The sequence below is a fragment of the Orycteropus afer genome, unplaced genomic scaffold (assembly GCF_000298275.1).
Source record: "Orycteropus afer afer isolate SDZICR_OR568_19922 unplaced genomic scaffold, OryAfe1.0 scaffold00045, whole genome shotgun sequence".
NCBI lineage: Eukaryota > Metazoa > Chordata > Mammalia > Tubulidentata > Orycteropodidae > Orycteropus > Orycteropus afer.
In genome coordinates this window covers 2101256-2171843 of record NW_006921632.1, presented here as the reverse complement: position 1 = coordinate 2171843, position 70588 = coordinate 2101256, and the positions used below count along the sequence as shown (strand labels likewise).

At 46.1% G+C, this 70588-nt stretch overlaps 3 protein-coding genes across 3 annotated transcripts in view; 2 read left to right on the top strand and 1 right to left on the bottom strand.

The window, feature by feature from the left end:
- The window catches only part of SPATS2 (spermatogenesis associated serine rich 2), a 66990-nt gene extending 48427 nt beyond the window's left edge, over positions 1 to 18563 (top strand). Inside the window, exons 9-13 of the mRNA XM_042780553.1 lie at positions 6714 to 6772; positions 10951 to 11060; positions 15358 to 15460; positions 16967 to 17181; positions 18252 to 18563. Coding sequence (XP_042636487.1) covers positions 6714 to 6772; positions 10951 to 11060; positions 15358 to 15460; positions 16967 to 17181; positions 18252 to 18563 — 799 coding nt within the window. The remainder of the gene's footprint in view (positions 1 to 6713; positions 6773 to 10950; positions 11061 to 15357; positions 15461 to 16966; positions 17182 to 18251) is intronic.
- Positions 18564 to 30298: 11735 nt separating this feature from the next.
- On the top strand, positions 30299 to 48548 carry KCNH3 (potassium voltage-gated channel subfamily H member 3). The gene is made up of 15 exons (XM_007937842.2): positions 30299 to 30374; positions 31713 to 31946; positions 32629 to 32763; positions 33838 to 33971; positions 34396 to 34639; positions 35027 to 35184; positions 35271 to 35478; positions 39921 to 40202; positions 40511 to 40710; positions 41177 to 41426; positions 45452 to 45669; positions 46299 to 46633; positions 47002 to 47108; positions 47793 to 47869; positions 47976 to 48548. Exons 1-15 carry the CDS (start codon positions 30299 to 30301, stop codon positions 48546 to 48548), a joined length of 3231 nt encoding a protein of 1076 aa, XP_007936033.1.
- A 717-nt stretch (positions 48549 to 49265) lies between these two features.
- Positions 49266 to 60697, bottom strand: MCRS1 (microspherule protein 1). The gene is made up of 14 exons (XM_007937839.2): positions 60688 to 60697; positions 60035 to 60173; positions 59548 to 59686; positions 58808 to 58966; positions 58560 to 58669; positions 57507 to 57615; positions 57089 to 57227; positions 50872 to 50947; positions 50441 to 50469; positions 50213 to 50305; positions 49956 to 50038; positions 49729 to 49816; positions 49477 to 49604; positions 49266 to 49352 (listed from the first exon to the last, which is right to left on the bottom strand). The coding sequence occupies exons 1-14, from the start codon at positions 60695 to 60697 to the stop codon at positions 49266 to 49268; spliced, it is 1389 nt and encodes a 462-aa protein (XP_007936030.1).
- Between the last annotated feature and the right edge of the window lie 9891 nt (positions 60698 to 70588).

Genomic DNA, 70588 nt, shown 5'->3' with positions numbered 1-70588 from the left:
GTTGGTGCATCTGGAAAAGAATAAAGATCTAAGTGTAGGTCAGCACAGCTTTTACTTGATAAGCCTCTGGTCTCCATGATGGTTCAGCTTACTTATTAGCCACAGGAACTGACTCCATTCAGAACCAGACTGAACCAGGAAACACAGTTCCGTGAAAGAGATTTGTGAGTTCCTACTGACTTGGAAACCAGCCAGTCGGAGCCTCCTTCAGTAAATGACAAATGAAATGGTTTCCTGCCTTGGAACTGTGTATTTAGGATTGATTAGCAGGCGTAGCAAGCAGGTCAGTTTAACTTAGGAAGGAGATTATTTGCCGTTTCCTGCTGGTGTAAAGCCCTTCTCTTTGGCTGATTGGGTTTTTAAACTACGTTATTTAATGCCCTTTGTAGTTGCTATTTCAAGACATAATTGGCAGGTGTGCTAACTCCATTTGGCACCAAACCAGAGTTAATGCCCTTAGGAAGCCATTTTTGTGTTGGTTATAGTGTAAAAAAAAAGCAAAAGGTTCCAACAAATTTGCAACAGTACAGTTACATTACCCCTGACAGTGCACTAGGGAAATTATACAGATAACTGCTTTCACTTTGATGCCAAATGAAAGGTGGTACATACCTGTGGACAGTGAAATCAGAGCCTTGCCATGTATAAAATTTAAAATCTGTTCTCATTGTGATTCAGTAATAATCATCTCCTGACCCACGTTTACTTTTTTAATCACTAATAAAATTTGTCTGAGTTACATTGTTGGAGTTGTTGGATGACTTAAGGTTTAAGGCCATTAAGGAGCATGCTATAGAGTGGAACAAGAAGCTGGAGTATATGAACTACTTTGGAAGGTTGTTATATCATGTGCTGGTGAGAAACGTCAACAGGATACACACTTAGCTTTCCTTTTAAATAAATAGAAATAAAAGTCATATAATTCTGCCACCTTAACATAATTTTTATTTTCTGTGTTTACTTGTATCTCTTATCTATATGCATATGTGTTCTTAATAGTTGTAATCATAGTGAGAGTGTAATTTTTTAATATGTTCTTTTCACTTAAAATTATCTTTAATTTATCTCTGTGTAACTGCGTGTACTATGTTAGTATATGTACAGTTTTATTTAAGAATTTCTAGACAATGAACTTGGAATGGATAATGATTTATCAGAGTTAATATGAAAGCATTTTCTAGATACATAGTTTGCTCAAACAGAAATAAGTACAGAAATTAGAATAATAATTACTGCCATTTATTGAGCTTTTATTTGAATATCAGAAGCTTTTATGTACAGTATCTCTAATCTGCATAACAGTATCACTCATGTTATGATCATTTTATAGATGAGAAAAAATGGACACAGAAAGAAAAAAAGCCCAAAGTCCATGCTGGTGTTAAGTGACAGTTTTCCATTATATCACACTCCCATTCTCTCTTACCAGATATCTCTTTCTGTCTTTGTTCTTTAATCCTTACCTTCCTAGTCTACATATTTCCCTTGTTTCTGGAGCTTTAGACATTGAATCATTCCAGAGAGAGAGTTGAAAAAAGAAAATCATGGTTGCAAGTGAGAATATAGTCAACTACTATATATGTGGACTTACTGAACCAACTATTGCTTATCAGTGAGAAACTTGAACAACATTCTCCTTTGTAATCTAGATGGCTAATGGTTCTTTATTCTTAAACATTATGCAGTATGATCATGAGTCATATGGTCTCTAGGATTAGTTTAGAATGGAGGTGCTTTCGACCATTGGAAAGGAACAGGAAACAAAGTTACTGCATTGAGGGCTTGCCCTATAAAAAACATGGTTTATATTCACATTCTGACTTCTTAAAAGCCACTTCAAACTTGAAACATGAAATCACATGCTACATCTTTGCAAAGGACTATTTATTACAAAGAGGGGCACCCATCAACATTTTTATAGCATCCAAATTTGATTAAACAAGGTAGTTCTTTCAATTCATTTGTGCCCCAGGTGTTCAACCCAGTATGATGTTCTGGCTACCTGATGGGTGGGTTTTTTGTTATTTTAATTGTGCATTGGATGCAAATTTGCAGAGCAAAATGCACATTTGATTTCATGCCCCAGTTACCATCCCTGATCATAACAAACTCTCCTCCCCTCCCTGTGCCCCTCTTAACTGTGCACTCCTGTCTGTCCACCTTTCCCTCTATGAATGCTGATGCTGCCCCTCTGGTGCCCCATGGCCAATTATAAGGGGTGCATCACCCTAGGGTAGGTGCTCTGCATGTAGGTCTTTCTACTGTTAGATTGAAAGCCAATCCTTGGGAGTGAGTCCAGTTCTAAGCCCAAAGGGTAACCCAGGGCCATAGTCTTGGGGGTTCTACCAAACTCTTTCTGACTAGTAATACTGTTCGTTTTTGTGTTTTTGAATTTTGTTCCACATTTTTCCTCCCACTCTATCCAGCATCTCCAGCTTTGATCCCTTCCTGAGTGGTTGGCATTGGTAGCCAGGCACCATCTAGTTCTTCTGGTCTCAGGGTCCATCACACCCTTGGACTAATGGTTTCCAGATGACTTTGATTTTCTTCACTCTTCTTTGCTTCAGATGAGAGGAGACAAATAGTTGCACCCTAGAGGGCCACTCAAAAGCTTTTAAAACTAGAGGAATTGTTTTTTGTTTTGTTTTGTTTTGGAGCCCAGATGAGTATATCATAATCCAACAAGGCCAGTGCTAAGAGTATAGACTTTAACCACTCAGAGGGGGATCTATGTAGGAGATCCTGGATAGAGAGGGAGAACAACGTAGAACAAAACTCAAAATCATTTGGGGGATGAGGAGAAAAAGGGGAGGGACCAGGTTTGCTGGTCTGATAGAGCCTGGTGGAACCCCTGAGACTATGACCCCTAGCTGCCCTTCAGATCTGGAATTGAACCCACACCTGTGGCTTCAAGCTAAGACAGGCATATGAGTTGAACATTTAGCTGAGGTAGATACACTCCTTGGAGAGATCAATCATGGGAGAAAGAAGGGCTGTGTATGCACAGGGAGACAGCTCAGGGAGCAGAAGTGCATAGAGGGATGGACACAGGGAAGAGGTAACTGTCAGGAGGAAGTGGGAGGGAAGCTGTTTCATTGTGGTAAATTGTAGTCAATGTCATGAGACAAAATGTATGTGAACTGCTGTATGGAAAGTGAATTTGCTCTGTAAATTTTCACCCAAATCACAATAAAAAAAAATTTTTTTAATTAAAAAAAAATGTAGACTTTAAGTTCATTAATTCTCTGCTAATAAAAACTTTTGGCAATTCTTTTTCTTGCTTATTTTTTATGGAAAGAGCAAAGTGTCTTCAAAGAAAAAATGTGTTTGCCTGGGCTTTGCTTGGATCTCTGCCTTGATTGGCTAGTGAAATTATAATAAATAGGTTTTAAGTTTCCAGCAAATCAAGTGTAAATGTTTTCTAAGAACATTATTGAGTAGTTTAGAGAATCATCCTTTGACATAATTTTCTGTGAATTGCCAGAGTTATGTTTTCATTATGACATTGTTTTATAATGCAAGAACAATGAACAAATGATAATTAACAATATTTTGGTGGCAACAAATTTCTGAAGGCAAGAGCTCGAATGAATAATCTGTATGTTAGATAAATTAATTAAAGGACTTGCTTCAAATGATGGAGAACATACTATATGATAAAGATGTGGGTGGTAATGCTACAGGAAAAGCTATTCTGAGCAACTGAATTACAGAAAAGCTTTAGAATAAGTTGAGCAAATGTTAAAATGGTAGAAAGTCCTGGGAAAAAAGGGAAAGAAATCCAGACAGGTACTAGTCTTTTTTTTTTTTTTTTTCCCCGTAATTATGACCAGGCATCTAAAACTGTCTTTTATGATCGAAGAAAGTGTATAGAAATTCTAACGCTGTGTAGGTACAGGGTTAATAAGAACTAGCTTTTTTCCAAACAGGCTCCAATAATACTTAGCCTTAGCTGAATTTCATTAGGTAGAGCAGTTTTAGAATCCAGCGTACCAGATTGCCATTCAGGAAAGCCTGTATCGAACACTTGCAAGCTTGGTACCCGCAGGTATTGGAGTGAGCAGGGTAACAGGAAGTCAGTCTGAATGAGCCTTTCATCACTCTCTGAGAGGATTCATTGCTTGCAGTCATGACATCTAAAAACTATTGCCTCAGACCCCAGGTACTTTTGAATCTCTTGGCAACAGATCCACAGTGGGACCACTGTTCAGCTTAGTAACAGATGAAAAGCTTTAGTTTACATTGCTGTTTGTTAGAAAGTTGTATTAGAGTAAATTATTTTTTTATCTGTAAAAAATGCTTCTGCTGGTTATCATTATTCCTGGCTTCCTTTCTGCTTTTGAAGTCTTCCTGCCTTCTCTCTTTATTTGGTGATGTACATATTTCCCCAACTTTTTTTTATGAGAACTCTCAAGAATACAGAAAAGATAAAAAGATAATTATGGATGTACTTTGTGTGTTTTTTGCATGTTCTTTGTGTATGTTTTGGGGAAACCATTTAGAAGTTTTAGACATCATGACATGTCACTCCTAAGTGCTTTAACATAAATGACCTAAAAACAAGAACATTCTTTTATACAATCATAATACCATTATAAGATGTACTTTTAATAAGAAATTAATGATTACATCTAACATTTACTCATTTTGTATTTTAAAGCCTTATGGAAAATTACAAATATTCATCAGGCTTTTTCTCTGAGAAAATATTTCATTAGCCTCAATTAACCAATAAATTCTTCTGTTTAATGATGAACTGACATCATAGACCTTTCTCAATAGATGCCAAACAACAAACAGAAAGAAATAGAAGTGCTTACTGCCTTTTTATGTTCTTTTTTGGCACAAAAATATAAAACATTTTTTTTAGTGGTTTTCCATGCACTGCCATATGAATTTTTTGTCATCACCAAATGAATCAATCAAGAAACAAAGTTACGTAAATGCATGCCAGTCATTATCAAAGGCAGGAAAAAAGGGTCATCACAACATACTAACTAGCTCATACTGCCAAAAAAAGTCTGATTATGATGATGTGGAACTGTTTTTTTCCTTACTCAAAAGTGTCATGTGACATTCTGCTCTTCATAATAAAGATTGTAGGCTGCAAAAAGCTTGCTTGTTTGCTGAAGTCTTTTAATAAATATTTTACAAGCTTTGTCAGAGACAAAGAATTTGTCATCTTGTGGATACAATGTCTGCATCTTAAGATAACTCACAGCGGGAGAAAGGTAGTGTCAAACCATAGGCCTGGAAGCTTTATCTCAGTTGTGTTTTTGTTTTGCCTTTTAGGTATTCCAGAAGGCTGCTAGAGTTCTTAGAGCAATTATTGCTGAGGTTTGGGAAATGCTTTCTTCAGAAAGTATTGCTATCCCAAAATAATTGTATCCTCCCCTCAGTCTAGTGTTTTTGGATTAATATACCAACCAAATTTGTTTATTTACAAGTCTGTTTATTAATATGCATAATGATATCAAACCTATTTTCTCTGGCCCTTCCCTATAAAGGATTTTGTTCCTTGAGGAAATGACCCTGCTTTATACTTTGGTTTATATCTTACACTATATTCTCCATATTAACTACTTTGTACTAACATAGCTATATATTACATTTATGTGTATGTATATGAATGATCATATTTACAACCAGAAATAAGAGTGGAACTTTTATTAACCCTGTGGTTATATTCCTATTCAAACAGAAAAATCAGAATGGACTCCAAACTTGAGGGAAGTTGAAGCATTTCACGGGTGTACAAAAAAAAAAAAAAAAAACCCTCACTGCCGTAGAGTCGGATCTGACTCATATCGACCCCTCCCTGGGTTTCCGAGGCGGTATCACTGTGGAAGTAAATTGCCCAGCCTTCCTTCATGTGTGTAGTTACTAAAATTTTAGATTTTAAGATTTTTAATTTTGTTTGTCATCACCAAGCTGAACTGTTATGATAGGAAAATTATTTACTTCCAGAGATTGAATACTCGGGTAACCTATCTCCCTATACGTTGAAGGCAGTGAACTCTTATAAGGGCGTGGAAAAGTTTATATTTGTAAGGGAGAAAATTCTAATTGCTCATTAATGTTCCTTTTCTGGTTTTTTTTTTTTTTTTTAAGCCTACTAGAAACATTTGGTTCTATCCTTTTCATATTACTATTATGTTTATCAGAAACCACCACTATGTGTGTATGTCTTCTGACTACTATGAATTCTTATGACTAAAATGCCAGTGGACTTGGTACAACTGTGGGGTAAAATGTTTAAGATAAACAAATTCTAATCACAGATAAATTTACCATGCCCTAACAGAGGTATTGCCTGGTGAAAATGCATTCTAGAACTAAAGCTGTCAAAATCTCCAGACCAAGATATTAAATAAATACATATGAGGGGCATACTAATTTCCACAAGGGCTTTTTGCTTTAGCACAACTAAGAAATGTGTTTGTAGCTTGCTACTGCCATCTACTGGTTCTCAATAGCTACTGGTCTACTGTAATATGTAGACACAAAAGGGAATTTAGTCTATTTATTATTGGAAATTCTTGAAATATTCTTTGTTGAGAGTGGGACAACACAATTTTCTTCCATCTTTTCAGTGTTTACTTTGTAATGTGCTTTTAGTGGACAAACTTACAAGTCTTTCTCCATTATTAACAGTGCATTTCTGCGTTTGAATTTCTGATTAATCCTTTTAATTCTTTGCCATCTTTTCCTAGCTTAATGGACCGGGAGGTGGCATTGCTTGCTGAAATGGACAAAGTTAAAGCTGAAGCAAGTAAGACTGATCTCTAAATAAAATGTCTGAAAACTATTACCAGATAGATAGTAGTTTATCATCTACCACCCCCCGTAACAGAAACTCAGTATAAATGCTACAGTAAGAGTTTATATATTATTTAAACTAACTTGAGAAATTTTACTACACTGGTAGTATAATCCTATTAGGCAGAATAACTTTACAAGAACCTGTTTTTAAAAATATTTCCAAATTTCAGTATTTTGAATGTGGAGTTCGATATGCAAGAGACTAATACCATGGTTATCTAATACCACATACTCCAGAAATCACAACATCAACCTTCGAAAAAAGTATACGGTAGCCATCTGGGTTTTATTTTGTTTTTCTCGCCAGTTATTAAACGGTTCCACGTTATGTTGTTGTTGGGTGCCGTCCACTCAGTTTTTGACTCATAGCAGCCCCATGTGACAGAGCAGAAGTGCCCTGTAGGGTTTTCTGGGCCATAATCTTTATGGAAGCAGATTACTAGGTCTTTCTCCCACAGAGCCACTGGGTGGATTTGAACTGCAGCCTTTCTGTTAATAGCTAGGTGCTTAACCATTGCACCACCAGGTTGAGTACATATAGTCTTATCATTACCTATCTCAGAACTTTCTTTATCTTCTCAGTTGGTGGAACAGACTTCAGTTACTGTCCATTATTGATGGATGAGGAAAAAGTTAGTGAATTGAGCGTTTGGGAAACCATGACTAAAGCTCCTTGAAAGGTTATTAAAATACATTCTATAGGAATAGAGTCCAACTTTGGCAATTTTTAGGGTTTTGTATGGAAGAACCAGATTATCTATATGATTTTTTTATAATTTCTACTAAGTATTTGGGTAAAGATACCTAGCTACATGGAAAGAAGGGAATGTAAGCTGCAACTTGAACAGTGGCATTGACTGGGAGCTTTTTAATAGCGGATTTTACCTTTATGCATTGAATGCCTGGTTTATAATTAAGAAGGATATTTCCTTTAACTTACCCTCAAACTGGTAAGAATAGAAATGTTGGGCCAGGTTGAGATGATGATTCACAATTAAATCATTTGAGTTTATGGTCATGGGCCAGAGAAGGCAGCTTTGAAACCCTGACTGAGTTCAGTTGTGATCCATTTTAACTTGAGATGTTGAATATCAGCAGAGTTGCTATCCACTGTTCTCCAGAGGTGAGATTTAATTTATACTGAGTATTATGAAGGTTCTAAATTTGACACCATCTCAGTCCATTGCTGTACCTGTGTTCTCTCTTTTTGAAGATGAAGTTTCAGATAAAATAAAACTAGTAAGAAGACATAGTCCTTAACTTTTCAGAAGAAGGTACTTTTTAAAATATACCTTTTAAAGGACATTTCAAACTTTTAAAATAGGGAAACAATTAAAATGAACTCCATCACCCAGCTTCAACCAGTTACCAACTCATGGACATTTTTATTTGATCAAATTTAGGATTTTCATGACTTTTGCATTTGTATCTCCTTTCTCCCCTGCTGAAAATTCTGATTCTCAGTGACACTAAAAAAGAATGCTGCTTTTTCTTTTTCACACACTATAAGCTTATTAAATAATTCATATGTTCATAATACTTTACAGCCCAGCATTTTTTCACTTTCAAATATATATGATCCTTCACATCAACTCTGTGAGGTAGATAGAGTTTCCTTTTTTTTCCATTTCATAAATGAAGAAACAGATTCTTTGGGAAAAAAAGTGACTTGTCCAGTGTCATAGAATTAGGTTACGTAATTAGATCCTCTGAGTTATTTGATATGTGTAGAAATTGTTGCTTTTTTTTTTTTTTTTTTTCCATTTTAAGGTCTGACATTTTCTTAGAACCATAGAATGCTAGAGCTGAGAGAAACTGCAGTTTATACAAATGGAAAATAGGTTTTATCTTGGGACTACACCATTAGATCATTTGTAGCTGTTTGGGCCTTGGAGTTGAGAAACCTTTGTAGGCATATTCCTAAGTTATCAGGAAAGAGGACGCTGTTTGATTAACCACGCTTGATACGGGTATGAGCAACCCATGGATGGCAAATATGTGGATAAAGAATCAAGACATTATATACATTCCGAATAAATAAAATTGCTAAAGACCGTCAGTTCTCTCTAATTCCTGATATAACTCTGAAACTTCTATTTTTTCTAATAAATTTGGCTAATTTCTTAGGTTATAGGACTCTGTATATTATTTAGGGATTGAGCTTGTCTACATGTGGCAGAGTGGCATAGATAAATTTGAGTTTATTTTCTCTCATAAAATGTAAAGTCCAGGGATAAGCATTGCAGGGCTGGTAGGACATTTCCAAGATAAATTAAAAACCAAGGCTTTTCTGTTCTTCTACCGTGCTATCCTTAGAATATGCTCATGGTCAAATAATAACTCCTAAGTTTCTACATCAAGAGGGACAAAATATTACATACTGGCTGAATAAGATCCCTTTAAAGAGCTTTCCTGTTAACATTGCCCTATGAGTTCTGCTTATATCTCAATGGCCAAACTGTATCACATGACCATCTAATTTATAGCAAAGCCAGGAAGTATATAGACTTTTACCTAATCATATTGGTACCCAACAGCATTGGATTTCTGATAACTAAGACAGAAGAGGAGAGTAGATAGATATTCATTTGACCATTAGTCTTTGCTACAATCCACCCCTTCACTACCCAACATCTCTATTTCTCCCCAAAAGAGAACAGACTCACTTCTAAGTGTCAGTACTTTCATTGTCCTTCTAGTTAGTTCGTTCAGCTGAAAGTCCAGGACTTCTGGGTGATGTTCAGATCTTCCATCAGGTTTGGATGTAGCATGTCATGGTCTGAAATGCAGTAAACTAAAAGTTACACTCCCTCTTTTCCAATACTAGAGAGAGAAAGACAAAGATAAGTATAGCAAAAATTCCCTCTTGGGAAAGTATGAAACACAGCAGCAGTCACTGGGCTACAGCAGTGATCAAATCTTACAGGACAGAAAAAGCAGCCCTTACCCTCGTAGTAAGAAAAGTTCTTTGAATGACTTCTCTAGCATTTCATGGTCCTACCTCTTGGATGGATTTCCTCTGTCTCTTTACTTTTGTGGCCCTGGCTCTCTTTTCTGGGAGATTCTTATTGTCTGTTATCCTCCATGCCCATATCTGAGTTGTTCTTCAGAGAGCATGCCAAAGAAGGTGCTGCTTAAAATGTTATAAAGCCAGAAAAAAAACCTTGTTGCTGTCGAGTTGATTCCAACTCATAGTGACCCTATAGGTCAGAGTAGAACTTTCCTATAGGGTTTCTAAGGCTGTAACCTTTATGAAAGCAGACTGCCACATCTTTCTCCCACTGAGCAGCTAGTGAGTTCAAACTTTGGACCTTTTGGTTAGCACCTAAGCACTTAACTGAGGTTCTTTTAAACAGTTATAACAACCTAAATATCCGTCATTAAGGAACTTGGTAAATAACCGGGAAGATGGGGCAGTGTACTTCTGTAGTGATGCTGCCTCGGAAACCCAAGGAGGGGTCGCTATGAGTCGGGTCCAACTTGAGGGCACATGACAACAACAACAATTCACACAGTAGAATACTAGGTAGCTGTTAAACAGAATGAGAGAAAGCCAAATGTCTTATTATGGAAAGAACTTAAAAGACACCTTAAGTGAAAAAAGCTAAGGTAAAGGAAGGGAACATGTACAGGATCTATTCCCTTTTGTGAGGAGGGAAAAAAAGGAGATACATATGTTATAAATGCACTGGAAATACTTGGAAGTATACATAAGAAACTGTCAACAGTGGTATCCTTTGAGGAGAGGTCTACAAAATCAAAAGTAGGAGGGATGCTTACTTTTCATTTGATACCCATTCATTCTTGGTGAATTTTTACTATATGCTCATATTTCTTGTTTCAATTTATATCCTTCTTGCTACTTTTTTTTCAATTTGGAAGAGGAGAAAGAGAAATGCCAAGTTACTTATATGTCTTTATGATTCATAAGAAATGTTTATCATTTAAACTGCATTCAGACAACCTCCAGAAGGTGGAAGCTAGACCTTTGGTATTTCTGTTTTCTAGACGAGTAGGCATGTAATAAGCCTTTGGCTGTCCAGATACTTACTGCAAGGCCTGTGCTACCAGTTCCTCTTTATCCTGTTTAGCAGCAATGTGAGATTCATACTCCCTTTTCCTCTATAGTGGAAATTTTGCTCAGCCGACAAAAGAAAGCTGAACTTCTAAGGAAGATGACTGATGTGGCTGTTCGAATGTCAGAAGAGCAATTGGTTGAGCTCAGAGCTGATATAAAGGTAAAACTTCCTTCTTATGCCTTTCCTCTTACCTTGGGAAACTAAAGTAGCAAATCTCCATAATTCATGGCCATATCTAATATATTTAACTCATGATATTTCTTTCTCAAACATGGCCCTCTTCTAGATTCTCATTCTCTGCAAATGGGACTGCCATGTATCCAGTTGTCCAAGCTGGAAACCTTAGGATATTCCTCCTTTTCCTATCTTAATATATACTCTCTATATATAATATATATGGTTCGTATATACGCTGTCCCTTTGACCTCGTAATAAATCTCAGATCTGACTTTTTCCTTCATCTTCACCACCATTGTGTTCAAGCCACGATGATCTCTTGCTTGGACTTTTTAATAGCCTTTTTAACTAATTCCACCTGTCTACTATAACACTGCCCCACCCTCCATACTCTTTATTTTGGTGCCTCACACTACAGTGACCTGCCTGAAACTTCCCATTGCTTTTAGGATAAGAATCATACTGCTTAACATGGTCCATATGGCTCTGCATGATCTGGCCCTGAAGGATCACCATTTTTATTTCCCACCATACCCTCCTGTTCTCTGTACTCCCACTATACTAGCTCTTCCTTTCCATAATCATACCCTATTTTCTCCTGCTAGAGGGCCACTATCTGTGCTTTTCCCAACTGTCTAAAACCCTCTTTTCCCTGACCCCCAGCACACACAATCATTCTTGACATATTATCTGCCTCTGTTCTGTGCTTTGATAGTTTAGTTATAATTTTATGTGTATTTGATTATTTGTATCATCTTTCTTTCCCACTAATTTGTCAACTTCAAAATGTCAGGAGCCACTATACTTGGCACAGTGCTTTAGCACATAGTAGGTGTTCAGTAGACAGTGGTTGATTGGTTGATTCTTATTTTATAGAAAAAAGTTAGCAATTTGAGATGTTGATCATATTGAGTCTATTTATAAATTACTTAGGTTCAATACACATAACCTTTTTTTTTTTTTTTTTTTAACTTTTTGTGAATTGGGTGAAAGCAAATCAGTTTTCCATTCAATAATTCATACACATTTTCTTTCATATCATTGATTGTAATCCCTTCAATGTAACAGCACTCTTCCCACATCCTCCTGATGTTTCTTATCCTTCCTCCTTCTCTTCCTGACCCTTCCTTCCTTCCGAACTAACATGCATACCTTCTAAATTCTTACATTAAAAAAAAAAGTGTTTCTGAGGAGTCTCTGGGTGACACAAATGGTTAAGCACTTAGCTACTAAAAGATTGACAGTTCGAATCTACACAGCAACACCTCAGGAGAAAGGCCTGGTGATCTGTTTCTGAAAGATTACAGCCATTAAAAAGAGAAAGAGTCTCTGAAACTAAAGAAGGAAACACAAGAGAGGCTGGGGTACTCGGGTAGTTGTGGACACTGATGTTCTAAATAATTGTTTTTAGACTGTGAGCTATATGAACAAGGGAAGTTGACTTTCTCTGCTTCTGAGCCCACCTGCTCTTTGTGAACACATGATTTATTGCCATATTTGAGAGAACGCTTGCTGCTAAGGCTCGGTAACAGTCTTTGTGAAATAAAAACATAGATGGGCAATCATCTAGGACCTATCATTCTTACCTAGTCTTTTACACAAACTTATATTGTAGGAGTAAGTTCAAGAGCTCTGGTGGTACAGTGGTCAGAGCATTTGGCTGCTAACCAAAACATCAGTGGTTCAGACCCACCAGCCACTCTGTAGGAGAACGATGAGGCAGTCTGCTTCCATAAAGATGTATAGCCTAGGAAGCCCAAGGAGGGGTTGTTATGAGTTGGGTCCAGCTAGACAGCACATAACAACAACAACATGCAGCAGGGAGTGTACCCAAGACCATGTATAGGGTTGGCAGACAATGGTTCTACAAGTGTATTTGTATGTTCTTTAAGAATTCCCAAGTGTATAGTAGAGCTGACAAGGGACAAGGTTGTAGTCACTTCTTGGTCACAGCCAGCTACCCAGAGGGAGCGAGTAGTTGAACCTGTGGGCTTGGAACCGTGGTTGCAGGGGACATCAAGCTCAATTGGCATAACATACTACACAAAACGTTGTTCCGCCTCCTACTTTGGTGAATAGTGACTGGGATCTTAGAAGCTTGCAAGCAGCCATCTAGATGCAATGATGGGTCTCTCCTCATTCAGAGGCAAGAAGAATGAAGAAAACCAAAGATTCATGGAAAGAATTAGTGCTAGCGACTGGTACACCATCCAATCCACAGCCTATACGACTATGAAACCACAACTAGATGGTGCCCGGCTACCACTGTCAACCACTCGGGGGGATCTATGTAGGAGATCCTAGACAGAGAGGGAGAACAATGTGGGACAAAACTCAAAATCATTTGGGGAAAAAAAAAGTGGGTGGGGGTGGGACCAGGTTTGCTGGTCTGATAGAGCTTGGTGGAACCACTGAGACTATGGCCCCTAGCTGCCCTTCAGGTCTGGAATTGAATCCACACCTGAGGCTTCCAGCCAAACAAAAGACAGGCATAGGAGTTGAACATTTACCTGAGGTAGATACACTCCTTGGAGAGAACAATCATGGGAGAAAGAAGGGCTGTTTATGCACAGGGAGACAAGTCAGGGGGCAGGGGTGCATGGAGTAATGGACACGGGAGAGGTAACTATCAGGAGGAAGTGGGAGGGGAGCTGTTTTATTGGGGTAAATTGTAGTCAATGTCATGAGACAACGTGTGTGTGAACTGCTGTATGGAAAGTGAATTTGCTCTGTAAACTTTAACCCACATCACAATTAAAAAAAAGAAAAAGATTTACAGCCTTGGAAACTATGGAGCAGTGCTACTCTGCCCTGTATGTAGGGTCTCTATGAGTTGGAATCAACTCAATAGCAGTGGGATTTTTTTAATATAATATTACTATTAATGTTCCTTCCCCATAGACTTTATTGGAGTCAAATAGCTAAGCAATGCACATTTTAAATTACCATTTTCTGATTAACTAGAACTATATTAATAAATTGTATAGAAAGTCTTCCGCACATTAATACCAGTCAGTTTCATTCAGCTGTCTGAGAAAAGCCGGAAAACCCTTTGGAATAAGATGAGAATTCTGTCTCATAGACTTCATCTGTTCCCCTTCCCACGTGGCTGAAAAGCTGCTAGAAATATTTCTGCAGGCTTACTAAGGATCTGTTTCACTCGCTTTCAGTGTACTGAAGTGGGTGCTGTGCAATTTAAATGTCTTATTTCCAGATCATTTTATTTCCGTCATTCTTGTTATGTCTTTGGCTCAACAAACCCTAGAATCTGTTTCAGAATTAATCTCACATTGATATTACATGTCTCAAGGCTTTGTTACAAGAGGTTCATGTGGCTTCCTAAGCCACAATATGTTCTGAAGCTTTAGACTTGAAAGCCCAAAGGTAATTTTTATCTTTCTTTTCTCTTTCACTGTTTCTAGATGCCTCCTGGGGTTCAGATGCATTTGATTTTACTTGAAAATCTCAAGTGAGATTAGACCACCCCCAGTTAAGAAGACTTAATTGGGAAGTTCAATTGTTCCAAGTTATATCTAGCCCTTTGACTTTTGTTTGTCATCTCTTCTTCATTTGAAAAAAATTATTCCATTAGACATTGTTTATTGAAATAGACCCTCCAACAGCACTTTTTATTCCTATCATGTTTCTAGCCCCACAATTTCTAGCGTATAGTTTTGACCCAAGGGATTGGTTACTCCTCAGCTCAGTCTACCAAAAGCATTAAATTACTTGCAGCATAAACTCTTATTTACAAAGTTGACTTTTTGCATGAATGATTTTCCATCTCAAGAAATTGTTCCTGTTTCAAGGACTAACAAAACCTGGTTTATAAAGAGTTGAAGTAGTTGGTTTCTTAAGGAAGTTCCTATTAAGGAACATTCAACATCTATCTCAACAGGATCATTGTTGTAACTGACTGCTCACCTACTTGTAAGCATTTTTGCTGCCTCTGCTTCTCTATAAAATGGGACAATGTAGAAGTAGCCAACAGTGGAAACGTGGCCTTCCACTATAAATTCTTCCTCCTTTCTCTACTGTTTCTCTCACTTGCACCTAATGGGCTTTGATTATCATGTAGCACTTGATAAACCTTCCCAAATTAGACCTGTCTTTGGGATCTTACAGAAATGGGGGAATTTGGTCAATTACCCAACATTGGTAATGTGATGGCTATTTAGTGAAAAGAAGATGATTTTGTTTCATCTATATATATAGCAAGTTGTAGATTCCATGTATAATGTTTGTCTAACTTGGAGGCTTTTCTTTGCCTTTTCTCTAGCATTTCGTTAGTGAACGTAAATACGATGAGGATCTGGGACGAGTAGCTCGGTTCACCTGTGATGTAGAAACCCTAAAGAAGAGCATTGATTCATTTGGACAAGGTGAGATGGTGAGAAATGGACTCTAGAGATGGTGATGAGAAGACCATCCTCTGCTAATTAGAGAGTGAGGTGCTGCTTGGCTTCTACACAATTCTTCCTCAGTGCCTTTTCTGTTTTTGTTTGTTTGATCTTACGGATACTTAATGAAATCAATGGATGTTGATGTTTGGGGCTCTGATGATGAGTGTTTTCTACCTCTCTAAATATAAAATACTATTTTTTCATTAATTTCTGCTGCATTGAGAGCTATGTGATACGTAGTGTTAAGAGCATGGGGCTCTGGGAGTCAGACCAAGCTTAAACCCTTGTTTCTGCCTGACTTCCTGTAACCTCATTTTACTCCAGAACAGAGATGACAGTACTTGCCTTGCCTGGCATATCACCGGTAAACCAGTTGCTGAGTTGGTTCCAACTCGTGGTGACCCCCTGTGTCAAAGTGGAGTTATGCTCCACAGACTTGATCTCAGAGGCTGATTTTTCAGAAACAGATCGCTGTGCCTTTCTTCCAAGTCATCTCTGAGAGGATTCAAACTTCCAACCTTTTGGTTAGCAGCCAACCATAGTAACTATTGGCACTACCCAAGGACTGCTGCCTGACATGTAATGGGTGCTCAAATAGTAGCTTTGAAAGTGGAAAAGGGTTGTGTCTTAGGTAAGAGCTTGTAGATACATCAGTCAAACCCTGAGCTTATTCTTTCTATCTCAGTATAAAAGTGAAGTATCAGGTCTAAGGTAGTGATTGTGAATGTCATTAGCCCAGACTTAAAGCCAAGAAAAAAATTTAGGGGTAGTTTTAGACAATTCTGAATTCTGAAAAAATTGAATTGAAAATATTAATCTTTCTCAGTTAGATTGGTATTTTTAATTGGTTACTTTTGCAGAAAGTTAGAAATTTGAGAATGTGCATGTTTGTTGAAAAGATTAGTTCTGTTCATATTTAGCTACTCTTGATTATTTATACCTTATGTCATTCAAATGTGTTAAAACATTTAGGGAAGATTTTATTTATTTAACTTTTTATTTCTTTACAAAGTCTGTCCTTTACAATATGCCTTCATGAGAAACTGAACATATGGCCCATACTATTGTTCTCAAGCTTAGTCAGTTTAGAGATATAGCCAGAAGTTTGGGTAGTAGGAAATGCCAAGAAGTCATTAGTCAGTGGGAGGATGGGTAACTTTGATCTTAAAACTGTTCTTCTATCTCTAGAATTCATTTAACAAGCAGTGGGGATTTGGAGGGAGGTGGTGAAGAGGGTAGAAGTGCATTTTCTTTCTTGTTATCCCTTTTATAGTTTTATAGCCTTCTTTTTTTTTTTTTCCTCTGATGGTTTGAAAAAAAAATGTATTATTCCTGAGTAGATACTTTGAAATGTAGACTTCATGACTGACTACTCTAGCAGATAGTTCTTTATCTTAAATTGTAAAATGGAGAAAGGGGAGACCTCACCTTACCTGTCATGCTCTTCCATCCTGTGACCACACATTCCTCTTACTTCTGTTTCAGTGTCACATCCAAAGAACAGTTACTCAACCAGGTCCCGATGTAGCTCCGTTACATCTGTGTCTTTGAATAGCCCGAGCGATGCCTCTGCTGCTTCCTCTTCCACCTGTGCCTCGGTTCCCAGCCTTACAAGTGCTAATAAGAAAAACTCTGCTCCAGGAGACACTCCTGTAGCCATAACCAACTCCAGTAGCCGGCCCTACCAGCCTCATCGGGAGGTAAACTAGCGTCCACACTGGCAAGTTAGGAATAAAAGCCACCAGATTGTCAGAGTTTGAATGCTGATAGCTTAGCCTATTACCTTCCTGTCTTTATTCTCATCCCACACCTAGTTTGAATCCCTCCAGCCCCAGCTAATTCCTGAGAAAGCATTTGATATGTATGTTCCAAATCACCAGCCAGTTTAGAATTCCTGTTGCTAAGAGCTGCTGACTTTCTTATGTTGGCAGTGATTCTAGTTGTTGTAGGCAATATTATCTGGTAATTAGTCACATTGGGAGTCATGCACCCATCTCAGGGTAGAGAAGCACCACAGTGGCAGGCTCGCCAGAGTGTATCCGAAAGCAGCCACTCCCTAGAAGCGAAGTGTGGAATATATCAGGAAGAGAAAGAGAAAATGAACCTGGTAGGGGTAGGGACAGACACTAGAAAGTTAGAGAGTTATCTATAGTTTCTTGGTTTGAAGGCAAAAACAGTGTATCAATACAAGGCAATACTGCCAATAATTCTTTCCACCTGGTATAGCATTGGAATTGGAGGACAGAAACAAAATCCCGTGGCACAAGCTTTCTGGGTTATAATGTGAAAGATGTACTAAATGTCAAAGCCACATGATTTGATCTAAGACTCATCATGTGTAGCACAGTAAACCATAGTAATATTTATTTTATTATTCCAGATGTGCATTATCTTTACTAATGGCTTATGATCTGCCAAGTTTAGACATGTGATAAGATACTTAGCTAATTGAGGGCTTTTAACATCCATAGAATATATGGGTTTTGTTATTGTTGTTGTTCTTTCTTTGCTTTCTTCTTGGACCCAGGTAAAGGAAAATGAACTCCTCTTCCATGGAGTTTCACCTAGAGGTGAAAGCAGGGAAAAACTAGTGAAAGATTTATTAATTCTGCTGCTGCTTAGGTTGGCTGACAGCGTTCTATGAGTCTGAGTGAGTCCCAAGCATGGGGTACCACAGTTAGGCTTTCAGAATACTCCTGTAATTTGAACTGGTACAAACTGGATACCGTAATGCCAGAGCGCTTTGAACATTGTATTCTCTTATCCTTAGGTATTGACTGGGAACAGACGAGGAGGACAAGGCTACAGGCCACAAGGCCAAAAGTCCAACGATCCCACGAACCAAGGGCGACATGACGGTGTGGGTCGTTACAGAAATAGTTCATGGTATTCATCTGGTTCCAGGTATCAGAATGCTCCACCCCAGGCACCAGGAAACACAAGTGAATGGAGTCAGGCTCACTCTCCAGGGACCAATGGAATTGGAGCCAGCATGGAGCCCAGCCTGCCCAGGCCTGCCTTCAAAAAGGGGCTCCCCCAGCGCAAACCCAGGACCTCTCAGGCTGAAGCTGTGAACTCTTGAGGAAAATCCCAGGTGGCTTCTCTCCTTGATCCCACAATTCAACTTGGTAACTGGACTTTAGGAAACTTATAGTTAGATTTAATAACAAAAAGAAGTTTACGTATATCACTTTTTGTGCCATTCTAAATATATTTTGGTCTCTTTTATTTCCTCTTTATCCTTTTTGGAAGGGAAGCTGTTTTTCCCTTAACCTTTCTTAGTGATATCAGTTGATTCTGATTGGCCATTTCCACTAGAAATCAGAGGCAACTGCTGCCAGGTTTCTCAAGGGTAAGCAATACTCCTGATAGTACGTCAGGCCTTTCAGTTGCCTAAAAAGACCTTACTCAGCAACCCCCCTGTTCAGGCTGTCTTGGGAGAAGGTGGGCCAGAGCTACCCCTGTTGCCTTTCCAATCTCGGCAGAAGCCAGGAATGCCTGCCAGGTTCCCTCCAAACAACAATTTGGCCAGAACAGGCAATGAGGGAATTGTGCTCTGGATTAGGTAGAAAGGAAAAATTTCATTAGTTAAAAGAAGAAAACACTAGGAAACATTTGAGAATCTGCCTCTGCTCCCAGAACATGCCTGAGATTTGACACTGACATTGGGCTTCAGTCGCCTACTTGGTACCATAGCTTAACCTGCAGTCTCTTCAAAATGTTCAGAGCCTTGTTTTCTGTTACCTGTGGGAAGGTAGCATTTAATTAAAGGAAAAAAAAAAAAGGTGTTTCTATTTCAATGTTTGGGGATTTTTTTCTTCTCCCTTTTTCCTGAATCCTGTTCTGATCCTGAACTAAATTTATAGCCGTATAATTAGTGTTAATCTAAGGTGTTACCCATCAAAAAATTGCTGCAGTCTCTATAGCTGAATAAATAAAAGCAACAGCATTTTTGTTCCCACATTTGCTTCACAGCACCAAGTGACTTCATTTCATTATCCGTTTTCCTTGGGACCTCATGGGATAAAAGTCACTCAGACAGCTTATTCTGGGTTTAAATGATGGTGTCTGATTATCAAGTCATTTGTTCGCTGCTTAGCCTCAAAACCAAATTAAAATGTGAAAGCCAAGATGAGCAAATGCAGCTGTTCCTTGTGGGAGAGGATTCATAGGATAAGGAATGGTGACTTTCCAGAGGACTATTTACCAGTAGAGAAAAACCACAGCTGCAACAACTCTCCCAAGCAACCAAAGGTTACACTGACACCCCTCGCCCCCACGGCCTGTCCCTTGACAGAAGTGGTGAATGTAACGGCATAATTGAGCTCCTGTGTGTAGCTGGTGGCATTGATGCCAGACCCCTCCACGTCACTCAGACTTGCCCCCAGCGTCTATGATTTAATAACAGCAGGGCTTTTTTTTTCTCCACATGTTTTCTCCCAAGTCTGAAGCCCAGACTGTAAGTGGCAGCCGTGTAGAACTTAGCTGCCTCAGGGCTTCCCCTGGCTCTTGAGCTGAAGCTGAGCTGCTGGGGTTCAGGTTGGTTGAACAGAGAAAGAGAGGGAGAGAGCATGTGTGTGTGTGGCGTCTGCATGTCTTTTGTTAAAGAAAACAGTAGTCAAGGAGAACTGAGGAAGCCATTTTTCCAAGGTGCTGATCCAACCTTGGAATTTTGGGAATTTGTCCAATAAGACTATCAGTCTTCTGGGTGTCAGGAAAAAGTTCTGCTTTTCTGATTAATTGCTAACCAATACTTTACAGGAAATCCAGAGACACATGCAACCATGAAGGATTATGAGGTCTCTCTCTGTTTCCGGGCAAGACTGTATTTAACCCACTCAGACAGATGGGAAGCTACATGTTTGTGAAAATCACCTCAGAATTAAAGTTGAAATCTTCTTATAGAAAAATATTTGAAGTTTTTTTCTATGGCCATTAAATTTTTGAAAATCCTGAAGTCTTTACATTTTGTTTTTAATTACAAAAATTGTATTTTAAAGATTAGAATAAAATTTTACAGAAATGTAAAAGAAAAAAGGAAGTTTTCCACCATCCCATTCCACTCCTTAGGGGTAATCAGTGTTAGTTTGTCATATGCTCTTCTAGACCATCCATATATCCAAGGAGATACATATATTGAAACCAAACCTACTACCATTGAGTAATTCCAACACATAGTGACCCCTATAGGTTTCCAAGGCTGTAAATCTTGATGGGAGTAGATTGCCTCATCTTCCTTATATGGAACAGCTGGTGAGTTTGAACTGCAGTTTGGTTAGCAGCCAAATGGCTTAGCCACTGTGCTACCAGAGTGCCTAAGGATCATATTGTTGTTGTTGTTGTTATGTGCCGTTGAGTCAAACCCGACTCATAGCGACCCCTCCTTGGGTTTCCGAGGCAGTATCACTACAGAAGTAGGATTGCCCAACCTTCCTTCTGAGGAGTGGCTGGTGGGTTTCATACTATTCATATCATATCCATACATGTACACTGTATAAATTGCAATTTATTTTTTTTAATAATATGTCCAAATGTTTACTCTTTTAGGATTTTATGTTGTAGATATTCTTCTAAATTTGCCCATTTGACCTCTTTTCAATGTGGAGAAGTTGAAGTTTGAATTTTGCAGCCCATGCCTTGCCCCCATAATAGTTCTGGGCTTCCCAAGAGAAAGGAGGTCCCATACCCTTGACAGCTCCTACTGAGTACTCAAAAGTGGCCCTACCTAACCATATTTTTCCTTCCTTTTTCCATTTCCCTCACAGACAATTGTCTTGCCCTTCTGTAACTTACAGATAGGAATGGAACTTCAGGTTGTTGAGCTGAGTCAATTATGTGCCACTTGAGAGGTAAAATTTAAATTAACATGGCTTCATTATAAGCATCAAATATTTCCTTAGCCCCTAATTTATAGTGATTTTTAAAATACACTTTTTAAAGTAGTAACTAGTTTTCTTTTAAAAAAAAAGTACATGATACAAAGTAAAAATCTCTCCCCTCTCCACTGATAAACTTCTTGTATATCTTTCCAAAACTTTTTTAAACCCAAGTTAAGCAAATATTTTTTTTCTTTTATGTAAATGGGAATCATGCTATGCATGCTGTAATACAACTTACTTTTTAAATTTGTCTTCTCTTTTTATAATTAGTTTTTTGTTTTAAGAAAAAATAGTATATATAAATGATTTTCCAAAAATCCAAGTTGTTCAAAAGGATATGCAATGAAAAGTAAGCTTCCACCCTACCCTGGGTCCTTTGGCCCCTCCCCAGAGGCACCCACTGTTAAGTGTCTTGTGTATCCTTCCAAAGATTTTCTGGCTAGTACAGCATAAGAATATATACCACTTAGACCTCTGTCCATGTCAATATATATATTATTCCTCATTCTTTTTATGGCTGGGTAGTATTCCATTGAATAGATTTTTTTTCTTCATTAGTTTAACTAGGCTGTAATAATAGTTTTCAGTTTTGCTATAAAAGTAGTAATGTAGTGAACATCCCGTAATACATATATCACTTCATATTATTGGCATTATATCTTTAGGATAGGTTCCTAGGAGTGGAATTGCTGGGTCATGTAGGTAACGATAAACTTCTGTTACAGTTATACCAATTTACATCTCACCAACAGCATTTGAGAATGTTTTGTACAGTTACTGAGCTATAAGTGAAGGAAAGAGAGAATAGTCCCTAACTTTAGGGGGTGATAAACTAGTTGGGGCAACTGAGACACATAAAATAATACAAGGTCATAATGTTGCGTGGAGGAAGCACTGCTATTAAGGGCGTGGGTCCTGTGCTTAAGCTGGAACTATTATCGATGGGTGATCACGGGTTCAGTGGTTCATGGATCCAGTAACCTTATACAAAGGAGCCCTGGTAGTACATTAGCTTAAGCACTCAGCTACTAACTGAATGGTCAGTGGTTCAAATCCACTAGCTGCTCCATGGGAGAAAGACCTGGCAGTCTGCTTCCGTAAAGATTATAGCCTTGGATATATCTATTAAGTCAGAATCAACTCAATAGCAGTGGATTTAACCCTACCCAGTAAAGCCTGTGAGAGCTAGAACTGTATGGGAATGCCTTGCTTTTGCATGTCTTACCACTTTTCTGTCACTTTCTATTAGTGGAAAATATTTGTGTTTTCATTCTTTGACGGGTTTCCACTTAACACGGGTTCCAGCTTTTGCAGGTTTTGTTGTATTTCAGAATCCAAAACTAGAGTACAATCTGGTTGAGTATGAATGGGGAAATAGAGACAGGAGTATGAAAGGGGAGTGAAGTATGTATGGGGAAAATGACATAAAACAGTGTGGGAGTGACCCAGAAAGTCTAGGGTGCATGATTGTCAGTTTGTGAGCTGGAGAGGCTGAATAGGTTGACTTGTTGCCCTGGAAATTCTGCCATTTGACCTGACAAAATGAGACTCTGCCTTGCCTGATTCATAGGGTTCATCCCACCCTCTTGTTTCACCTGGTGAGGATTGGTATTCATATGACAGGTCATCTCATGAAAAGGAAGAAACGGGTGTCTAAAATGGCACATGTTTGGAGGTCATCAACTGATACAAGGAAATATTTTATCACTTTTTTTTTTTTATTGTGATTTGGGTGAAGATTTACAGAGCAAATTCACTTTCCATACAGCAGTTCCCATATATTTTGTCTCATGTCATTGACCACAGTTTACCACAATGCAACAGCTCCCCTCCCACTTCCTCCCCATAGTTACCACTTCCCAGTATCCATCCCTCCATACTCTCCTGCCCCCTGAGCTGTCTCCCTGTGCATAAGCAGTCCTTCCTTCTCCCATGATTGTTCTCTCCAGGGTGTTTATCACTGTTTTTAACCAGTGAATTTGGAGTATCAGTTCATAATATTGGTAGCTAGAACAATATACAATAAAATCAGTCAACCTGACTCCTGGTTGTTTCAGCCACTTGGGCACATGGGCACATCCTTGAGGCACCTACTATATGGTAGACACTATGCTAACTTCTGAGGCAAAGAAGTGGAGACTGTTCAGCTCTTTCCTCAACCACTTTGCAGGAAGTAGAACTCTCCTTATACTATTGGAAGCCCTGCCTGGTGGCCAAGCACTGTTGTAGGATGCCAAAGACCTTGGATTTTTGAGACAGATATCCTTGGATTTGAATTCTGGCTTTACAACTTGGTGGCTGTTTGACTGGCCTTGGGCAAGTAGCTTAACATCTTTGAACCTCTTACTGAACTGTAAAATGGAGACAGTTGTAACTTCTTTGTGGAGGGGCAAGAAGAAGTATATAACCAGATCCCTCAGGACATCTGGTGTCCTATATATGTAAGCCAACTGTGACAAGTTGAACACTCTCTCACCATAACTCCTTTGGTTTTCTGTCTCACCTTCCCTCTTACAAAGTATATGAAGAAAAGACTTCCCTATCTCCAGCTATACAGACCTTATTAACCAAAAAAAAGTAAAAATTCAGTCATCCTGATCCTTGTGTAGCTCTTCTGAGTGCATATCCCTCCAGCCTGGCGAGCTCTGTGCCCTCCTTGTGTGTCTGCTAGACAACACCCCCTCCCTAGTTCCCGAGCTGTCTGGTTGGAGCAGGTTTGCTGCGGACGCAGCTGACCTCAGTAAACATGGTCACTACAGCAGCAGCAGGCAGGAGTGAAGCCGGGGTGGGGCCTGGGTTTCCCAGGGGAGGCCAAGGAACGTTATTTCCGTACAGGTGATGAGGGAGTTGATCTGCTTTGATACTCTTTACCAAGAAGGAGGAACTGCTATCTGAAGAGGAATTTTCTGGGTGAAGAAACTCACCCACCACCACCACCACCAGCACAACTGTTCTCCCGCCCGCCCCTTCACTGCCGTCAAAACAGCAGGAACAAATGCCACCCACTCGGTTTCTTCAGGGAAAAGTCAGGTCTCCTTTTTATGTCTCTCTTCAACTTAACCCAGTTAGGTTTCAAACAAGCCCATTTTCTGGTGTTGCTAGAACACAGAGATTGAAAGAATGAGATTTCTTAGGAGGTTAGGCACTTGTCCTGCTCCAGGCAGGAGTGTCAATCAGATTGTCCTGGCAGGCTGCATGTGCTAGAGTCAACTGCAGAATCTCCCCATGGGTGAAGGCCAGGTCCACTGCAGGTCACTGACCACCCCTCTAAATGACCATGCCATTCTCTTTTAACAGGCTGTTTACCAAAGCACAGGACAAAGCACCCAGAAGCATGGCACAGTAGCAAATTGCTATCAACCCAGTCAAAGCTTGGTTCAGACCTAGCTTTAAGTATTGGTTCTTCCTTTTACCAGCCATCAATGTTTAACTTCTTTGAGTCTCAGTTTGCTCACTTGTTGTGGTAGTTAAGTTTGTGTGTCAACTTGGCTGGGCCTGGTTGAGTGGCTGGGCAGCTGGATGTAGTATTCCCTATGATGAGACTGGTAATCAACTCCATGGTGGAATCTACTGTGTGCAGCTGAGTAGCTGCCTTAGGGATGTGGTCTGCTTCCTGTGTATAAGGAGAAGCCTTGGGGAACAGTCTCTAGCTTATGGCACACTTGAACCCTGCACGTAGCTGTGTCGTTGAGCAGCCTGCCATGCTCTGTTGACCTTGGGATTTTAAACGGACTTGAATTAATGGCCTGCTATGTGGTTTGGTAACATCAGAACTGTGCCTTTTTACTTGTCACTTGGGGCTTCTCAGCCTCAGTAGCCAGCAGCTGTCTGAGTGAAGAAACCGCTAGCTCCAGTGGGCCAGGAGCAGGAGGCAGAGCTGAAGGCTTTCACCCAGGCCCTAGAGCCTGGCACTTTGAACTCGGACTTAAAGCCTCCAAACTGTAAGAAAATAAATTCCTGTTTGTTCAGGCATCCCATTTGTGGTATATTCTGGTCAGAGCAGCACTAGGTAACCAGAACACCTATATTTACCTGTCTTTATATGTACCTCTTAGGACTCCCTTGCTTCAAAGTTTATTGTAGACTACTCACACTCTAGCTAGGATCCTCCATTAAAAGAAAGGGAACAGCCAGGTACTGGAGATCTTGAAGTATTCCAAAATGTTTGTTTTGGTGGGAATGGGGAACCTTCCGCAAGGCTTCATCCTGACCTCGTTTCCAGTGGTTTCACCACCCAGGGCCAAACTAAACGCTCGGGGGACTGTTAGTAATGATTGCCGCCACTTACCAAGCTCCTATTGATTGGATCCTCATCTCATTTAATTCTCTTGACAATCCTTTGAGAAAGTTCATTTTACAAATGGAACTGATGCTCTGAGAGATTAATTAACTCCCACCCAAGGTCACTCAGCGGCAGAGCTAGAATTTGAACCTGGTCCTGTCTGTCCTGGCAGGACAAATATAAAACCTTGGAAGCAGAACCTGACCACTGGTTTAGAGCCATAATCTGAACAGGCAGAGCAGACCTGAGGACCTGTAGGAAGGAGGGTGGAGAGAGTGGGAAGGAGAGGGGAGAGGCCCCTGGGCTCTGTTCCTCGACAGCCACCTGTTCTCACCCTGCACACAGCGTCTGACTCCGCCTGCACTGTGCTTGGGGAAGGCAGGGGCTTTTTCCATCTTTTGTGCCTTGAGGGTTTTTTCCCCTGCTTTGCTCTTCTCTCCTCTCCCTCCTTGTTCCTTTTTGTAGATAATACTCCCACAGGCCTCCCACAGAAGCTCCAAAATGCAGCCTCCTGAGTTTCTTCTTGTTGACAAAGGCTTTGAGCTGTCTCTGAACAGTGTTCCCCCTCATCCTTCCTCTCCCCGCTGACTCCCAATGGTGGGGTGGACCAAATGAGTCAGGAATTGGGGGAAGGGGTGCGATAAAAGTTACAGTGAGGAACCCAGTGATCCTACCCTGTCAGTGCCCTGTTCAATTTTTAATTCCTTCTCCCCAGTCCCTATCCTATTGTCTCCTAAACGTTGCCCTGGCCCCTTGTGTATTTATGTGTTGGTGGTGGTGTGGGGGGGCAGGGAGCAGGTAGAAGGGGAAGGCAGAACCAAAAAACAAAACAAAACATACTGCCGTTGAGTTGGATCTAACTCATAGCAACCCCTCCTTGAGTTTCCAAAGTGGTATCACTACGGAAGTAGATTGCCCAATCTTCCTTCCAAGGAGTGGCTGGTGGGTTTGAACTGCCAGCCTTGTGGTTAGCAGTCACATGCCTTAGGCACTATGCCACCAGAGCCCATCTGATGGAAATTAATAACTAAGAACAGGAAATGAATAACTAAGAGTTGAGGGAACTGTGCAAACAAAAGCCCAGACTGGCAAGAAGACCTAACAGACTAGGTAAAGATGAACAAGGAGGACAGTAGACAGACTCTATCGCTGATCACACTTGTCTACATGGAAAGGACTCCTTCAGTCAAGCCAGCCTAAAGGAAAGGGTCAGGGACTACCCTTACTCCAGACACCCAGTCACACAGATTCTTTGAAGAGCAACAGAGAGTGGAACTTAAAGGACAGACTACAGTTACATGTGGGATGAGAAGAGTGATCATAATATTCAGTAAATGTTAATGTGTTGTCTTCTCCATGAAGTGGGGAACAGGGCACCAGAACAGTGTGACACAAGCATTGTGCCTGGAGCTGCTGGAGAAGGCAGTGCCTCTTGGGTGAGGTACTTAACCTCTCCGCCTCAGTTTTCTTATCTGTAAATTGGCAATCTTAACAGTAACTACCTGCTAGAGTTATTACAAGGCTCACTGAGATAATCCAAATAAAGCACTTAGCACAGTGCCTGGCACAAAGTTAATGCTCAATAAATGTAAACTGTTGTAATTATTTGGGCACCCCACACACATGCCATCTTACCTCCTTGCTTACCCTGACCAAGGTTTCTTATTTGGCCTAATACCCCAAACTAGCCCAGACAGGTAAGCTGGAAGCCTTTTCAATATGGACACTTGGGGCTTACGGGGGTGAGCCTAGGACCTGTTAGTACTCACACAACTAGCCTAGGGCTCCTGGGCCCTCATAATAGGAGACAGCTACGCTGGAGCAGGGCAAACTCTGGACCTGGGGTTGGGAGAATGTCAAGAGTTGGATTCCTGGCTCTGCCATTTACCAATATTGTCACCTTAAGCAAGTCACCTTCCCACCTCCACCCCACTTTCCTCATTTATGAAATAGCATTAAGCCTATGCTGGCAATTTCACAGAGCTCTGTAAGAGTTCAAACTAGGTAATAGTAAACATTTACATGGTACAAGTGTCAGGCACAATTCTAGGGCTTTTACTCTTGTCTACATGTTTAATCCTCGTAACACCCCAATGAGATAATGATAAGGTCCCAGTGTGGTGCAAATGGTATGCTCTCCACTCCTAACCTAAAGGTTGGTGATTCTAAGCCATCTAGTGTTAACCCTGAAGAGAGGCCTGGTGATCTGTTTTCTGTAAAGATTACAGCCTAGAAAAACCCGATGCAGTTCAGTTCTACTGTGTAACAACACATGCAGTCGCCATGAGTAGGGATGGACTCTGTGGCAATGAGTTTTGGTAGGTTTTTATTTTTTTTTAAAGATCATTATTACTACCATTCCCATTTCACAGACAAGAAAACGGTACAGAAAGGTTTAATAGCTTGCCTTTAAAAAAAAAAAAAAAAGACACTAAGTGGCAGAACTGTATTCAACCTGTTGTTATGTGCCATCGAGTTGGACCCGACTCATAGCGACCCCACCTTGGGTTTCCCAGGCAGTATCACTACGGAGGGAGCTCTGGTAGTATAGTGGCTAAGACACTTACCTGCTAACCAGACAGCTGGTGGTTCAAACCCACCAGCCACTCCTCGGAAGGAAGATTGGGCAATCCTACTTCCGTAGTGATACTGCCTCGGAAACCCAAGGAGGGGGTCGCTATGAGTCGGGGCCGACTTGACGGCACATAACAACAACAACAACAACATCACTACGGAAGTAGATTGCCCCTTCTTCCTTCCGAGGAGTGGCTGGTAGGTTTTAACTGCCAGCCTTCTGGTTAGCGGTCAAGTGCCTTAGGCATTACGCTACCAGAGCTCCTATATTCAACATAGGAAGCCTATTTCCCAAGTGGTGGGTGCTTTTAACCTAACAAGCTTATACTGTCTCTCAAACTGAGCTGCACCCTTTCCTTAGTAGAAAGGTAGTATGTAGACTGGAGGGGAATAGATGAGCGGCTGGAGGAGAAGGGGCATGACTTGCAGACTCCTTTGAGTCACTCCCGTCCTAGGAGATGGATTCCAGGATACAGAGGATTGAGGAAGGAAAGCGTTTCCTCCTTTTCTCCCCCAAACACCAGCTAATTTAAATACAGGTGTCTGGGTCTTCAGCCAGCTTCGCTGAGGGAGAGATGGGTGGAGCTGGAGACACTGCTTCCCCCACCCCCCCATGCGGCCGATTGTGGGTGTGTCTCTTTGAGGTGGGGGTGCTGATCTTCCCGCTTCATCCGCTCGGGAACAAATTGCTGTTTTGGCCCAGGCGGCTTCGCGGCGCGAGGGCGGCAGCCGTGCTCTCTGGCAAATCGTGGGAGGGAGGAGGAGCGGCGCTGGCAGTGCGGGGCTTGAGGGACGGACCCAGCGCGCCCGAGACGATCCAGAGATAGCAGACCCGGGCCAGCTCCGCTCCGCCCGCGGGCCCCTCCTCCCCAGCTCCTGCCCAGCGGGGCGTGGGGGGCGGCAGGAGGATTGCTGCTGCAGCCACCCCTCAGAAGCTCCCCTTCCAGCGCTGAGTCCAGTTCTCTAGGATTGGATTGGGGCGGTCTTCCTGACTCTTGGCTTGCAAGGATGGACACACACAACCCGACCCACCCTCCAATTCCTGGACTGCTCTTGCCTGCAGTGGCATTTCCCAACTAGCAGCTCGATCCATTTTCCAGAGGGTCAAGTTGAGACTGAGAAAGGCTTGAATACCCAGACGCTGTGTTCAGACGCTTCCCCTCCCCGACACACACACGCACCTCCTTTTAGACTCCCCTGTGTGTGCAGCTGGAGCCCCTCTAGGCGCACCTGGAGCAATCCCCAGCCTCAGCCAATTACAGGGCCTCCTTCACCTCCGCCAAACTGCCCAATCTTCCTTCCTATTGCATTTTTCCTTGGGGAAAGCATCGTCTACACCATACACCTCCCCTCCCTTACCCTCCTCCGTTCTCTCTGGGGGAGGCGAGGCTGCTAGGAGACTCTCTGAGAACCCCCAGGCTGCAGAGAAAGCCGCCTCGCCACAGCGCCTGAGTCAGCCAGAACGGGACAGGGCGCTCTCGCTCGCTGTGCTCCGAGGGGCGGGCAGGGCGGCTGGGTGCGCTTGGGGCTCGCGTGCCGAGGGGAGGGGAGGCAGTCGCCTCCCTGCCCCCACCGAGGTCCCAAGGGGAGGGGGATCCCTCCGCGGGAGGTCTATCCCTTTAAGGAGGCGGCCCTGACTGGGTGTGCCCGGTCTCCATGGTTACCCCGGTGCAGGCGGCGGGCGCGGGAGGTAGGGAAGGAGGCTGCCGCTTCTCCCCGACAGACGGAGGGAGCTGCGGGGACCCGGCGCCGCGCGGAGCCCGAGCAGGAGCTGACCCGCAGCCTGAACGGAAGCCGCACGGCGGCGAGCGGGAGGTTCCGCGAGCGCAGCGAGCGCCGCTCCCGGATCTTGTGGGTGGGGAGGGCGGGAGGGGCCGCGCCATGCTCCGGACCCCGACGGCGCGGACGCCCCCTTGCGCGCGGGCGGCCGGCGGGGCCTGCGAGGCCAGGTTGGGCATTGCTCCTCGACGGCTGCACTGAGGGGCGCGGGGCCCGGCGGGGGGGGGCCGAGCTGGGCGCCCTCCCCCGGCGCTGAGCCCCCGCGCCCCGGAGGGATGGGGCGGGGGGCCGCGGCCGCCTAAGATGCCGGCCATGAGGGGGCTCCTGGCACCACAGAACACCTTTCTGGATACCATCGCCACGCGCTTCGACGGCACGCGTGAGTCCGACCCTCTCCCCGCTAGCTCCCGGACGAGCCGTCCTGCACCGGGTTCTGCACCAAGAACATCTCGTCATGACGCCCGCCCTGTTCTCACCCCTTATTGCCCCACTTGAAGCTGGGACCACCTCCTCCCAGGCCCGATTTTCTTGAAGGGTTCAGGGTCAACACTACTCCAGGCGGGCAATGGAGGAGTGCCGGGACTTGGGTCACTGGATGCGCTGTTTGCTGGGACGCGGACCTGGCCCTAATCTCATCCATCGCATCCCTGCGTCTGGCGTTGTCCCAACGACCACCCCTAGGTTGGCTGGAGGAGGGGAGCGATGCTCAGGGACAGCAGAGAGGGATCGGGAAATAAATTTAGAAAAGAGGTTTGCAAACGGAGATCGTGTAGGCGGAACTCAGAGAAGAGAGCACTGTTTGTCCAAGCCCAACTCATTCCCTAAACCTACCACCCGTGGGGAGCCCGTCTAGCCCCTAGGAGAGGTCTGGGCACTGGGGACTCCCACCAGGATTGGGTGGGGGTAGATGTTCGCAAATGCATCCTGAACTTCTGGGTCCTGGGATACTGAGCACAGAGAAAGTCGTGAAAGCCCCCTCCCTTTTCATCCTCCCTCACACTCACCCCCAGTGGGGCTTCCCAGCTCTGTGCTTGTTGTCCTCCACGGTCTCAATTCCTGATTGGGGTGGGGGAAGCTAATCACTGAGTCTCCCCATACACACACACAGGCTCCTCCATCTGCTTTGCCTTATCCTTGGCTCCTGCAGCCCGCTGATTCAGCGTCCTCCACTCCCCAATACATCCCTGGCTCCAAGCACCCAGTGTTCAGCCACCACTCTTACACCCCCATTCTTGATGGCACTCACTAATTCCTGTGCCAGGTCGGGTCACTAGGCTCAAACAGAAAAGGCAGGGTGAATGGTGGCCTGGGCTGTTTCCCAGGACAGGTGGGTCCCAGTGGGAGGAGCAATACCACCAACCTGGGTACCTGGCAGGTGGGTGAGTCTTCCAGAGATAAAGATAGGCCTGAGGCTGGGCTAAAGTTGGTAGTTTAGTCCTCCTTTAGACATCTCCACCCCACCTCTTACCCCGAGCTGCTCAGGACACACTGGAGGACACATCACCCACCCAGGGCTGCCTTCACCAACCTCAGTATTCATACATGCTGACTGGCCAATGCACTCATGCTTGCACTGCTAGAACCAGCCCTTGCAGGGCACCTGCAGAATTCCTGGGCTTTGTAACACCTACTCATGGATCACAAGCATTTGGGAAAGGAGGGGTAGGGCCTCCCTCCCCTTCACCCCAAGCCTCCTCTGAGAAGTGCTCTCTTGCAGACAGTAACTTCGTGCTGGGCAATGCCCAGGTGGCAGGGGTCTTCCCCGTGGTCTACTGCTCGGATGGCTTCTGTGACCTCACCGGTTTCTCCCGGGCTGAGGTCATGCAGCGGGGCTGTGCCTGCTCCTTCCTCTATGGGCCAGACACCAGTGAGCTCGTCCGCCAGCAGATCCGCAAGGCCCTGGACGAGCATAAGGAGTTCAAGGCTGAGCTGATCCTATATCGGAAGAGCGGTAAGGGCCACTTGGCCACCCTGCCTCACTTGTGCAGCCTCCCAGTGTGGCACCCACCCCATCCACACCTACTTTCATTCCCACCTTCTCTGCCTCCCCAGCTCTTCTCATCTTCCCATATATCTTTCCACCTATCTGCCCTTTTTCCCTTACCTACCTCTTTATCCCTAGACCCTCTTCTCTCCCACCCTCACCACAGCCTCAGCCTCCACAAAATTCCAAGGTTGGGTTTCCCACCTCAGCAGAAGAGCACCCCTGGCCACCATCCCAGCTGGACATATCTATGAACACACATACTAGTAGTAATTTCTGCTTCCCTAGCCTTCGTCCGGAGCTCTGGTAGCATAGTGCCTAAGGCACTTCACTGCTAACCAGAAGGCTGGCGGTTCAAACCCACCAGCCACTCCTCGGAAGGAAGGTTGGGCAATCCTACTTCCGTAGTGATACTGCCTCGGAAACCCAAGGAGGGGTCGCTATGAGTCGGGGCCGACTCGACGCACTTAACAACAACAACAACAAGCCTTCGTCCACCTTGTTCCCATGTGGAATTGGCCTGCTGCTCTTTTCCCCAGAAAGTCCTAGTGTTCCACTTGGGGGTTGGCCAGTGATGCCAATGGAGCCAGGGTGGTGGGCAGGGCTGAGCAGGGAACGGGAGGTGGGCTGAGCCTGTCTTTGTGTCCAGGGCTCCCATTCTGGTGTCTCCTGGATGTGATACCCATAAAGAATGAGAAAGGAGAAGTGGCCCTCTTCTTGGTCTCTCACAAGGACATCAGTGACACCAAGAACCGAGGGGGCCCTGATAGCTGGAAGGAGACAGGTGGGTGCTTGTGGGGCCATAAATGTAGCTGCTGTGTTTAGGGTGTTGGGTAACCAACTCAGGTCTGTGAAGGGCCTCGGCACCCAGCCTTGACTCAGTGTCTCCTGCCTTCCCCTCTTGTACTCACTGACCCCCACTCTGGCCAGCTGAGAGGCTTCCTTTGCTGCTCTCATCTTTATGTGGCCAGTGTGGAAACATTTTTCCCAGATAGACTGGCTGGGACAAAGTTTGAGGGTTTTTTTTTTTTTTTCTCTCTCTCTCCCCCCGCCTCTTCTCTGTGTTATGATTTCCCTTCGTTTTCTTTCCTATCTAGAAGTTGGAGTTTTCTAAATCGCTTTTACTAAGAAACTGAAAGCAAACAAACTCCACTAGCACCTGGGAAGTACCACCTTTTGACCAATTAGCGAGGTTGAGTGCAGACTCACAGGCCTCATGCCTTTTCCTCACAGCAAACCTAATAGGGAAGCCCTGCCCAAAGTTCTTGAAGTCTTTCTTCTCTTATGTCCTATAAGAGATGGGCAGGACTTGGGGCAGGTCACAAAATTGTCATCAAAAGCTGTTCCAAGTGATCTTTGCTGCTTGTGGGCGCTGGGGATACTCCATTCCTGCTCACTCACCCCTGCCCTGGGTCTGCCTCACTGCTGTGGAAGTCTGCCATATCCCCTCTGACCCCTGCCTCAGAGCTCTTGCTCTGAGCTCCTGCATCTCTGCCCAGTGGCTTCACTGGCTCTGCCCTCTGCAAAAACATTCACCACTGTGACCCACTTCCCCACTCCTTTTCCCTATTGAGATAGACATTTCCCTGAGGAGCTTTTCTTCTTGGTCTTGGTCTTCAACTTCCTTCTCGTGGAAGCAGGTCTTGCCAGAAGTGTCTGCAAGCATCCATGACACTAACCAACTCCTGGGGTTGGCAAGTGTCTGTGGGAAATAAGGAACACCTGAGCATCCAACTCTGAACAGACTGGTTTGTCAACTAGACCGTTCAGCGGACTAGCAGCTGGTGTCCTACACCCAAGACTATGCTGTGGTGTGTGGGTACTCCCCCCATTTTCCTAATGGGCCCCTCTTCTGCAGGTGGTGGCCGGCGCCGATATGGACGAGCAGGAGCCAAAGGCTTCAATGCCAATCGGCGGCGGAGCCGAGCCGTACTCTACCACCTGTCTGGACACCTGCAGAAGCAGCCCAAGGGCAAGCACAAGCTTAATAAGGTGAGTGGAGCTGTTGAGGGAGAGGCAGGGGAGGGGCAAGCTGGGCAGATGGGAGGGGGGACTGGACCAGCCACAGAGAGTGTCCAGGGCACCAGCTGGGGTCACAGGTCTCTCTGGCATTTTGGGAGCTAGGCACTAAAGGAAGGATGCCAGGGAGGGGAGTCTTAGCCTTGGAGTCACATGGACCTTGGTTCAATCCTTGGTTCTTCCCCTCAGCAGCTATGCATCCTCAGCTAAGTCATTTGACCTCCCCAGTCCTCAGTTTTCTCATCTATAAAATGGGGACTCCAATTCCTATATCAGAAGTGGCTCCCCCTGCAGAATGCAGGGAGAGGAGGGGAACATACCTGCCCCAGACACCACCCAAACTCAGCCTGCATCAATCTTCTTCCCTCCCTGCCTGGACCTGCCCTGCCTCAACCAGGGGGTGTTTGGGGAGAAGCCAAATCTGCCAGAGTACAAAGTAGCCGCCATCCGGAAGTCACCATTCATCCTGCTGCACTGCGGGGCACTGCGGGCCACCTGGGACGGCTTCATCCTGCTAGCCACACTGTATGTGGCCGTCACTGTGCCCTACAGCGTGTGTGTGAGCACAGCCCGAGAGCCTAGCGCTGCCCGCGGCCCCCCCAGCATCTGTGACCTGGCCGTGGAGGTCCTGTTCATCCTTGGTAAGCATGCTCTGTGCCCCACCCTGCTCCAGCTCTGATGCCACACTCAGCCTAGCCCTGGCCTTGATGGGGTTAGTCTCCATGGCTTTCAGCACCGTGTCTTCCCCACGACCCTCACCTGTCGGTGACTGTTGCTCTAAAATCAGACCTAGGTTTCAAGTGTATCTCTGCCACTAAAGTGTTATATCACCCTGAACCTGCAACACAGGTCTCCAAGCTTTAGTTTTTTTCTCCATAGAATAGACAATGTCTGCCTTTTTGCGTTACTGTAAGAACTAAATCAGAGATGTATGCCAAGGACCTGGGACAGCGTCAAGTGCTGCACAGGTGTCCAGTTAAGAGAGCCCCCCGCCAACCCATGTTGACTCCCACCATGATTTCCCGCAGACATCGTGCTGAATTTCCGTACCACATTTGTGTCCAAGTCGGGGCAGGTGGTGTTTGCCCCAAAGTCTATTTGCCTCCACTACGTCACCACCTGGTTCCTGCTGGACGTCATTGCAGCACTGCCCTTCGATCTGCTACATGCCTTCAAGGTCAACGTGGTCAGTGGCTGGTCTGGGAGGGTGGGCTGTGGGGTGGAACAGGAGGGACCCGCCCAGGGGTGACCATCCTCCCTTCTCTCTCTCAGTACTTCGGGGCCCACCTGCTGAAGACGGTGCGGCTGCTGCGGCTGTTGCGCCTGCTTCCACGGCTGGACCGGTACTCGCAGTACAGCGCCGTGGTGCTGACCCTGCTTATGGCTGTGTTCGCCCTGCTCGCCCACTGGGTGGCCTGCGTCTGGTTCTACATTGGCCAGCGGGAGATCGAGAGCAGTGAATCTGAGCTGCCTGAGATTGGTACTGAAGGCTCTGTGTGTGTGTGTGTGTACATGTGTGTCAGAGGAACATGTCTACTCAAGTGTGTATGTGTGTATCAGAGAAATGTGAGTGCAAGCATGTGTCTGTCAGGGGTACCTTTGTGTGCTAATATGAGGTTTCAAGAAAAAGTGTGCAAGAGTGTATGTGTGTTACTGTGTATGTGACAGAGGGACATGTACAAGTAGGCATGTGTGTATTAGAGCAACATGAGTACAAGCAGGTTTATGTTTGTGAGAGGACTGTAGGGGTTGGTATACGTGTATATCAGAGAGGGTGTGTGCGGGAGCGAGTGAGCCACCACCATGAAGTAGGCCTCTGCTCCGGGGCCTTGTGTACAGTCCAGTGAGCTGCCGGGGGGCGCCCCAGCTCTCCATCACATCATGCCCTGAGTCAAGCTGCTCCCCAGCCTCTTTTTCACCTATCTTGGCCTCTTGGTGGCTAAACCTTCGTCACATTCCTTAAGCCCCTGGCCAGCTGGAAACCCTGCTTCTCTCAAGCAGAGGGCCACACTGTTCCCCTGATACCCAGTGCTTCCATCACCTTGGCGCCCAGGCCCCTGCCCCACTCTTGTCTCTTCTCTGGCCTCCAGTCTGCATCTCATTCAGCTGCTTCTCAGCTTTCTCCCACCCCAAAACCCGCCTTTTCTGCATCCCCCCCAGTGTCTTCTCTCTCCTTCATTTCACCTTCACTTTCACAGCTGCCTCCCTCTGCTCACCTCCCACTCACATCTTAACTCTTGCCAGGAGGGCTTCCACCCCCACCTTTACACCAAAAACGTTACCCAGAAGGTCACAGTGACCTTCTGGGGCCAAGCCTTCATCCTCCTTGAAGTGCCTGTAGCAGCTGAGCCGGTTAACCCTGTGCAAATTCTTTGCAGAGTGAGGGCCAGCCCTTGTCATTGAACTTGCTCAGAGATCCTCAGAGATCTCCTCCTTCCTCACCTCGTTCTCCCTTGGGGATCCCACTGGTGCCACTATATGAACATCTCAACTTCCATCCTTTCTCTCTCTAACACCAAACCTCATTTCTAGCCATTTCTAACCACCAGTAACCTGCAGGTACACTTTTCTTTGCCTCAAATTGCCAATCCTCCGTCAGATTCCCAGTAACTGGCTTTATCACTTGTCAGAGACGAGAGGCTAGCTACCCAAATGTCTGCTGCTTTTGGACTGTCTGCTCCTTGGTGGGACACCAGGCATCCAGGGTCAGCCTTAGAAACCTGAGCTGATCAGGGCCCAGGGACAACAAAGCTCCTGCAAACCCTCTCTCCCTCCAAGCTCCCAGGAGACTGGATGTGCCCCAGGGCCCACTTGGAGATTTGCCCTGAGTGCTCGAGTTGATGAACACAGGAACCAGGACACTCCTTGGCAGTGTCAGGTGCTTGGCGCCTGCCCTTCCCGGAGGGAGTCTGGGGTCAGGCTGCTCTGGGGCCAGACATCTACCTGGTGAGCACTGAGTCAGAGAGCGTGAGATGGATAGTGGTACAGCAAAGCAGCAGAGTGGATGGAGACACTCATATCCCCAGGTCAGCCCCTCCCCTGCAGCGGGACCCAGACATCCTTGGTGTTGAGGACATGCAGCCCCTCTCCTCCAGCCACCTCACAGCAGCTGCCGAGCCGACATTAAGAACATCTTTGGCTGTGGTGCAGTGGCATGAGGGGTGTGGGGGCTGGCTGGCAGTATTACAGCTACACCTGTAAATTCTTTCACCCTTGTACCCTAAGTTCCAGGGTGGTTTCATTCTCTTTGGGCCTGGCACTTGTCCACATTTGGGGGATTCCAAAACCCTTCACATCACCATCTTCCCCTTCTTTTCACCAGGGAAACTGCCCAACCACCCACATCCACTCATTGGAGCCAAGCCCAGCCCTCCCAAAGCTGAGCCCTTGGTGGGAAGAGTAGTCTTCTGCTGACCCAGGTCTGTTAAGGGAGGTGTCTTCTCCATGGCTTCCTCATCTTGGTTCCCCTTCTCCACTGCCTGTGGTGTGGACCCAGATTTTTTTACCCAGAGTCCCATTCATGCAGGGGGGATAAGCTGGATTTTCAAAAGATTTTGTAAATATTTAAAGAGGTAGATTCAGAGCATCTCTAAACATGAAAGCCACCAGCCTCCAGAATCCACCCCACTCCACCCACACAGAGGGTCCAAGAGCTGCCGACAGCCACAGACAAGACTGAGAGGAAAGGCCTCTCTGCCTGTGCCACCCCACCCCTGGTCCTCCTTGACCTGCTTCTCCCACCTTCCCTGGGCCGTTGACTTCACCCTCAGAACCAGTAACCATCAGTTGAGTTACCTCTGGCCCATGGCAACCCCACGTGTGTCACAGAACTGTGCTCTGTAGGGTTGTCAATGGCTGATTTTGGGGCAGTAGATTGCCACGGCTTTGTTCTGAGGGGCTCTGGGTGGGCTCAAACCTCCAGCATTTGGGTTCGCAGCCAAATGCATGAACCACTGGCACCTCCCTGGGACTCCCTCAGAGGCCCAACCAAATTACGCCCATGACAGGTTCCGTGCACTCCAGTACACAGCACACCACTACAGTCTCACAGCACACCTCAAGTAACTGGAGGGTGAGGCCTCACCCGAATTTGAGCCTTACACATCCCCAAAATTCCTTAGCTTGGAATTCGCTGCTACCTTTGTGAACCCTACATTCTAGCCAAACAGAGCTAGTTGCTTGTACTTGTCTTAAAATTTTACCCTCTGGATTGGACTCATGCCTTTTCCTTAATCAGGAATGATCCCTTTCAGTTTCTGCATATCCAAACTCTACTCATGCTTCGAGGCCAGGCACAAATGTCACCTCTTCCAGGAACACTTTCAGCCCTAACTCCTACCACTTAGTTTGAGCCCCCTCATGTGGCAGTCAGGATGTGTGTCCCTCTGAGATGTACTATCTTACGTTATCTGCTCCTTCCCAACAGGAAGTTCCTGTGGGTCCCTTGGCTCCTGGTACACAGTGTTGCTGAATGGATGGATGGGTGGGAGGAGTGGTGTAGAACATAAGGTGTTGGAAAAGTGGGGGTTGGGGCTTGGGAATGTGTGGAGGTAGGAGGAGCAGAGCACATGTGGAGGGGTAGGGTCGCCCTTTGGCCTGCAATCCTGAGCCACACCCCATGCCCCCTGCACTACCACCTATGGTCTACATCCTAGATCAACCAATCTGCTCTCTTACCCTTGCTTCCATGGTCCCCAACACTGCAGGACCCTGGGACTTCAGTGGGCCCTGCAAACCCTGTCCTAAACCCTAGAATCCTACAACTTGTGGCTGGGATCTGAGTAATTGCTGGCAGCCATGGGCTCATGAGAGACCCTAGTACACACTTCAATTCCTGCCAAAGCTAAACCAGAGAAGGTAGGGTGAGGCCAGTGCTTAGCAGGGGGCAATGGAGCAGTTTTAAGCCCGTGTCTGCATGAGTGCTCAGGGACCTCAAGGGAGCCCAGTGTGTCCTCAACTCTGTGAGAGTGTGGGGCCTGGATGCCTGGGACCTTTGAGGTCATCTTCCCCTGTGTGCTGTGTCCATATAAGTGTGTCCCCACCTCCCCTGTGTGTGAGTGTGCAGGCACTTGTGTCTCACAGGCCTTTTTGTGTGAGTGGCTATGGCTGTGCCCTGTGATATTGTTTGTGTGGCTTGGCTGAGTGTCCACGTGTATCCTTGACTTTGGACTGTGGGAGGGCATGTGTGCAGCCTGGAAGGTGTGTAGGAATATGCCCATGGGGTGGGCTTGAATTTGGGGGCCATGTGGTTATGGGGAGAGATGAAGCTGGATGTATATATTAGGAATGCTATCTGGAGGAGGTGGACTCAGAGGAAGAGGAGGAGGCAGAGTCTGGGTGGACGGGAAAGAGAAGAGTCCTCACCCATCCATCCATGGAGACAGGACTGTGGCTAAATGCAGTGATCCCTGAGAGTCCCTCTGTCCCATCCAGTTGGGCCTGCTTCCTGGAATCAGTGCCAGCCACAGGAAAAACCAAAAACCAAACGGGAGCTCTGGTGGTGTAATGTCTAAGGCATTTGACTGCTAACCAGAAGGCTAGCAGTTCAAACCCATCAGCCACTCCTCGGAAGGAAGACTGGGCAATCTACTTCTGTAGAGATACCTCCTCAAACCCAAGGAGGGGTTGCTATGAGTCGGAACCGACTTGACGAGGAGGGGCATAGTACTCGTTGCTCCTTCCTCAGCACCAGTGGAAGACAGATGGGGAGATGACATCCCAGTCTTGCTGGGACATGGGGAAGTAGACAGAAAGGAGACGGGTGTGCTGGGCTGGCAGAAGAGAAGGGGGCAAGGGGCGGGAAGCCATGGGGAGGTGGATCTGTATCTCTCTGTCCCCCACCCCTGGGGTCCTAGTGGGCACAGCTATACCCAGTCCAGCAGTGTGGTCCTGCCTTCTCAGGCCTTTCTCCTTCCTCCCTAGGCTGGCTTCAGGAGCTTGCCCGCCGCCTGGAGACCCCCTACTACCTGGTGGGCCAGAGCCCGGATGTAGGAAACGGCTCTGTCCAGAGTGACAACTGCAGCAATGGCAGCAACGAGGCCAACAGGACAGTGCTGGAGCTCCTGGGTGGCCCGTCCCTGCGCAGCGCCTATATCACCTCCCTATACTTCGCACTCAGCAGCCTCACCAGCGTGGGCTTCGGCAATGTGTCCGCCAACACGGACACAGAGAAGATCTTCTCCATCTGTACCATGCTCATAGGTGGTGAGTCCGGCCCACTTGCCCCCACCCACCCTCCCACTCTGGGTCTGGTCCCACCTCAGGCTTCTCGCCCCTTCCTCCCCACCTCCCCCAGGATCCCAGGGCCAGAGGCCCTTCTGATTTAGGAGCTCTGTGGCACACAAAGCTGGAGCTGGGCAAGTCACAATTGCCTTCAAGACTCCCTGCCACCCAGAAGCCCACATGCCCTGGCTAGGAGCATGTCGGGTGGGGGAGAACAGACGTGTCCAGCATTTTGTCAGGCTGGGCCAGGCCGGATCCTGTGGGTGACCCCCTCTCGCCACCCTCCCCAGCCCTGATGCACGCGGTGGTGTTTGGGAACGTGACGGCCATCATCCAGCGCATGTACGCCCGCCGCTTTCTGTACCACAGCCGCACCCGTGACCTGCGTGACTACATCCGCATCCATCGCATCCCCAAGCCCCTCAAGCAGCGCATGCTGGAGTACTTCCAGGCCACCTGGGCCGTGAACAATGGCATCGACACCACCGAGGTGCAGTGGCAGCCCAGGGCTGGCCCTTCTCCCCTTAGCTCGCTCAGGGGTTTGAGACTTGGCCTAAAATTTTCTGGAGTGAGGATGGAGAGTTAAAGAATGCAGACTTTTGTCCTCTCTGCTTCATCTCTCTCCTGGGGGACAGTAGCACAGGACAGATGGCAGCCACAAATGGTCAGAAGTCCCATCTCTGTTAGATCTGGGGGCTCTGTGCTCACTGAGGTCCCAAGCCTGAGGTCTGGAGGAGGAAAGTTGGGGTGCTCATAGGGGGCTAAAGTAATTGAGAGGGAGGCAGAGACAACCCCCATTACTGGTTGTACTGTGTGTGGAGCATGATGCTGGGAGGAGAGGCCTTAAGGCTCCTCCCCTGCCTGCCCTTGTCTTTGAGGCCTGCCAGTGGGAAGGGGCTGCCTGGAGGCTGCCCCCCAACTGGCATCCCCAGTCTAACTCCTCTGCTCACCTCCAGCTGCTGCAGAGCCTCCCAGACGAGCTCCGTGCAGACATCGCCATGCACCTGCACAAGGAGGTCCTGCAGCTGCCCCTGTTTGAGGCGGCCAGCCGTGGCTGCCTGAGGGCACTGTCCCTGGCCCTGCGGCCTGCCTTCTGCACACCCGGTGAATACCTCATCCACCAAGGCGACGCTCTCCAGGCCCTCTACTTTGTCTGCTCTGGCTCCATGGAAGTGCTCAAGGGTGGCACCGTGCTCGCCATCCTAGGTTTGTGAGGGTGGGGAAGAGGGCAGGGGACCCCAGGGGCTGTGAAACGTGGTCCCCATTTACAGAAAACCCAGAGAAGGGGCATATGCAAGGTCAACTGGGAAGAGACAGCCAGGATGAAGCCAGGAGAAGCTCTGGTTCTTAGGCAAAGCTCAGAGAGGACTCGGTGGCCACAGAGGGTAACACAAGGGTGTGGACAAGGTCTCGTGAGTGTTCCTGGGCCTGAATGAGCTGAGGGTCAGCCTTTTGTGTCTGTGAGGAGGCAGAGGGAACAGCACTTTCTGTCAAGGAGGAAGGTCAAGTGCTGAGGAGGAAGTACTGGGGAGTGTTCAAGTTGAACAAAGGGAGGAATGAAAACTCTCCTGTGTGGGGCTTCCTGCAGCCCATGGGACAGGTGAGATGCTATGGTCCTGGAGCAGATCACAGCAGAGTGCAGCCTCCAAATGGCCAAGGGAAGGCTCATGTTGGTGAAATCAGGGTATCTGACAGCATATACTTGTCACTTCTTAGTAAAAGGGAAAATGAGTTACCAATTTTCTAGACAAAGAAGAGGTTGCCGTTGCAGAATAGCCATAACAATGGTGTAGATCCCAGGGGTCTCTTGATGAGTCCACTGTGCCCAGCCCCTTACATGCCTGATCTCACTCAAACTATTATTATTATTCCCATTTTACGTGTCAGGAGGCCAAGGCCCAGAGAGGTTAATGAAGGCTACAAGTTGGCAGAACTTGGAACAGTCTAGTCTGCTGATTGAAACTCACACTTCTTACACTCTGCTCTCTGGGATGTAGGGAAAATCATGACTCACAGAAAGATTTAGGATGTTTGGACATGCACCCTAGGCTTTAGAAAAGCACATTCAAGCACTGAAAATATGGCTGGATCCATGAATACGCTGCTAAAGGGGAGGACAGCTTCATAGCCATGGCTCTAAGCAGTGACTTTAAGAGTGAGAAAGGCTGTGATCTGCTAGGTAATAAAGACAGTTGTACAGGAGATGGAGGGAGGTGGTGTCCCTGACCACAGCTGAATCCTCCAGCAGCGAAAGCTCCAGAGGGACTGACAGTTGTCATTGGCCTGGCCATCCACAATGAAGCAAGAACTAGGAAGGAGGCAGATCTTCCTCTGGGAAGGCAGCACTGTGTTCCCCGACGTTCAGCAGCTATTGTGTGTCCATCCTCGCTCCACTGAGGAGGATGACCTTCCTACAGGAAACAGGAGAAAAAAACACCCAGCAAGGGGGCCTGGAGCCTGAGAGGTGAGAGGCTGTTAAGCCCTTCACTTTGCATCTGTCATGAGTTTGGCTTCTGGGCCTAGATCGATCGATCGGGCTCTGTCCTTGGGCCTGTCCTGTTTATGCTGGGACTCTGAGCAAACTGTTCTGACCACTCAAGTGTGGCTGGCAATCTTTGAGAAGTTCTGGAGAACTGAGGAGATTCAGAAGGCCTGACTGGTCAGTCAGAGACTGTGGAGTGGATTATCCAACAAGTGGTCTCCAGGCCTGGAGACAAAGGGAGCCACTGGCTGGAAGCTGGCTCAGTTATCTGAGAGCATTTCTCCACTGATGTTGGGCACCACAGCTCAGAATGGTCATGGTCACTATTCAGTAAAAATGAAGCCACAAGGAAGACCGTGGCCTGTGCTCTGGGCATTGCCTCCCAAATGTCCCGATCAGGACTTAGGCCACTTTCGATCCATCCTGTCCCTGCCCACATGTTGTGGGTGAGCTATTTCCTCTCTTGACTTGGAGGTTCTGGACACCCTGATGAAAGCTGATTTCCTGACCTAACCTGGTTTGCCGTCACCCTGCCTCCTTAGTGGCAGCACCCAGGTATACCCTGCCTGCTCCTGATAGCTAAGGCTCACCACTTACTTTCCAGTGTTATTCTGGCCCTGCCTCCCTGTGTGAACTGGCTCTGGTTGAGCATATGCAGTCAGTTGTGAGAAAGAACAGAGGCAGGCTGAGAATGGTGCAGTGAGGATCTCACTGGAGTTTGATCACAAAGCCTGGAGGGCAATCTCTGGTCCCTGGGACTATAGTGGCACAGGGCTCTATCCTTGGTCCTGTCCTGTTCCTCATCTTTCTCTCCCTTCTTTGAAGAAGACAAGAAACATTTGCTTATCCTACTTCCAGATGACACAGAGGAGGAGATAAGTCATTCATCAGCTGATTACACTGAGATCCAGATAGCTCTCAAAAGGATGAGCTGAAACCAAGGAAATGAAATCGAACAGGGATGGGCTCTGCACTTAGGTTTGAGGAAAAGTCCATGGATCTTTAGAGGAGGCTGCTAAGCGGTGTGCTGCTGGCAACGTGATGTAGCCCATGGGAGGGAGCCGTCTTCTCCCTACAGGATGAAGAAATGCTTTCTAGTCTTGTGAACTGTGAGAAGTGAGTGCTGTGCCCAAGGCCAGATTGCAGGCCTATCCTTGTTGGGTGTGATCTATAGGGGACTCTTGTCAGAAGGGGAGAAGAAATTAGCTTTTATTGGTCATTTATGTGCCAAGCACTTGATCTATATGAACTCAGTTAATACATGTCCCTGTATGGACACACCCTCTTTCCTTGATTCCAAGACACATTTTCCCTACAATTTAATATCATTGCAATTGGATGCAGATTGTAACTGGTGCCACTTTACAATCGCTTAGCCAGGTGGCAGTCTCAGCTCCACGAAGACCCTCTATTGATACCTGGTAAGATCAGAAAAGCATGATGGCCTCAGTTCAGTGGCAGTTGGGGACTTGGAGGATGAAGTAACTTGACTAAGACCACACTGCTCTGAAGTGCTGTGGTGCCTGGCACTTTCAAGGGGCCACGTGGGCCATCATACTCTGCTGCTGGTACAAAACACTGTCCTGCATGGACTGCCTGGATCACCAGTGGGGCTCTAAAAGTCAGCATATGAGTTCTCCATGGATAGTACGAAAGTTGTAGGCCTGTTTGGGGCCTGGGAGTCTCAGTGTTTTAACTTCCCCAGGGAATTCTCATCTATAGATTTGTAAACTGTCCAGTTTCTCAGAGCTGAAATTCTGGTGTATTTTAGCACAGTGGTTTTGGTCCTGAATTTATTTTAGAGCCCAGGGCACAATACTTTTTAAAAAAAAATTATTATGATTTGGGTGAAAGTTTACAGAGCAAATTCATTTTCCATACAGTAGTTCACATACACTTTGTCTCATAACATTGACTGCAATTCCCCACAATGTAACAGCTTCCTTCCCACTTCCTCCCCATGTTACCTCTTCCCTGTGTCCTTCCCTCCCATGCACTCCCATCCTACCCCCAGCTGTCTCCCTGTGAAAACACTGCCCTTCTGTTCTCCCATGACTGATCTCTCCAAGGAGTGTATCTACCTGATGTAAATGTTCACCCCATATGCCTGTCTGTTGTTTGGCTGGAAGCTGCAGGATTGAGTTCAATTCCAGACTTGAAGAGTAACTAGGAGCCATACTCTCAGGGGTCTCACCAGGCTCTATCAGACCAGCAAACCTGGCTTTTTTTTTTTTTTTTTTCTTTTCTCCATGAGTTTGAGTTTTGTTCCACATTGTTCTCCCACTCTATCCAGGATCTCCTGCACCAATCTCCCTCCAAATGGTTGACGGTGGTAGCCAGGCACCATCTAGTTCTTCTGGTCTCATAGTTTATAAGTGGAGGATCACATGGTGTACCAGTTCCTTGGACTTAATTGTTTCCATGCATCTTTGGTTTTCTTCATTCTTTGCTCTGGATGAGGAGAGACCCATCGTTGCGTCTAGATGGCCACTTGCAAGCTTTTAAGATCCCAGCAGGCACAGTACTTTTCATCCCAAGACTATCTGGGGAGCTGGTGGTGGGGCAAGGAGCTGCTTTGCTCCTGTCTGTCCTGGCTCTAACAGGGCTCCACAATGGGTCCCTGCTGAAAAGGCCCAATTTAGGAGATAGAAGCTCACTGGCCTTCAGCTCTCCTTCCCTTCCTCTCTCCTCATCTCCCTTCTTCTCTGTGCTGAGGGTGGGTCTGGCTGACCTTGCTTCCTTTCCCCAGGGAAGGGTGATCTGATTGGCTGTGAGCTGCCCCGGCGGGAGCAGGTAGTTAAGGCCAATGCAGACGTGAAAGGGCTGACGTACTGCGTCCTGCAGTGTCTGCAGCTGGCAGGGCTGCATGAGAGCCTCGCGCTATACCCCGAATTTGCCCCGCGCTTCAGCCGTGGCCTCCGAGGGGAACTCAGCTACAACCTGGGTGCTGGAGGAGGCCCTGCGGAGGTGAGGATGTTGGGTACATGCATAGAAGAGTGGGGTGGGCAGACGCTGGTGCTTGTAGAGGCATTGTGTGTGAGGGCATAGCCCTCTGGGAAAGCCCCAGGGAGGCTATACTCTCCCTGCCTTTGCACACCCTCCATCTGTCTTTTAAAGCCCCAGCCCAACTGTGCTCAGCCACCCTCAGCCCTCCTTGACCCATTTGAGATAGCCTGGCCCTGTCCAGAGAGGAGTCTTGGGGAAGGGAAGCCGAGTCCACTGGTAATAGGATGCCTTGTAGGCCTCAGGGACATGCTGAAGAGAGCAGCTCCCCCTGTTCCTTTAGGTGAAACAGGACCGTTCTGAGGGGCTTTCGAATTTTTCTGAATTATATCACTAATTTCAAACTAGTGTTTAGTATAGTCTTCTCTTAGAAAATTTAATTAGCCCAAGGCACCAAAAGAAGGGTAGAATTTTGAGGGGCATTGAGCATCTCCAGTGCATGGCAGCTTTGTGGCCACCCCTCCTGACTGGGCCTCTTTTTTTGCAGAGTGGCAGATACTGGGCATCATCCCTTCTAGGAAGCTGAGGGTGGGGAGATGAGTGGGCAGCAGAGTGGCCATCTACCGCTGATTCCCTGTCCCCACTGCCCCCAGGCAGACACCAGCTCCCTAAGTGGTGACAACACCCTCATGTCCACACTGGAGGAGAAGGAGACGGATGGGGAGCAGGGCCCGGGGGCCTCCCCAGCCACGGCTGATGAGCCCTCCAGCCCCCTGCTGTCCCCTGGCTGTACTTCCTCATCCTCTGCTGCCAAGCTGCTATCCCCACGGCGGCGAGCCGCACCCCGGCCCCGTCTAGGTGGTAAAGGGCGGCCGGGCAGGGCAGCGGCATCACAGGCTGAGGCTGGCCCCTCTGCTCACCCACGGAGCCTAGAGGGGCTGCGACTGCCCCCCATGCCATGGAATGTGCCCCCGGATCTGAGCCCCAGGTGAGCAGCTGAGATGGTGGGTCAGGCTTATCAATGCCCTGGGTGCCCATCCCCCCAGCTTAAACCCTCCCAGCCTGCCTGGTCCAAGCCTGCCTCCTTGAGGAAATTCTTGACTCCTCCATTGTCCTTGCTCCCAGCCCCTCTGCCCACCTTGTGCATGGTCACACACTGCTCTGTGTTCTCTTGCTGCTTCATGTTCCTCAAGCATGGCTCCCCAGCCAAAGTACCAGCTCCTAGGGGGAGGGACCATGTGTTACCTTTCTCTTGGGGCCCAGTGGCCTCTGTATGCGGCCCCAGGGCATCCTGATCTGTGCCACCATAGTGGCTGCTTGTCAATTGATTTGTTGTCCTGGTGCCTGGGTCTGCAGGGTAGTAGATGGCATTGAGGATGGCTGTGGCTCCGACCAGCCCAAGTTCTCCTTCCGCGTGGGGCATTCTGGCCCGGAATGTAGCAGCAGCCCCTCTCCTGGACCAGGTATGGGCCAGGAGGGGGCAGGTCAGTGGGCAGCCCATTGCCCCTGTGAACTGAGAACAGTCAGCCTGTGAGCCGTCGGTGCTAGAGAAACTGGGTGGGACATGAACTGCCCAAAGCCTCTCAGCTTCACGCACCTCTGCCCTTTTTCGGGTATTTGGTGGTTAAGGCCAGGCACTTGGTATCTGACATACTTAGCAGCTGGGTTTGGATCCCTACCAGCTTCCCAGCAGTGTGACCTTGGCTTCTCTTAGCCCCAGTTTCTTGTGTATGAAATGGGTGGTTGTGCATGTTAAATAAGATAATGTAGCTAAAACACTTAGCAATTGTCTGGCTCACTGGTGGTGGTGGTGAGGGGAGATAGTGGACTTGGGAACCAGAGCTGAAATGGCCCCAGGCTAGGTCACCTGGGAAAATGGGCAGGTAACCAGCTCCTAGGAATGACTATTTCCCTGGAGGGCAGAAGATGAGATAGGTATAAGAAATGACTTCCTGAGGGTGAGGGGAGTACTGGGCAATGCGAGACCAACGCTGGTGGGAGGTGTTCTCCCTGCCCCTGGCAGTTTGGGCAAAATTTAGCAGCTTGGGCAAGGCCAGGTGCCACCATCTCTAACTGAGCAAAGGCCTAGGGCCCTACACTGCCACTCCTACTAGCCCTGGCTGCTAACCCTGTCCCACTGTCCATAGAGAATGGTCTACTCACTGTTCCCCTTGGGCCCAGCGAGACGAAGAATGCAGACACACTGGACAAGCTTCGGCAGGCGGTGGGTGAGGGGCAAGGTGGAGGCAAGGGAGGGGCAGAGGGGCAGCCCCCACTGTAGGGTGAGGGTGCTGATTGCACTCTTGATTTGCCCCCTCCCTCCCTTGTAGGTGGTAGAGCTGTCTGAACAGGTGTTGCAGATGCGGGAAGGCCTGCAGTCACTCCGCCAGGCTGTGCAGCTGGTTCTGGCACCCCGTGGTGAAGGGCTGTGCCCAGCCAGCACCTCTGGCCTACTGCAGCCTCTGTGTGTGGACACCGGGGCATCCTCCTACTGCTTGCAGCCTCCAGCTGGCTCCATCTCGAGTGGAACCTGGCCCCACCCTCGCCCAGGGCCCCCTCCCCTCATAGCACCCTGGCCCTGGGGCCCCCCAGCCTCTCAGAGCTCCCCCTGGCCTGGAGCCTCAGCTTTCTGGACCTCCACCTCAGATTCAGAGCCCCCTGGCTCAGGAGAACTCTGCCCTGAACCCAGTACTCCTGCTTCACTGCCCTCTTCTGAGGAAGGGGCTAGAACGGGGCCCCCGGAGCCTGTGAGCCAGGCTGAGACTACCAGCACTGGAGAACCCCCACCAGGGCCAGGAGGCCTGGCTTTGCCCTGGGACCCCCATAACCTGGAGATGGTGCTTATTGGCTGCCACGGCTCTGGCACGGTCCAGTGGACCCAGGAAGAAGGCACTGGGGTCTGACTGTAGCCCCAGAACTCAGTGTTGCCAGACATGCTGCCATCTGCTGCTCTGCCCAATCTCAGGGTGGAAGAAGGGGCAGCAGCCACCCATGGACTCTGTGCTGCCCACTGGCTCAGGACAGTGACCAGGACCCTCAGCAGAGGGTGGGCTGGAGCCTCGGGGGCGGGCCCTAGGGCTAGGAATCTATGGGCCCTACACTTGGGCACCTCTCAGCCTGCTCCCCTGACCTCCTCCCCTCCTCTGCAGGCTGGAGGCTGAGGTCTGAGGCCAAGGAGGGGTTCTGCCATCTCCTGCATGTGCCCCCACCTCCACCTGTCCCATTTTTTATATTAAAAAAAGTAATAATAAAAGAAACTACCTTTGGAACTCAGTGCTTTTTATTTACAAAAAAAAAAAAAAAACAAAGGAAAAGTCTGAAGCTAATCAGCTAGAGACATAGGAGTGAAGGTGGAAATCTTGGGGGAAGAGGAGGGTGGTCTGCAGAGGAGGAGGGGAAGGGGTTCTGGCTCTCAGGAAGGTAGAAGGTCCCAGCCTCTACCTGGCTTCCAGTGCCCAGCCCCACCCTCCCTCAAAGGCTCAAATCCAGAGGCCAGCAGTTGGGTTTCCTGCTGTCCACTCTGGGCAGGCTTTTCCATAAGCCTGAGTTCCCAGCTGAAGGGGCCTAAAATGGCAGGGAAAACTAAGGCCAGAGAGAGCCTAGAAGTCTGCCACCACCCCTCACTGTGGTGTGATCTTGGCAGCCTCAGCCCGGATGAGAGCTATGAGGTCCTGATTGATGAGGAAGACAAACCGCAGGCTGGCTATCTGTGGGTGTGAGAAGGCTGGCTCAGGACAGAATGGGGGGGCTGGAGGCCAGGCCCACTACTGGTTCACCACATCCTCAGTCTCATCCCAGCCATTCCACCTTTCTCCTTCCCAACCAGCTCACCTCCACCACAGAGTTGTTGCTGAGGCGCCATTTGGAGCCACACAACACAGGTCGTCCGTCAATGTAGATTGGCCGCCGGCCCTCATTGGCAATGAAGAAATCACCATTGTTCTTCAGCTTGATGACACCTGTGGAAGTACAGGGGAAAAGGAGGGTCAATAGCTAAGCCAAAAGAGAATCTGTCCTAGGGACAGAGCTGGAAGGGATATCCTTACACTGGTTCCGCCTGGGGGCAGGGTTGGGTAGGGATACCTTGCTTCCGGGAGATCTTCCAGGCTGGACCCTCCAGAGACAAGTCCACGTCAATCTGGTTATCCTTGGTTGCTCTGCCCAGAGTGATCTGGGGAAACAGGACAGGTAAAGGCTGGGACCTGACAGATGGTGTCAGGGGTCCATGCAGGCCAGAGAAAGGTGAGAAAATAGGGACTAGACACAGAAAGGGTAGTGAAGGAGAAGACTGACAGAAGGGCCCACCTCACCTCTCGGGAACGCATCAGGTACCGCACCATGCGGCCCCGCAGCACTGCCAGCGTCTGGTTGTCAAAGTCTGGAGAGCTCATGCCTGGGAGAAGAGCAGGATTAGGGAAGAGTCCACTTAGGAGGATGGCGTAGGAGGCAGGCCTACTGAGGACAGGGAGTCAGGAAAATGAGGGTGTACCCCAGTAGGCAACCACAGAGGTTCAAAACGGGACAAAGAGAGGTGAACACCGACCCCCTGGTCCCCTGGCCTCCTCACCTGTGATGCTGTCTACTAGCACCTGCCACTTGTGCAGTTCCTGCTCCAGCTGCCGAATCTCTCGTTTCTGGCGCCGGTCAGCCACTGTTAGCTCTGAGGTGAGGTGGGGTTGTCAGGATAGACACTCCAAGGTCACCAGTACCTTGCACCGGTTCTCTTCACTCTGGCAAGGGCTCCATCCCCTCACTGTCTCCCTCCACCCCCCAGCTCCACCCAGGGCACACTCACCGTGTTCCAGGACTTCATCTCGCATGTCCCTGAGGGAAAAGAAGACAATCAGAGGGGATGAATTAGGCTCCACCTACAGCTCACCTGCCACCATCATTTGGGTGCTACTTGGCTCATCAGGGTATTGCCAAGTCCCTCTGGTCAAGTGGCTTAGAAGGCTATTCCTCTAGCCTCAGCTTAGCCTATCCCCTGGGCCCGGGGTGGGGGCAGGGGTAAGGCAAAGGAGCCTAACAAGGCCCCAAGAGGAAGGGAAGGAGCTCAGCACAGGACCGAGCACAAGGTATGACTAGAGTCTGAGGCTGAGTCTGGGGCTGGCTCCATACCCAGCAGTATGCAAGGCAGGTGTGGTGGGCTGGGCAGCCCAGGAAACTTTCCCCAATGGGGAGAGGGTCATCTCCCCTCTGCCCCTGCCTGCATCTTCGGCCACTCACTTGAGTTTATTGTCGTCTATCAGGTCCTCTGCATCAGAGAAGTTCAGTACTTGGTCCCCCTTTGGTAGCGGCTGCACTGAACAAAGGACAGAGGAAGGGTCAGCACCGATTCTCCCATTCAACTGTATGTTATTGGCAGACAACTGAACTAAGTAGGTGCAAGCAGTAAAGACTGAGGATGTGTGAAGAATTTAGTGCCGAAATCAACACTCTATCAGGCTGCACCATAATCGGGTACAAAGCATTCTTAAGGTTAACTGAAGGGAGAGGTGATTCTAGAAAGGAAAGGAAATTAAAACTGACCTTTTGTGTGGCTCCTCAATGTGCAAAGGGTTCTCATTTATATCCATTGATTTAAGTAGGGAAGGTACTACTATCAACTCCATTTTATAGATGAGGAAACAGATACAGAAGGATTAAACTATTTGACCCTAGTTTGTGACAAAGCCAGGACACACAAGTCCTGCCTTCCTGGTTCCACACCCAAAATGCTCCTACCACATGAGATGTTCCCCAACATCTTCTGCCACACTCAGTGAGGGGCTAACAGGCATATGTCAGCCAAGTCCCACTTAGAAAAGTATATGACCCTGGGGAGCTGCCTGACCTTAAGTCAGTATTTTTCATGACTCATTAATGGGTCATCAAACTTCACTTTTCAAAAACTGATATAGGACAGTTAATATCAGAATCCATATTCAGGATAAATACTGTTTCCTGTAAGTTTTTCTGTTTTTTTTCTAGTCAGAAGGTAAAGGCTACCGGGGTAAAAAAAAATCCGAGAACTTGTCTTCAGGCCTCCTGTTCCCAGGACTTTCATGTCTGCTAGCAGCCCACCGGCTAGCGGGCATGAAACTCTCCTGTGAGGAATGTGAAACAGCTGGGTGTTACCACTGACTGCCAGGGAAAGAGGGTGTTTTATGAAAGCCTCAAAATAAAATAAAAGGAGCCTCAAATGCTCCTTTTCTTCCCCCTCCTTTAGTCAGACTACATGGGAGACTAGAAGCTTGGAGGACCAACCCCACCAACTCCCCATGGCTGCCTGAAATTCTACCAATCTAACATTCAGTTCCACCACTCATCTGTCATACTGGGGTGGCATGCGTGTTGTGATGCCGGAAGCCACGCCACTGGTATTTCAAACATGGTGGACAGGTTTCAGGGGAGCTTCCAGACTCAGACAGACTAGGAGAAGGACATGGTGATCTCCTTCTGAAAGAAATGACCACTGAAAACCTTATGAACAGCAGTGAAACATTGTTTGACATAGTACTAGAAGATAAGCCCCTCAGGTTGGAAGACACTCAAAATATGACTTGGGAAGAGCTGCCTCCTCAAAGTAGAGTTGACCTTAATGACACGGATGGAGGAAAGTTTTCTAGACCTTCATTTGCTGATCTGGCATGTCTCAAATGAGAAGAGACAGCTGCAAACATCCACTAATAATCAGAAAATGGAACATACAGAGTATGAATCTAGGAAAATTGGAAGTCATCAAAAATGAAATGGAATGCATAAAGATTGATATCCTAGGCATTAGTGAGCTGAAATGAACTGATATTGGCCCTTTAGAATCAGCCAATCATATAGTTCACTATGCTGGGAATGATGAATTGAAGGGGAATAGCTTCACATTCACTGTCAAAAAGAACATTTGAAGCTCTATCCTGAAGTACCCTGATGTCAGTGATAAGATAATATTCATACACCTGCAAGGAAGACCAATTAATGACTGTTATTCAAATTTATGCACCAACCACTAAAGCCAAAGATGAAGAATTGAAGATTTTTACCAACTATTGCAGTCTGAAACTGATTAAACATACAATCAAGAAGCATTGATAATTACTGATGATTGGAATGTGAAAGTTGGAAACAAAGCACGGGCCATTGGTAACTGACCAATGTTGGAAAATTTGGCGTTGGTGACAGAAATGATACCAGAGATCGCACAACAAAATTTTGCAAGACCAACTACTTATTCATTGTAAATCTTATTTTAAAAATATAAGCAGTGACGATATATGTGGACCTCGTCAGATGGAATACACAGGAATCAAATCGACTACATTTATGGGACTAGAGGATGGACATGCTCAATATTATCAGTCAGAACAAGGCCAGGGGCCAAATGTGGAACAGATCATCAATTGCTCATACACAAGCTGAAGAAAATTAAAACACGTCTATGAAAGGCAAAGTACAAGCTTGAGCCTGGATTTATAGACCACGCTAAGAATAGATTTGATGCACTGAACACCAATGACTGAAGACCAGATGAGTTGTGGAAAGACAAAGGGCATTATGTGTGAAGAAAGCAAAAGGTTGTTAAAAGCAAAGGAGAAAGATAAGATGAAAATGGATGTCAGAAGAGACTCTGAAACTTGCTCTTGAACAGAGAGTAGCTAAAGTGAATGGAAGAAATGATGAAGAGCTACATAGAAGATTTCAAAGGGCAGTTCAAGAAGACAAAGTAAAGCATTATAAAGAAATGTGTAAAGACCTGGAGTTAGAAAACAAAAAGGGAAGAACACACTCAGCACTTCTTCAGCTGAAAGAACTGAAGAAAAAATTCAAGCCTTGAATTGCAGAACTGAAGTATTCTATGGACAAAATATTGACTAATGCAGGAAGTATCAAAGATGGAAGGAATATACAGAGTCACTGAACCAAAAAGAACTGATTAACATTAAACCATTTTCAGGGTGTAGCAGATGATCAAGAATCGATGGTACTGAAGGAAGAAGTCCAAGCTGCACTGAAGATACTGGTGAAAAATAAAGTTCCAGGAATAGACAGAATACCAACTGAGATGTTTCAACAAGTGGATACAACACTGGAAGTACTCACTTGTCTATCCCAAAATATGGAAGACAGTTACTTGGCCAGCTGACTGGAAGAGATCCATATTTGTGTATAATGCAAAGAAAGATGATCCAACAGAATGTGGAAATTATTGAATCCTATCATATTATATGCAAGTAAAATTTTCCTAAAAATAATTCAAAACTGGTTACAGCAGTACATAGACAGGGAACTGCCAGAAATTCAAGCTGGATTCAGAAGGGGATGTGGAATGAGAAATATCACTGTTGATGATGCATCTTGGCTAAAAGCAAAGAATACCAAAAGATGTTTACCTGTGTTTTACTGACTATACAAAGGCATTCTACTGTGTGGGTCATAACAAATTATGGACAGCACTGCAAAGAAAGGGAATTCCAGAACATTTAATTGTGCTCATAAGGAACCTATACATAGACCAAGAGGCAGTCATTTGAACAGAACAAGGTGATACAGCACGGTTTAAATCAGGCAAGGTGGACATCAGGGTTGTATCCTTTCCCCATACTTTTTGGATCTGTGTGCTGAGCAAATAATCTGAGAATCTGGACTATACGAAGAAGAATGTGGCATTTGGATCTGTGATATGCTGATGACAAAACCCTACTGCTGAAAGTGAAGAGGGCTTGAAGCACTTACTGATGAAGATCCAAGACTACAGCTTATAGTATGGATTACACCTCAACATGAAGAAAAGAAAAATCTTCACAACTGGACTAATAAGCAACATTATAAATGAAGAAAAGATTGAAGTTGTCAAAGACTTCACAGAAGCAGCAGTCAAGAAATCAAAGTACTGCAGTGGGCAAATCTGCTGCAAAAGACCTCTTTAAAGAGTTAAAGAACAAATATGTCACCTTGAGGACTGAGGCATGCCTAAAAAGCCATGGTATTTCACTTGTCTCATATGCATGCAAAAGCTGGACAATGAAAAAAATAAATAAAATAAATTAAAAAAAAAAAAAAAAGCTGGACAATGAATAAGGAAGACTGAAGAATGGATGCATTTGGATAATGGTATTGGTGAAGAATACTAAATATACCATGGACTGCCAGCAGAATGAACAAGTCTGTCTCGGAAGAAGTACAGCCAGAATGCTCCTTAGAAGCGAGGATGGTGAGACTTTTTGTCTTGTACTTTGCTCATGATATTGGCAGGGACCATTCCCTTAAAAAGGATATCATGCTTAGTAAAGCAGAGGATCAGCTAAAAAGAGGAAGACCTCAATGAGACAGGCAGACATAGTGGCTACAGCAATGGGCTCAAGCATAGTAGGAACTGTGAGGACGGTACAGGACTGGTGTTTTTTCTGTTGTGCACAGGGTCACTATGAGTCTGAACTGACTTGACAGCACCTAACAATATTCCATTGCTTTGACAACTAAGCAGTGTCTCCCTTCTGCTCCTAGGGAACTCTAGCTTTAAATAGCAAGGAGAGATGAAATCCCCATATAAGAAGACTTTTGAAGGCAAAAATGAGGCCTGTTGGGCTTTCAGCTAACAAATAAGTTTATACAAAAATAACTTTAAAATTAGAACTAAAACTAACTCACTGCCAACAAATCAGACCCGACTCATAGTGACCCCGCCTTGGGTCCGCCTTGGGTTTCCGAGGCGGTATCACTACAGAAGTAGATCGCCCAAAGGCACTTCCAAAACGGTGACAAAGGAGCTGGCTGATTTGTTGTTGTAGCAGCAACACTGAACTTTATCCAGTCTCTGTTCTCTCTGTGGGAATTCAGTGGTATTTTAGCCCCGAGGAAGAACCAGAAGTCTGGACAGGACACTGCAGGACTGAAGAGAGCTGCCCTCCTGATACTAAATTTAGGGTCCTTTAGAAGGAAATATAGGGGTTCCCTGAGTAAGCAAATTAAAAAAAAAAAAAATCCTCCACAATAAAGTTTCTTGCTAACCAGAAGCTACAATGACACTTTCAGGGCTGCTAGCTAGCGAGAGCTGCTACAGGGCAGACCTTAAAGTTCTGTTAGAAAGTGTGGTAGTTATGTTTGTGTATCAACTTGGCTGGGCAGCTGGTGGTAGTTATTCCCCATGACGAGACTGGCAATCAGCAGCATGGTGGGATCTACCACAAGCAGCTGAAGAGCTGCCTTTGGGAATGTGGTCTGCTTCCTGTATTTAAGGAGAAGCCTTGGTAATGGTCTCAAGCCTATGGCACAGCTTGGGCCCTGCATGTAGCCGTGTCATTGTTCAGCAGACTGCCATGTTCTGCTGACCTTGGGACTTAACGATGGACTTAAGTTAATGGCCTGCCGTATGGTCTGGTAACATTGGGACTGTGCTTTTTTACTTGTCAACCTTGGGGCTTCTCAGCCTCAGCAGCCAGAAGCTGTCTGAGTGAAGAAACGCCTCCAGCTCCAGTGGGCCAGGAGCAGGAGGCAGAGCTGGACCCCAAGGTTGAGGGGCTTTCACCCAACCCCTAGATCCTGGCACTTTGAACTCAAGACTTCTAGCCTCCTGAACTGTAAAAGAATAAACTCCTTAATAAAGGCCATCCCATTTGTGGTCTATTCCTGTCAGAGTGGTACTAGGTAACCAGAACAGAAAGACAAAGTTGCAGAGAACAAAAGAGATACTATGTAGTGAAAGTTTTCCAATAAATAGTGAAAACCTATAGGAAGGCAATATGCAGAAGGGAGTATGTAATAAGCTTCAGAAAGCAAGAGCTGAGTATGCCTGCACTGTGAAAATCTGAGACTGATCACAAACCCAACTGAAGAGTGTCCTGCCATTTAATCAGATTGCTTTCCTAATACTTGTCACTTGGAGAGCAGGGGTTTGTTTAGGAGGAAAGAAAGGAAACAGAGAGCGCACTGGTCCTGAAAAAGGGGAACAGAGGACAGGTGTGAAGTCCTAGTGGTGACTGCTGAATGGCCTGAGGCAGCCTCACAGTACTGACTGCCTGGTAGGAGGAGCAATGGGAAGGGGCAGAGAAGCTTAGGAAAAGTGGTTATTATCTCAGGTTGGGAAACAAAGGGGAGGGTAAGCAGTAAAGTGGACTTGCACATTTTGCTTATGTTTGAAAGCTACTGATGGAGAATATATTATTATTTATGTAATGGTAAAGTGTGACAGGAAAAAACCCAAAACAGAAGTGGTAGACAGCTCTACTCATCAGGCTTTTTGCCCAGGAGTCTATGCAATTCTGGTCCCCTTTACCATGAAGCTGAAGACCACTCCAAACTTAGTTCCTCCTTCTAGAAGGAAGTAGTTTTTGTTGGCAAGTATAGTCAACAAGACACTGGGGTCACTGATGGATTTGTTAGAGGGCCCCTGAGGGTAGCTGTACCCATACACACACGCATGAATGCACACACATGCTGACCTACTCTGCCAGCTCATGGGGCCAGTTACCTGTCTGGTCCTCCAACAAGTAATACTGCTTCATGAGCTGCCAGTGGGCCTGCAGAGCCTTGGCAGTCCGGGCCAGGTAGAAGGCATCAGGGTGTCTGTGCAGCAGGTCCTGGAAGGTCTCCAAGGTGGGCTGGCTAGTCTGGAGGGCAAGAAACATGTTCTAAGGAGTCAGGGTTTTCTTATTCTTGTCTTTGCCTCCCCACCCACCAACCACCAATCTGCATCAGGAACTGGAAGAGGGTACGTACATAAAGCCCCTTAAGAGACCCAGGCTTGGCTCTTTCCAAGAGCCCTGTCCTCAAAGGTCCTGCAAATGTTCACATATCTGAACATCACACTCGAGTCTATTCAGACAATGGGCTTACCCCACAAGTAGTTTTCTAGGCAGTCAAACTTCCCAACCAATCCTTGGTCTTACCGATCCTACTTTGCTCAGCAACTGTTCTTCAGCCTTGCTAAATAGGGCCTTGCTCTGGATGGCTGCAATGGCTTCTGGGTGCAGCTGCCTCATGGCTTGGCAAGCCAGCCTGGGCAGAGATAAAGGCAGGGCTCAGGGCAGGGTTGAGGAGAAGGTGTCAAGCAATTTGGGGTTCCTTACTTCCCCAAAACCTGCAGGTCTTTTAGATCCAGGCCCTAAACAGGGAGAGCCTAAGGCTTAGCAAAGTACCTGCAACCTTATAGGTTTTGTCAAGCAAATAAACAGGCAACTCAAAAAACTGAGGTATATTCAACCTAGTGAAGGAAACTCAAAGGCACAGGGCCAATCCTGGGGCAGTACCTGAGACCAGCTATTGCTCCCTCTTCAAGACCTTGGCCAAAGCTGTCACCCACAAGCCACTGCCTGCTACCTCCCATTTTCCTGAGCTGAGCCCTGCCCATTTCCTGATGTGTCAGAGCCATGGCTACAGCTTAAAAGGCAGCAGGAGCTGTGGAGGAGGACGAGATGGGTGGTAAGCATCCAACCAAACTCTGAAGACATTAAACTAAGTGACTGAGGAGGAAAGTGTGTATTGTGTGTACGTGTGTGTGTTCACATTGTGGATTTATTTGGAATCCTGGCTGTTGGAGCTGGAAGGGGCCTTAGTGTTCTTTTGGTCTATTCCCTCATCTTATGGAGAAAAAAAACCTATGGGATGTCAGTGTGGAAAGGCTGGAGACCTGCCCAAAGCCACATGGCACACTGGCAGAGCCAGGGCCCCTGGTGCTCATTCTGACACTTTCTCCACACTATCTCCTTTGCTTGCAGAGTCTCCTGGCTCCTGGCATCATACCAGGACTAGTAGGGGTGGAGGCTGGGAGGAAGTTCTTTCTGAAGTCTGGTAGGTCTGAGACTTATCCCAGAGAATGCAAGGACCCAGGAGCCCTGCCTTGTGGGCACCCTCCCTTGGACCCTAGTGCAATTCTTTCTCCTCCCAGAGCTGAATTCTGGTGTCCCCAGTACATCTTCAGTACTGGAGAGGGACCCACTCACTTGGAGATGACAGGATCATACAGCAGGGCGTACCAGCGCTCCTGGACTTCCCGAAGGGTAAAGCGGCAGCTGAACTTCACACCCAGGTGGACAGATGTCAGGTCATTGGTCTGCAAAGCCCCAGAGGGATTTGCTCCAGCCTTAGGAGCTAGGAAGAACCCTTTCCTTGCCACCCACATATCACTCCTGGGCTAGTTTGGGGGGCTGGGAACTGGAGGCTAGGGAAGGGGGTTGGTGGGAGGCACTACCTGTAACACAGCATTGATGAGCAGGAGGTCATCTGCAGGCTTCCAGCGGCCCAGATCCTTGGTTACCTGAAGTGGTTGTTTGCTCTTTTTCACACGTTTGGTGAGTCCAGGGGCAGGGGCTGGGCTGGGAGGCACAGGAGTGCTGGGGGCCTTCGATACCTGGGCAGAGGACAGGGACACAGTGAGCATGAAGCCAGCATCAGGGAGGCTGGCGTTTCTGGCCTAGAGTTTGATGTAGTCTGTGGCAGCCCCAGCCCCACTCAACAATCAGAAGCACAGGACGCTGAGCTTGCTTCCTTCTAATACCCCCACAAATTATTTCTACATAGTACTTGACCATATGTGGTCTTCTCTGCTGATGGCACACCCAACCTTAGAGTGGGGAGTGGAAGGGGGGATAGCAGGAAAACACTCTTGCTGCTACAGCGTCTGGGGCCAGAGCAATGCCACCTGGGGGTTATTTTTACACCCAGCAATGTTGGTAACAGACTGCCTGTTCCCAGAATAGATGTATGCTCCATCCCTCCCACACAGAATGTGATACAGGATGCATGGGGGGGGCAGCAAGAAAGGGGGAGTAGGGAGAAATGGGCTCCCAGTTGGAGGCATCTGAAGTTGGGGCTGGGACAGCTTGATCCTCTCACAAGCCTCCTCAATAGAGCTCTTTCCAGCTGGCAAAGGTTCTGAAGAAACATGAAATTTGGGGCTGCCCCCCCACCCTGCACCCCCTAATTCCTCACCTTCTTCTTCTCACTAGAAGAGGGTTCGCTCCCTGAACAGCGGCCGGGTTCCACCCCACTGGCCCCTTTTGCCCGAGTAGAAGACTTGGCCAGGCTGCTCTCCACTAGCTCATCATCAAACTTCTTCCTCTTGATGAACCTGGGGAGGATTCTGCCCAGTGAGCATTCCTTATCCCTTCCCAGTATCCACTCACACCCCTTTATGGCAGAGCACCATTCAAGGGGGCATGCAACTGCTTGTTCCACCCCTCTGAGATGCTGATGTACCACGCCACAAATATTTCACATCAAGGGCCTAAGATCTCCCTCCCTTACCCTTAGTCCCACAGGGAGGAATTTGGTAGGGACAGGAAAACCACAAGACTCTGCCAAAGCTTAGGCCCCAGAGGGACTCAGTTAGCCATTCCCTACAGAGCAAAGGCAAGCAACATCTAATGCCACCGATCTTCTTCCCCTTCCCAGTCCCTGGCCCTCAAAACCTTACTACCTGGAGGAACTTCTCCGCTTAGGGATAGTGCCCAAGGCCTGGGAGGAGGCCCGCTTCTGCCCTGCCAGTGACTCTTCATCCTCTGAGCGACTGGCAGTGCCTGATGCCATCAGGGATGAATCTAGCAGCCCCTGAGAATCTAGAACAAGAGAAGCAGTGAACTCAGGTCTCCTAAATGCCTAGCAGACCTTGAGCTTCTGCACACAGGACTGTTCTCAGGTCCCCTTCCCCTGCCAGCCCTCTGGGCCCCTCCGCTGCCTCTTTGACACTTGAAGTTCTAAGGTAGGAGTTCCTCGACCATCCAGATCCCATCTGGGCTCAGACCTGGCCCAGACCTTCCATGCTGGGCAGTTCTCCTGGTGCCACGTGTCATGTTGTGCAGCACATGGTGCTCAGGTCAGACTGGTGATGTGACACACCGGGCTCTGGGCATAACTGCTCCCTCTGCCATCAAAATGCAGCCATGTCAGAGAGCAGCAGCTCAACAGCAACTCAGTCAATTGCGGCCTCTGCCGAGAGGTATGTGGGTGGTGCTGGCCCAGGGGGAGGTGGTAAAGCCCAGCCAGGACCGAAAGACGTGTGCCAGGCATGAGGTAGAATCAGCAGATGGCTGGTGCCTGAGCATTTGGGGAGCTGGCCCAGCATCATACTACCTTTGTCCATCCTCTTACAGTCCCAAAGCCACTGGTTCCCAACCACAGTGCTAGAAGGAAGGGTCGCACAGGCTCATCCAAGGATTCTGACCAGGTGAGCGTAGAAGCTGAGAAGAGAGTCTGCAAAGCAGAAATGTGGCACACTGAGGTTCAAGTTTCCGGTCTAACTTCCTTACACTGGCACAGGCTCCCCACAGTCCCATAAACCAGGGAAGACACTGAGAGAGGAAAGCAACACAGGCTTTATTATGCCAGTATGACTCTTACACACCAGTAGTCTTTTGAAAATCACGGATATTTTTGAGAACACCATAATAGCTATGGACTCCAGAAAAATGTACACATTTTATCATTTTATCAATTTATCATTTTAGGGGGCTCATAGACCCTTCTAATTTTACCCATGACCCCTAGATTAAGGGCCTTGACTTAAACCAGCAAGAAACAAGGGATTCTTGGCTCACTTTTCCTTAGCTGTTCACTCAGCTCAAAAGCACCACACTTCCCCTCCCAGACCACAGTTGGGAGAAGGAAAGGGTGACAGCACTCCAATCTGTCCACCTGTATCCTCTCCCCCGCCCCCAATTGCAGCTTTAGCTAAAGATTTAGTGGGTGGGACCATATGAAAGCTTAAAAAAAAAAAAAAAAAAAAGGCGAATATCAACAGCCCTGGGGCCCTCATTCCTAACTCCGGGAGAACTCAGTTACACGGCTCTCTTGGGGGTTCCACGTGAGGGTCTCGCCCCATCTGATATGGGCAGTTTTTGGTCTTTGCTGCAGCTTCTGATCCTGCCCCCAGGTGCGCTCGTCCTTCATAGGATACGACAGCTCTGACTCTTGACACCGGGGAAAGGGCGAAGGGGCACGATCCCGCGGAGGGACTGATGCAGGGTCTGCGCCCATTTCCCTTGCCTGGCCCACCACCCCTCGTTCTCCCTCGAGAGCACACCCAAGGAGAAGGGTGTAAATCCAGATCTATTTGTAGGGATGGTGATGAAGTTAGCTCTACAACTCAGAAGCAGCGCACGCAGTGAACCCTGATGCCTTCGAAGCCCTGGTTTAAGCCCCACCGGCTAGAGGGTGAGGGCGCAAATCCCAGGTCATTTCTCGCTCCACCTACGGCTTCTCACATTTGCGCATGCGTAACACCTCAAGCCAGCTTCTAGCCAAGTCTGGCCCACGCATGCGCAGGTTTTCGGGGCGCTACCGGGGCGGGGCCCCAAACCTGGGGGGGGGGGGCTGTCCCCAGTGGCACTCTGAGAAACTTCCTTTCACCCCTAACTCCGCTCAAGACCCTCAGAGACGAACCGCGAAGTCTTACCATTCCTAGGCTGCCGGCACCAACAATTTCTCCGCGGCGACGGCAGATGCCGCAGGGCCAAAGCCGGCTTCCGTGAGGCACATCTACTTCCGGGTGATGAGGGTTTTTTTTTTTTTTTTAAAAAGGGGCTGAACAATCTCTTCCGGTTCGTCCCAGGACTGTGAGTAAAGGAGGCGTAGCCGTGGTGGGTAGTGAGGACGTCACCATTTTGCTAATACTCTAAAGTAAAGACTTTCCCAATTGGGACAGTATGTAGGGAAATGTCAAAGGTTATAGGCTTCATAGAGGCCACCCAGCTTCAGAGAACGACTAAAGGGAAAAGCGAGACTAGGGGCGGAGTGGGCTGCGGGGCGAAGCCGAGGGGAGAGAGCGTTGCAAGGGCAGGGCGAGCTAAGGCGATGCTGGGTAATGGGGCGCGACTGGAGGGCGGGACGGAGCCTCAGACTGAGTTTTGGATTCCGAATTCACTGATGTATGAGCCTCTGAAGGAGTTTTGGTGGCGCAGTGATTAAAACATTCCGGTGATAACCAAAAGGTCGGCGGTTCAAACCCACCACCCGCTCCGCGGGATAAGGATGAGGCAAACTGCTTTCGAAAAGATTTGCAGTCCTAGAAATCCTATGGAGCAGTTTTTCTGTGTCCTGTAGGGTCGCTGAGTCGAAATGGACTTGATGGTAGTGGATTGCGTTTGGTTTTTGAAATAGGAGTCTTTATGAGTTCGCCAGGACAAATAATGTATTTTTAAAATTCTGTGACTGGTTTTAGATAAACCGCTCTGTGTCAGGACTTGAAGCTAGGCACAAAACGGAGATAATGTTGAGTTTGCTCTAGCTGGGGAGATGCGACATTCAGAAGGGGCAGGGAAGTTGCTGCTGAAGGGGCAGATGGAGAGTTGCATTCCTAGAAGTAGAGAAGGGGAGGTGGAAGGAGCCGGTGCCCAGCTGATCCGATCGGCCTGACCTGGACTACTGGGTGGGCTGCCCTTGGTGCCGGAGGACCCAGTGGAAGCCCTTTGAGAGGAAAGGAGGTAAAGAGGGAGGACCCAGTAGAAGCCCTTTGAGAGGAAAGTGCTCCGAAGGGAACGTGGGGATTGGAGACTGGCTGTAAAGCTTTTCTGGTAAACCAGAAAAATTGTTCTGTCAAAGAGGAGTTCTGTTTATGTTGCCTGGGAGGTGCACAGGGGTATAACAGCTTCAGAGAAACAGATTCTTGCTCAGAATAAGGAAACTCTAGTGCCAGAGCTGTTCAGTAGCTAGGGTGGGCCCCTTCAATACAGATATCAAGCATACATCACCTGGATGTTGCCAGGGCATTCCAGTGTCACACAGGAGACTGGCCTCTGGCCCTGACAGTGTATGATAGCCCTCAGCTTCAAGAGTCCCCATCTTATTTACTGTCCTGTGATCATGCTTAAAATGTATGCACTTACTTTGCCTCCCATGAGAGACAGTGAGCTTTCTGAGACACCATGTGGTGGACTATGTATACTAGATCAAGGAGGTTGTCAACAAATTCTTCCCTGAGGTGACAGTTGGCTGAGATTTGACAGTTGATAAGGGACCAGTTATGCCAAAAAATGTGTTATGATAACCTGGGCAGAAGTAACAGCATGGCTCTGAGGTGAGAAAGAGTTTAGTGAGTTGAAGAACAGGAGCCCAGTGTGGCTGGAGCCAAGTGAGTGGGGAAAAAGAAAGGGAAGGAAATGAAAACGGGTCATTAGGAGCCGATCACAGTGGCCTTTGTAGTTCATGGTATGGATTTTAAATCTTTATTTGTAGTGTATTTGAAAGCTCTTAAAGGATTCCAATCCAGGACTTGGTAGGATTATTATTGTTATTTAATGATCACTCTGGCTGCTTGTGGAAAAAGGATTGTAGGGGGCAAAAGAGGAAGCAGGGAGATCAGGTAAGATGCTATTGCTACAGTCCAGGCCAGAAGTAATGGCAGTTTAGCTGGGTTGTAGGGGCTGTGAAGATGGACAGAAACAGTGACTTTGAGATATATTTTGGAGATAGAGTCACAAGGGTTTACTGATGAATTGGATGTGGGATGTGAAGGGAAGGGAGGCATAAAAGATGAGACCTAAAATTTTTTTGCTTGAGATCGAGTGAATGGTAGAGCACCCTTAATAATTGATCCAGAATCTGAGCCTACCTCACAACCTCCTCCATAATCTCTTAGTCCAAGTTTCCATCATCTATCATCTCTCACCTGGACTGTTGCAAGAACTTCCTAACCAGACTCCCTGCTGTCATCCTTAAATTCTTTTCTAATTTCTTCACAGCAGCCAAGGTACTCTTATTAAAATGGAATCTTCCAGTGGTTACCCATCTTCCTCGCAATAAAAGCTCATGATCTAGCTCCCATTACCTCTCTGACTTCATCTTCTCCTCTTACTTACTACAGCACCACCCTTTCTATAATTTCAGTTCCAACCCCTATAATTCTTACCGCTTCCCTGCTTGGTTTTTCTTCTGGCACTCATATTATCTAATATATCATTTCATTGACTTACTTTGTCTAGGTATTATTTGTCCTCCACCAGTAGAATATAAGCTTTGTCAAGACAAAGATTTTTGCCTGTTTGTGCTCTAGTAGACACTTCATAAATATTTTTAAAATAAATTTACTGAGCAGAGTTTAGGGAAGGAGCAGGTTTATATAGAGTCAGAAGTGAAGAGTTCTATTTAGATATGTTAAATTTGACATGCCTGTGAAGTACCCAGGTGAAGATGTCGAGAGAGGTAGACTCACCAGTCCAGAGGTCAGGGAAAAAGCCTGGACTGAGGATAGGCATTACTGATAGCTGCTGTTGAGTCAGCCCCTAACTCATGGCAGCCATGCTGTCCAGTCCTGTGCCACCCCCATGACTGATTGCAGATAGGACTGTTGTAATCCATAGGGTATGCATTGGCTGATTTTTGGAAGTAGATAGCCAGGCATTTTTTTCTTAGTCCGTTTTAGTCTGGAAGCTCCGCTGAAACCTGTTCAGCATCATAGCAACACCCATGCCTCCACTGACAGGAGTGGTGGCTGTGTGCATGAGGTCAAGCGGCCAGGACATGCCTCAAGGACATAACATTAGGAAATCATTATCATGAGGTTCTAGATGTGATTGCCTAGGGAGAGACTGTAGACAGAGAATGAAGAAGGCACAAGACAACTACCTAAGGCTCTCCAATATTTAAGGTAGATAGAAGCATACTTGACTAACCAGAAGGCTGGTGGGTTTGAACCCACCAGCCACTCCTCGGAAGGAAGATGGGGCAATCTACTTCCGTAGTGATACTGCCTTGGAAACACAAGGTGGGGTCGCTATGAGTCAGGGCCGACTCGATGGCACATAACAACAAGAGTAGCTAGCAAAGGAACAAAAAGAAGTGTGTGGACTTTTTTTTTTTTTTTTTTTTAAAAAAAAGCTAGAACTGGAACCAATCATCCAGCCTCCAATTAACCATCTTTGGTGCTAGGGTAGGAGTCTCACAGTTCTGGCAGTCTTTTTCCCCCTACCCCTATAGGAATAGATGTGGCTTACAATGGAGGCCATAGTCATGATTTCACTTGTATATTTGCTCAGGTGCTCAGGGTCCTTCTCCTGGAGGATTAGAATACACTGGTTAAGAAGCTGCTGAGTTTAAAACCTCAGCTTTATCACCTCCTGGGAGCATTAAGTAGTTAACTGGTGAATTTCTCGCCTTCTGTGCGTTTTCTAACTGGCCCATGCATCTTAATGTGCAGGCATGGGGGTGTACTGGTCGTGCATAAGATACATTTCTATGCCTCACTTTTGTCATCTGCGTGAAAATAATAGCACCCACTCCATAGAATGGCTGTGAGGAGTAAGTAATTTCTTAAACAGGTGATGGTATTCTTGTTATGTGCCGTCGAGTTGTCTCCGACTGATAGTGACCCTTTGTACAACAGAATGAAACACTGCCTGGTCCTGTGCCAGCCTCACGATCCCTGCTATACCTGAGCCCATTGCTGCAGCCATCAATCCATCTTGTTGAGGGCCTTCCCCTCTTTTGTTGATCCTCCACCTTACCAAGCATGATATCCTTTTCCAGAGAATAGTCCCTTCTGACAACATGACCAAAGTAGGTGAGACAAAGTCTGGCCATTCTCTCTTCAAGGAACGTTCTGGCTGCCCTTCTTCCAGGACAGATTTGTTAGTTCTTTTAGCAGTCCATGGTACTTTCACCATTCTTTGCCAACACCACAACTCAAAAGCATCAACACCTTAAACAGGTGGCACATAGCAAATATTTTTAAATAATAGCTGTTGTTACTGTTATTAGGTCTTGGGTCTCAGTATTTCCTGCCAGGTGGTCTGAGTCTAGAACCCAGATTTTGATAGCATAGCCCTTCCTGTCCCCTAGAGCAGGACCAGTTTCCTTCTCACTTCTGGAGACCCAGTCAGAAAACACTACTGTTAGGTTAACTATTTTATCTTCTAATAAGTCCAATTTAATGACGTTGCTAACCAATACAAAAATTACCTATGGATTCATAATGCATTTTGTGTCAAACTGCTGAATGTTGGCACATTTTCTCTAAAGGAAGAGAACCCATTTGCAAAGGAAGATTCTCATAACAGGCTAAAAAAAACCCTGCAAAATATCAATCCCCAGGTTAGAGAGTTAGACAAAATTTCAAGAAATATACAGCTTCTTTAATATGACAGAATGTATACATCTTAGTTCAAAAACCAGAATCATGCTTAATGTATTACCCCATGAAAGTTAGTTTGTATAACAAGGATGGCCTCAGGATTAATATTATTTAACATTGCTTTGTAAGTGCTGGCCTGCATAATTACAGAAGAGAAAAAAATAAGATATAAAAACTAAAAAGAGGTTATTTATGATATAATAGCCTACTTGAAAAATCCAAATACATTCATTGACTGAAAAACTAAACAATAGGCAATTTTAACAAAGTGGGAGCAAACGAATATGTAAAACTAATTGGGTGATATTAGCAAAATGGTGGAGTAGATAGGTCTAAACTCTAGTCCCTCCATACAAGCATCAAAAAACAACAAGAAACTGTCAGAACTCTGGAATAAATAGTCAAAGGTTTGCAGCGATCAAGCAAATGCTGAATCAAGAAAAGGTAACTTAAAACATGGCAAGAAGGAAGAGGAAATAGTGGTGGTTACACAACATTGTGAATGTACTTAACACCACTGAACTGCACACTTAACAATGGTTAAAATGGCAGTTTTTATGTTACATGTTTTTTACCAGGTAAATTTTTTATATTTTAAGAAATAAGATTATTCGATTCAAAATCATAGGTCTTATAGAGCACTGCTTAACCACCTAGTTTCACGGATCCAGTGTAAACTTGGATATTTCTCAGGTGCTTCCCAGGCTATAGGCTTTGGGGACCAAAGTTGGGTTTCTGGTAGCTTAGGACATTTACCCTATTCTAGGGGTCAGAAGAAGCGGAGGTACCTAAGAAGGGTTGATACTCTTGACATACTTGTTCAGATTTATTTGCTGAGTGCAGGGAAGAAACATTTTCTATTAAAAATGTGTATTTCCTTAAAAAAAAAAGTGGGAAATCATTGTGACATTTTTACTTGCCCTCTTCCCACTTCCTCCCCAACTCAATGGCAGTTTTGAAGATGACAGGCCAAGTTCCCAGTGTGGGACACTGGTCCCAGATTCTAGCAAATCTAGCAAAAGAAGAACAGACCTTATTTGCAAATTCTTGTTTCTCTGTTTTAAACTGAAGGACTGACACAGGCACTTATCTCTGTTTGACCTAACATGGAACCCACTCAGGGCAGAAAGCAGTGGCCCTTGCTGGAAAACACTAAGGCATTTACAAAATCCACAGCTGCCTGGGGTAAAAGAACTGTGGTTGAGATACACAGTTTTGTTGTTGTTAGTTGCTATGAGTTGATTCTGACTATTTTACAGAGTAGAACTGCCACATAGGGTGTTCTTGGCTGTAATCTTAATAGAAGTAGATCACCAGGCCCATCTTCTGAGGTACCACTGGGTGGGTTTGAACCACCAACCTTTAGGTTAGTAGTAAACTCAAAACTGTTTGGCCACCTAGTATCCTACATATAATAGACTGCCTAAAGCTGGGAGGAAAAGCTGGGAAATTGGGGCATTCACAAGAATGAGTGAATATTGGGGATTTTAGAAAGTCACACACAAGTCCAGGACAGGAGGCATGCTCAGAAAAAACCTGAGAAGACCTTATACTTTCACTACTGGCTGATCTATAAACTCTCTACAAGCAGGAAGTGAAGAATGAGGCAGAATTGTAAACAGTCTGGCTAAGTATTAAAGAGTGTCTCAGCTCAGAGCCAATCCACAAAGACTGGGAGGGTTTGATTGTTTTTTTAATTGCTGTTTTTTAAAAAGCAGGGTCTCAAACTGATAGGCATACACCCAAAGTTCATTGCAGCATTATTCACAGGAGCCAAAAGGTAGAAACAACCCAAGTATACATCAACAGATGAATGGATAAACAAGATGTAGTATATACATACAATAGGATATTTTTCAGCCATAAAGAGAAATGAAGTTGTGATGCATGCCACCACATGGATGAACCTAGAAAATGTTGTACTAAGTAAGCCAGATAAATAGTGTATGATCCTACTTATATGAGATATCTAGAATAGGCAAATACATAGAGACAGAAATAGACTGATTACCAAGAGCTGGGAGAAGGATGGGATGGGGGTTATTCCTTAAGAGGGATACTGAGTTTGGGGTGAAGAAAAAGTTATAGAAATAAATGGTAATGGTTGCATAATATTGTGAATATAATTAATACAATTCCTTACATTAAATCCCCATGAATTAATATCATCTTATTATACACTTAGAAATAGTTAAAATGGCAAATTTTATGTATATTTTACCACAATTAAAAAATGAAACATCAGTCAATTACAAAGTGTAATGGGTAAGATGTATTATTTATAATAAAATAAACTAATCAAGAATGGTCTTTACAGTAAATGTAACAGATGTAGGTGCCAGAAACTAAAATGTTATCCAATGACACAAAAGGTGGCTTGAATAAATGGGAAGACATACCCTGTTTTTAGTAGGAAGACTCAGTATCATAAAGATGTCAGCTCTCTATAAATTAATCTATAAATTTAACACAATCTAATAAAAATACCAAGAGACCACATAACCAGAATCTAAAGTTCATATGAAAGAATTTACATCAAGAATAAATAGCCATGAACATTCGAGGGGGGGGGGTTAATGAGAGGGGACTAGCTCTAGCAGATACTAAAACAGAAAAAGCTTTAGTAATTAATACAATAAAATCCAGGGAAAAATAGCACATGCATAGGCAATTTGATCAATAGAACAGAATAAAGAGTCCAGAAATAGACATGAAACATTTAAGAATTTAGTATATAATAAAGATAGGATTGTCTATCAGTAGGGAAAAGATGGATTATACAATAAAAGGTATTGAGACAATTGTGTAGCCACTTGGAAAAAAAGAATGTCCTATCTCTACTTCGGTCCTTGCACTAAAATAAATCCATATGAATCAGTTGTGTTTAAATAAATATAAAAAAGTAAAACCATAAATTTATAATGTCATAGTAGAGAAGGTATTTTTCAGAATGACACAAAATTTCCCAAGGCCATAAAAAAGAAAGATTGAAATTCTGTCTACACAAAAATCTATAATTTCTGTGCAGCAAAAAACCATAAACAAAGATGAATGACAAACTGGGGAAAATATTTGCAACTCGTCCCATAGACAAAGGTACTAATTTGCCTAATATATACAAACTCTCTGTAAATCAATATAAAAAACCCCAAAAATCCAATAAGAAAGTGTGGTGGTGAACAGAAAAGGAAATATAAATGGCTCTTCAACATATGAAAAAAATGCTCAGCCTCACAAGAAAATTGAAAATTAAAACTATATTTAGATACCATTTTTCAGCTATAGACTGGCAAAACATAAATGTTTGACAATATATCCTTGGCATGCTTGTGGGGGAAAAAGGCACTTTTATGCATTGTTGGTAGAATCGTATATTGTCAATACTTATCAAAACTGCAAATATATATATACTCAGAATTATATATACTTGCATACATGAAAAAATAAATTATATACAAAGTTATCAACTACAGTATTGTTTATAGTACCAAAACTTTGGAAACAACCCGAGTGTCCATCACTAGAGAACATGGTAAATAAATTACAGACTGAGGGCTCTCACAAATGGCTTTATAGACCATTTTTCTTCATGAGAAAGAGCCAATGAAGGGTTTTTAAGCAGGGGAATAGCTAAGATCTGCATTTTAGATGATCTCTGGCCTACTATGGATCATAGATTTAAAGAGTAAAACTAGAAACACAAAAGACCAGTAACCTAAATTAGGTAGTCATTGAAGAAGTGGACACAAATAAAATGTAGATTGGATAGGTCTTGGTGATAGATTGGATGTAAGTGTATAAGAGGAGGCATGGATGGTACCCTGGTTTCTTGCTTAGGGAATGGATGGAGAGTGATGGTTATGCATCAAAATAGGGAGCACAAGAGAAGAAGCAGATTTAGGGGGTAAG

Excerpts from the sequence above, each read along its gene's own strand:
- KCNH3 (XM_007937842.2), top strand. The coding sequence starts at position 30,299 with ATGCCGGCCATGAGGGGGCTCCTGGCACCACAGAACACCTTTCTGGAT. Across the intron at positions 34,640-35,026 it reads GGAGGTCCTGTTCATCCTTG|ACATCGTGCTGAATTTCCGT; the intron begins GTAAGCATGCTC and ends GATTTCCCGCAG. Across the intron at positions 40,203-40,510 it reads CTGTACCATGCTCATAGGTG|CCCTGATGCACGCGGTGGTG; the intron begins GTGAGTCCGGCC and ends CACCCTCCCCAG.
- MCRS1 (XM_007937839.2), bottom strand. Across the intron at positions 50,306-50,440 it reads AGATGAAGTCCTGGAACACG|AGCTAACAGTGGCTGACCGG; the intron begins GTGAGTGTGCCC and ends ACCTCACCTCAG. Across the intron at positions 49,605-49,728 it reads GAAGATCTCCCGGAAGCAAG|GTGTCATCAAGCTGAAGAAC; the intron begins GTATCCCTACCC and ends GTACTTCCACAG.